Here is a 72,089-nt window from a genome sequence, read left to right on the forward strand (position 1 = left end):
CTGTTTTTATGCGTTGTGGTTAGCAACAACGACGGTAACAGCATCGCGTGTCCGCTTGTTTATGTTCCACATAAACCTTTCACAATAAAGCTCAAGATCCTGTTGAGACTTTTCAAACTAAACTAAATCACGTGAAAGAGCAGATTATTTACGGATGAGAAGTAAAAAAGAGCCGCCAGGTGTTAAAAAATAAACCTTAGACTCAAACGTTAGAACAGGCTTTTCCCCGCAGCACGCTGTGTAATAAATACTCACAAAGAAAACGGCGGCCGTTACAACTTATGTCTAAAAATGTATAGTTTCATGCATCGGTTAAAACACTCGACTCCAGGTACACGACGCCCAGCTGGAAACACTTCCCGCAAGACGAGCTGCCCGAGAGTCACATAATTTACAGAAAATGTTACATTTTGTTGATTTATATCGTTATCGGGACGATATAATTCTTATATCGGGATATGAGATTTTGGTCATATCGCACAGCCCTATTAAAAACACATTTGAGCCGAGGGTTCATGATGATTTTGGTTGCTGGGCTTGATCTAGAGCCAGGTGCCGTTTTTCCATTTGCCATTCCATCCATCTATCGATGTCTGCTTATCCAACTCAGGCCTGAGGTGTGTTGCAGTTGCCAGGCTATCGCATTCACACTCACATTCACAGCTAGGGCCAATTTAAAATCACCAATTAACCTAACCCCACTAACTGTGTGTCTTTGGACTGTGGGAGGGAGCCGGAGTACCTGAAGTGAACCCACGCAGTCCCGGGGAGAACGTGCAAACTCCACAAACCCAGAACCTTCTTGCTGTGAGGCAACAATGCTAAACATCCCCCCACTGTGTTCCAGTTAAAAACTGTTCACGTCTCAGTGGCTGTTTCCCTTTGCTGACCAGAAGTGGGGCTGACAATTGAGTTTACATGACCAGGAGTTGTCACAGTTATTTGAGATCAATTTAGAGAAATACGAATTCCTTGCCTATTTCAATGTATGATTATTGATTATTATCACATTTTCAGTATTCCATATCTTCTGCACAGCCTTTCCATTGCTCTTGTGTGACCACTGAGCCACAGTGTCAGATTTTTATTTATTTTATTTAAAAGGAAAACAATTACATGTTGTGACTATGAGTTTAGAAACCAGGATGTAATCCAAGTAGACAGTTTATGAGCTAGAAAACAAAGAAAAGGCCAAAAGCCTGCTGTCTTTAATGATCTGATAAGAGATAAAGATGTGTGACACTGACAGTCAGTCTAACAGATGATCCAGCTGTGCAGCATGGCATAATTAGCTGAAATGTCTTCAGACTGCAGCTGTGGAAGCAAGATTTGGATTTTGCACCTCTGTCCTCACACCAGGAGGAAGTAAGAAAGGAGAAAGGGATGCAAGTGAAGGGAGTGAGAAACCATGAAAGTGTCATGAAAAACACACAACTAGACTTCAGTCAAAGTGCTGTTTAATGACTATGCTGGTTTTGCATCCCAACTAAATGTTGTCATGAGCTTTTAGTTTCTTCTTTATATTTGTCTACAGTTGTCACCTTTCAGCTGAATGATTAGTGTGAATTCAGATTCCACTGTGTATCTTTTTTTTTAATATTTCTTGTTGTGACATTAACTTTTACACATTAAACATTATAATCGATTTTCTTACTGTCATCTGTTTAACCCTGGAGAACCCATGGGGTCAAATTTGACCCCATGGGTTCTCCAGGGTTAATGTGCATCTGCTTTCTCTCATCTATTTCTGTTTGATCTGCTCTCCTCTCTCTCCAGACTCTGTCAGGCTGATGAATGGGACCAGTCTGTGTTCAGGGAGGCTGGAGGTGAAGTCTGACCAGTCTGAACTGAGCTGGTCCTCAGTGTGTGAAGCTGACTTTGACCTGCAGGATGCAGAGGTGGTTTGTAGGGAGCTTGGCTGTGGGTCTCCTTCAGCCCTACAGGGGGGGCTCTATGGCGAAGAGGAAAATCCAGTGTGGAGCAAAGAGTTCCAGTGTGGAGGCCATGAGTCTGCTCTCCTGGAGTGTAGGAGCTCAGACTCAACCAGAGGCAGCTGCTCACCTTGCAAAGCTGTTGGACTCACCTGCTCAGGTAGAGGAGGAGCTGCAGATTTGGTTTCAACTTATTTTATTGATTCACCAGTGACTTTCTGCTTTGTGTTCAGATTCTGTCTGGATGGAAGGGGGAATCAGTGGCTTTTGATGAGCAATAGTTCATCCCTACAAAACCCTTAAAAGTTTAATCTCTAGCTGACAGGTGATGGAATTATGGTGGGAGATTTTCTTGCCCAATTCTTTTAAGATCTTATCAAAAAGACAGATGAGCTGAGGGTTGAATCCGGTTTGATGTGGAGCAAGATGTCTTCCATTTTATTTTAAAGGAATAATTTAAAAAGCTGTTCACGTTTCAGTGGATGTTTCCCTTTGTGGACTAGGAGCAGGACTGACCACTGAGTTTACAGGACCCAAGAATTGTGACAGACACTGGAGATTTTTTTTTATTAATTTATCAAGAAATGAGAATTTCTTGCCCATTTTCAATGCATGATTATAGGAATTCATCAAAATGTTGGGCAAAACTTGTGTTTTGTTAATATTTAAAGTTGTCATTGACAGTGCGTGTCTGCTTTTCCTCCTCTCTCCTTTTGTTTTGCTTCATCTTCTCATTTCTCTCCAGACTCTGTCAGGCTGATGAATGGTACCAGTCTGTGTTCAGGGAGACTGGAGGTGAAGTCTGACCAGTCTAACCCAAGCTGGTCCTCAGTGTGTGAAGCTGACTTTGACCTGCAGGATGCAGAGGTGGTCTGTAGGGAGCTTGGCTGTGGGTCTCCTTCAGCCCTACAGGGGGGGCTCTATGGAGAAGTGGAGGCTCCATTGTGGAGCAAAGAGTTCCAGTGTGGAGGCCATGAGTCTGCTCTCCTGGACTGTAGAAGGTCAGGCTCAGCTAGAAGCAGCTGCTCACCTGGCAAAGCTGTTGGACTCACCTGCTCAGGTAGAGGAGCTGCAGCATTAATGTAGTTCAAACTCACTTTACTGATTTATTGATCACTCTCTGTTTCTGTTCAGAGCCTGTCAGGATGGTGGGAGGAGCCAGTCGCTGTGCAGGTAAAGTGCAGCTGAGACGTGAAGACCTCAGACTTTCTGCACTGTTTTGTCTACCTCAGATGAGGCGTATAAAGAAATGAAGGCTTACAAATTTAAATTTTACTATGTTATTTTTTACAAGCTGAGTATGTCAGCCCAATTCTCTGAAGTAAAAGCTGGAAATTTAATTACATGTAAAAACAATATATTTACCTAAAACATGAAGGCTTTAGCTTTATTCTAAATACAAAGTAATGAGTCTGTTTTGAAAATGCAAGAAGCAGAAAGTACAGAGATTTGTTTAACCCTGGAGAACCCATGGGGTCAGATCCGACCCCATTGGTTTTCTAGGGAAACCATGGGGTCAAATTTCACCCCATGGTTTCTCCAGGGTTAAAATGTAGGGAGTATAAGGAAAAAGTAATACTCAAAGTATAGATGCCTGAAAATTCTTAAGTATACTACTTAAGTAAAGTAACAAAGCATTTGTACTTTGTTACTTACGACCTCTGGTGGATATGTAGAGGTCATTCAGACTATTGCACAGGAATAATTCATATTCAGTGCATGACCGCTTAAAGATTATTGTGGGAACTGAGCAGCCTGTTGGCATAAAAAGCAGGCGCTCCTGTACCTTATAGGCTGGTGGCCATGATATAAGTGGGCACATTATGTTCCAGCAGTCTTTGCTAAGATGCAAATTCATAGTTATATTTTCACTTTCATAATGCATCATGTCTCCCGTTAATGTGGCCAAACAACAAACCTTGATTAATCTATCCAGAGGAGGTTTCTCCCCTTGCTGCTCTTTGACTGAATGAAAAATGACAAACTGTAGTTGGGCTGTGATGTTCAGTATTCAATGAAATTGGTAAAATTTTAGATATAAACATGGGTGTGAATCAATCAACTCTGTGTTGAAGTGATTGTCGGACTGCTGATGACTGTGAATGTGTCTGATCAGATGAAACAGCTCTTAGCGTCAGAGTGGTCGTCCTGCCGCTGATTCTGCTGTTGGAGAATATCGTCCTGTATTTCTACTGGAAGGTACTGAACCCATCTTTGTGCTGAGAATGAACGCTTTATTGGGCTGAAAAGACAAGTGACGCAGTCAGTCTGACACATGTGCTGTTATGTCTCTCCAGGCCCGCAGGGGGCATATGCTGAGGAGACAGGAGACCAGTGGGCTGATTGACTCTAACCTCGGTGTTTGTGCATCTCCAGAAGGTCAAAATGAGACCTCTACATCAGCGTGATTTCATTTTCCCCCTCAAAAACCTGCTGTATACAGTCAGACCCATGCAGCGCTACCGTGAGACATAAACTGCACATAAAATGATGGGTGTATATAAAGTCTGAAGGTTTTGTAAACACGCCAGAATAATTAAATGCCAGAATGTTGTAGCAATTTCATGGTTAAAGCTTTACAAGGTCAAGATGCTAACCCAGCTTCGGCAGTGTTTCTCCAGTTGTGCCCAATATCATCAGTAAGGAATTCATTTTTGACCAAAAAAAAAAAAAAAAAAAAAAAAAAACCACCAATCTTTTTCTGTGCATTCGTTTTAATTTTACCAACTGGAGTGTTTTTCCTTTTTAAGAAGTTTGCATTTTTAATATGTACACACACAATTACACAGAAAATGTTAGCAAAATCCCAAAGTAGAAACTTTTGTTTCTTATTTCATAACAATTGTTTTGTGATAATCAGTTTTACTTTTATGGTATATTGTAACATTCATTAGGAGTGCATATTAATATTTTTCTATATTAAAAATTTGAGCTTGAAATATTATGATAGAGATATTATGGTAAAGTTCATCTGTGAAGAACACAGGTCGCCATGGACAAAGTTGCTAATCAGGGTGTTCTCTGACAAATGCCAAACATGCTGCTACGTGTTGGGCTGTAAGCATAACCCCCACCTATGGACGTAGGGCCCTCATGGAGTCTGTTTCTGACTGTTTGAGCAGACACATGCACATTTGTGGCCTGCTGGAGGTCATTTTGCAGGGCTCTGGCAGTACTCCTCCTTGCACAAAGGCGGAGGCAGCGGTCCTACTGCTCGGTTGTTGCCCTCCTACAGCCTCCTCCACACCTCCTGATGCACTGGCCTGTTTCCTGGTAGCGCCTCCATGCTCTGGACACTACGCTGACAGACACCGCAAACCTTTTGAACCACACCCCAGATTGATGTGCCATCCTGGATGAGCTGTACTACCTGAGCCACTTGTGTGGGTTGTAGACTCCATCTCATGCTACCACTAGAGTGAAATCACTGCCAGCATTCAAAAGTGACCAAAACATCAGCCAGAAAGCAAAGGTACTGAGAAGTGGTCTGTGGTCACCACCTGCAGAACCACTCCTTTACTGGGGATTGGCCATCATTTACACCTGTTGTCTGTTCCATTTGCAGAACATGTGAAATTGATTGCGAGTGTTGTTTCTCAAGCGCACACACACACACACACACACACACACACACACACACACACACACACACACGTTTTCTACCACTACAGGTGATAAAGTAAAGGCTGCCATCTCTGGCCTGCCAAAGTGACAGAAGCTGGACCCACACCAGTATGCTTTTACTCAGGTCTTCTTAACAATGTTGGAGTGGGTAAGTGGGGAGAGAAAAAAACAAACAAAAAGGGAAATCAGCCTGTGAAAGGAGCAAAATGAACTTTTATTTTCAGATGGAGCCAATCTGTAAAACACTTTACATGACAGTCATTTAAAAGTCATTGAAATGACTTAAGTTTAAGAGATCGTTCAGCTTTTTAGAAACTCCTGAATCTACAAACTCAAACATATTACCAACTGTGACACTGACCAAGTCTCAACTCACAAATAACTCCAAAAGATTCTCCTGAGCGCCTGTTTTACGTTTCCATAAAGACAAAGATGCAAATCAATGTTACAACTGCACAAAACAAAAGACTTTCCCAAGGACACAGGTAACTCCTACTGAAGAAGGCACAAACTGTTCTTGATGCTCGTTCGTGTCCCGTCAGCTTCCAAATGAGGAGGAAAGAAATGTTTTTGTTTTTTTTTAAATTGTTATTTTTATTAATGTTGCTGCTTGTTGGCGGCAATATTAAAACAGCAACAAGCAGCCAAGTTGTGGCGAAAGCTTGAAATGGTTATGAAAACTTCTATGATTAAAAACTGGCTCAGCCATGGAACGTTCCGATAAATCCTTCGTTTCTGGAAGTGAAATGTCTAAAATTTTCCTCTCACCTTTACAGACGCCTACATCTCAGTTTGCATGAACAACAATGTTTGACAGTCTGCTGTATGATTTTTTTTTTTTTTTTTTTTTTTTATTAAACTCTTAAGAGTCAGTGAAAAATCGAGTCTCCAGACACCAAAACCACTTTACCATAAAGTAAATGTCTATGCCCACAATCACAGCAGCTCTAATCTGACAGCTCGATTTCATCCTCTCTAAGCCTGAAACAGTCAAATTAGCAGCTGCATTAATAAATTCAGAAACACTGGAAAAAATTCCAAAGGCTACCTGTTAGTTTGTCTAGATTTGTGGTTTTTCACTGTTAAAGTGGTTAATTTGTGGCTTTGCCATTTTAATGAATAAACTATCAGGAAAGATGATACAGTTCTGCCGACTTAACAAAAACTACTTTTTAGAGGAGACACGTGGTTAAAGTCAGATTATTTAGGAAATGTTGCTCACAAAAAGGCAGTTTGTACATTCATGATTCTCTTCTAGAGAAGTAGACCAGCTCTGTGCACTCATGTTTAAACACTGATGATCAGGGAGTTTCTTTCGTGAAAGTATCAATAAATGTCATCAAAATATGCATAAGATTTGTTCCACAAACTCAAAGGAACTGCCAACCTTGGTACAACAAGCTGACAGAAACCTGCTCCTCTATCTTAAAGGCTGAAGAGTGCATTCTCCACCCGCCGCACCCACCTGTTGTTTAAAGTTTTGGGCAGCTAATCAGAAGATACGTAGAGCTAAAGGAGTGAAGCAGCCAATTTCAGAAAGAATTAACTGAGAGCAGGTGCCAAGCTCCCTGTATGGGTACATTATTTTAAGTTCACTCATGCAAAGCTACTCTGTCTGAAGAAAATAAATAAAATAAAAAATAATCAGCAGAAACAATCGCCTTTCAAAAGAGACAAATTCACTGAAGTTTATTTTCAAATGGGATTTGTTACCTGTAAGAAAACTTCAGAGCGCGTTAATGACAGATCTGACATTAATGGGTAACACGGCAGTTTGAAACAGACGGGAGGAATCCTTTAACAGACGCACTGTAAAGCTGTCCTGGAGCCCAAATGTGGAGTGGTTTTGAAGGAGTGCAATAAATATTTTCAACCAGAATCCAGGCTAGGTTTCACTTGCTTCCTCCTTGAAAACTACTTCAACTTCACTAAAATTCCTTCAATGGCAAAAAGCAATTAAACAAATGTTTTTCCTGCATATGTGGACCAAATCCCCCCCAACCACACAAAACTCAAAAATACTCAAGAGTGCAAAAAACTCAGTGAATACACCTCCATGAAATGAAACAGGAAGAAGCCCTTCTTGTCCACAGACAACACCAGTAGATGATATAACGGAAAGATTGAGATCATCATTGCACCTCAGTGGATTAGAGTCCGTGGGGGACAGTGTCTCTCTTTCGGTTCCCAAACCACGAGTCCCAGGTCAGCTGGGTCTGCAAGGTGCAGCCTCCGGCCTTGAGGTCGCACGAGTACCCGGCAGGACAGCAGTGCTTCGAGTCAAAGCAGCAGACGGCCTGAGAACAGACAGACATTAGAGAGTGTTCAGCACTGAATCAATCAGCAAGGCTCAAACTTCTTTTACTCTAAACAAACATACGAGCTGAATGAATTCAGCAACAATAATAGTAGATTATCAAAGACGAGTAGTAGCACAGCAATATATAGTATACCTGCTAAGTTTTAACATAAATATTCCAAAATCGAGCCTAGAACAAGGACCATCCAAAGTCACTGCTGGAAGAATGACTTCAAATGTAAATGAGTGGGAGGGACTGACAGGTGAACGTACCCTGGGGGAGGGGCAGCAGCTCCACTCCGTGGCGGAGATCTTACAGCAGGTGTCTCGTTTGGAGCAGCGAAACTCGCCCCTGCCGTCGCACGCCACATCCTCCTCGTCCTCTGCCTCCTTCACAGACTGTAGCACTTTGATCTGAGGGATGGTGCTGAGGTGGTGGTAGTGTTGTTTCTTCTCGCATGTTCCTGTCTGCATGTTGCAGGTGTAGCCCTGAGGGCAGCAGTGCTCGTGGTCAGTGCAGCAAACAGCCTGAGCAGAGACCACGATGCCGGATATTAACACGTTACAGCGACGAGTGAAGCATTTCAGTGATTCCTATTAAGCTTTTCCTTATATACTATTGAACACTCCAAAAATATGGTCTAAATTGTAATTTTATTTCCTACTGTAAGCACCAAATTTGTTTAAACAGAAAAGAAAGTAGATTCTAAATCACTTTTGAAACTGCTGTCTGATTCATTTTAGTCTGTTGTGAAACCAAATGATATTCTACATCAGCAAGACACTGCAGAAATGTCACAGATCAGTTTGTGATCTTATCAAATGAGCACCTATGTGGAAAAACTCGAGGATTTAATGACAGTCTCAACATCACTGATGCACAAACCTTGACCAGTGGGCAGCAGCCCCACTCTCCGGTCTTCAGCTTACAGCAGGTCGTCCCTGAAGCGCAGCTGCTCTTGTTGTCACATTTAACGTCGATCACGGCGCCCGGCTCCGTTACAGCGCTCACTTTGGCGAACCACGGTATAACATGGGAACCTCTGGAACAGGAGAAGTGGTGGGGCTCACAGGTGTGTCCGCTGGGGCAGCAGTGGTTTCCATCTTTGCAGCAGACAGCCTGACGGGCAAAACGAGTAACTGACACTCTCCTATTTAAAAATAATTAATAATTTTAAAAAAAAAAAAAAAAAAAAAAAGGGGGGGTGGGTGGTTAAACTCACGTTCGGCAGAGGGCAGCAGCCCCATTTGTGTTTCTTTTCCATGAAGCAGCAGGTCGTGTCTCTGGGACAGCTGGTCTGGGCGTCACACATGTTCTGAGTTGGACTGGAAACAGTCTGGCTGAGCGCCTCCTGCAGGGCTGGGATCTTCTGCAGCCAGGCCACACTGAGGCCACCGGGTTTATCACAGGTGCCCTCTGCCACATTGCACTTGTAGCCTTTGGGGCAGCAGTGCTCATGATCGTTGCAGCACACAGCCTGGAACAAAACAGAGTGAAATCCTTCAAAACATCATAGGCTGCTCTTCTGTTGATGAAACAGCTGAAAAGTTAGCCTCATTTTATTTGACACCATATGATCCACCTCTAGTCAGCTTCAAACCACCAACCAATTGTCTACTATTAAGAGTTCTGTTGTTAAACCACTGGTTCCAGGTGTAAATCTCAGTGTTTTCTGTTATATCTTCCCAAAAGAGAAGGAGTATTTTGGATGATTTAACACATCTATAGATTTAAATTCAGACTTTTGAATTTCGATCATTTTGTCTTTGCCTCTGAAAAATCCACTCAGGTATACTAGCCGTCTCAAAGTAGAAGTGCAGAAAATCTCTACAGTCACATGAGGGAGAACAGGGTTGGAGAGCATAGGTTGACCAAAATTACTGAAACCGTGTGCAATGAAGTCACTGAAACAGCCATTTTGAGGACGGGCCCAGGCCTGATCACTCAGTCAGCTGCCATGTGACTGAAACAGCAATAAGATCAAGTTAGTCTGATACCGGTCTGGGACTGAATGGGGGTCATGTAGACAACTACACTCAGTTTAAAAAAAAAAAAAAAAAAAAAAAAAAAACCAAAAACAAAAAACAAAGTTGCTGCAGGATGGAAACTTAACGTTACAATGTAGCGCTTGGCAACATTCCATTTTTATGGATTAACAACAATACAACTGGCTGTTAACCAGTTAAGTTGATTCCTGTGAAGAAACAAAGATGAGATGTTGTCAGCCTTCAATTGAGACCACTTGCCTATCGGAAGGTCAGCCCATGTAGTCAGCTTATGACCGGGTTGTCGTCCAAAGGTTGAGCATTTTTCAGGCTGGTCAACACATCTAATTGCCAACAGTTACAGACCAAATAAAAATTCAATACATACTCAATTGAAATTTCCCTGAATTACAAGCAGGCTGCTGTCCCGTTCCATTTTGTGTTTAAACTCGTGTGAATGAGACTACTGAAATGCACTCAGAGCCACAGCTGACTTCTTATTTTCCATCCTCAGACTTGGGTTTGATTGACATTTTCTAACCATCACACGTCTTAAGCTGGACTGTAATCACTGTTCACATTGGATCTAGGATTACCTGGGGACCTCTAATGAATTTAATTCAGGATTAGGAGGGGCGTGTAAGTGTCTAAATCACATAAGGTCCCCTGGTACTACTAATCCTGTGCAAATAGGGCTTAAACAGATGTGTGTGAACTTTCAAGACCTGGAAGCTGGAATCTACAAGCCCATTTCCTGAAATACTGGTCAAATCATCATCTACTACTATAGTAAACAAATAACCACCCAGAAGTAGGTCATGACCTAAAGATGAGCCACTTATGCACCATGAAAGCATTCCTGGGAATCACACAGGAATTAGGAGATGATGCCAGACAAAAAAGAAATACAAATTACAAAGGCTCGGTGGTTAATGTTAACCAAATCATTACAATTTCTGTTGTGTTTGAATGTGCTCAGGATAAAAATAAAGTATCAGTAAGAAAAATGAGAACTGGATGTCAGAAATAACCACAGCTGACACCAAGAACAAACAAACAAACCCTTGGCTATTTGCACATCAAAACACACGAGTTAAATCTGGCCAGCACATTTGATCAGGAGGCAGAAAGGAGATGTTGACCTGAGGTAAAGGGCAGCAGGCCCACTGTCCGGAGTTCATTTTACAGCAGGTGGAGCCCCACGGACATCTGGTCTTCTCATCGCATTTCTCATCCTCCACCTCCAAGGTCAGAGCTGCTACCTTTGTCAGCCAGGAGACGGGCAGAGAGAAGCCCAAAGGGTCATCGCAAGTTTCAGCTGCCAGGTTGCAGACTTTGCCGTGAGGGCAGCAATGGATGTGATCGTCACAGCAAACAGCCTGCCGGGCACACACACAATACAGACCAGAGGAGTGTTACACCGAACTACTAGAAAGCCATTAAGCTCATTCCTTTTTTAAAAAACCCAAACTACAAATTTAAACTCTTAAGATCATAAATCTCCTGTGTGAGCGTCCTGGGCAGCATTAATTTAGCACGTCTTTCCAAAGGCGGTGATCGGTACCCGCTCTCTCATCGAGTCTGCTTGTTTAAACACCCACTAATTTGCTCTTTGTGAGTCTTTATTGAAATAAATTGGCATCATGTTTGTTTATGAATTAGCGCATTGTTACTAGCTCACCCGCTGACCTGCGCCACTGTTCGCCCACTCACGTCAGCATGAGTTTGCCCTCCTCAGAAAAATCTGGCTCAGTTCTCTCTTGATGGTTTGAGCCTGATGTACTTGTGGTTACAGGATTTTCATGAGCTCAGCATTTTGAATACTAGATTCAAATACTAGCCCCGGATTACCTGAAGCAGCGGACAGCAGGCCCAACTGCCACTCGCGGTCTTGCAGCAGGTGGATTTCCCAGGACATGTCGTTGACTTGTCGCACCTGTTGTTACTGTCTTCCAGTAAAGGAAATACCGGCATGTGTCCAAGCATGGGAGTCACGGCGTTACCTGTGGAGTCGTCGCACGTGGAGCTTTTCAGGTTACAAACGGTGCCGTGGGGGCAGCAGTGCAGGTGGTCCTCACAGCACACAGCCTGCAGGGATGAGGAACAACCCAGACTTAGAGTCTGCAAATGAACTACTACATTACCTAAAGGACAGTCCGTTAATAAGCTCTACTCATGTTTATTAGTGGACAACAACTCACTCACATGAGTTACAGAGTCCCTGTCGGAAAGGAGAACAGGTCATTAAAGGAAAAGTGTACCTGTGGTAACGGACAGCAGGCCCAGTCTCCTTTTAGTGTTTTACAGCAGGTGCTTCTGTCAGCACAGGCCACAGACTCGTTGCAGGGGATGGAATGGACTGAAAGGTCTGCAGAACAATAACAATCACCACCACAGAAGCTAACATTTTTAGATTCCTGTAACACTGCTCGACTCAATGAAACGTTTTGAGGGAAAAATAAAACCCACAATGCAGCACAACCAGATATACATTTCACACATTCTTCTTCCTCCTTGTCAAATTTTGGCACAAAGAAACCCAATCACTGACAAGATGAAAACAGATGGAGAAAAGCTTCTTCCCACTCCACTCAAAATGTTAAAGTTGATGAATTTCAGTCAAAAACAGATTAAGGCAACATTACATAAGATATTAATAAAACAGTTTGTATTAAAACATGTTTTTCTCTGAAACACATTAAATATTTACAGTTTGATTACAGAAGATGTGATGATTGCCATCTCACTCACCTTTTCTCTGGACTTTAAGGAGCTCGGTTGCAGCTTCTGCCAGTGTCATGGTGGGGTTTCTCTGGGTAGACACACAGGTCCTGTGGTACAGGTCGCACTCTGAGCCTGCAGGGCAGCAGTGGATGCGATCTGAACAACAGATGGCCTGAAAGAAGTAGTAAATCTTTGCAATCAATGATTGTGTGAAAGTGAGAACTCAACCTCATCAAATACTGCATTTCCTCCCCCGAACTGCTCTCTTGGGCCTTTACTGCAACTACCTTCATTTATGGGTCTTTGTGCTTTCAGTAACTGAAAAGCTATTGAGCAGAGCTCAGGTGAAGGACTTGTACACTGAAGAATAGCCCTGCCTTGATTTCGCAGTGTTTTTTGGCTAATTATCCATTCATTTTGAAGCACTGTGCAGCTTATTCTGGTTTTTCAGTCTAATGATTACTTCATTCATTGCAACGTTGTAGCATTTCTTTCAACCTCGTATTGAGAGTTTCAGAGGAAAACTACCAAAAGGAAGTCTTAACACTTGGAATCAACTCTCCATAAGTATTTCAAATTCATAAATGAAAGGAAATTCCAACAGAGACTCATTACATTCGAGCAAAAGCAGCCTTCATTTTGTTAAACATGCCACTTATTTGATATCTAAAAAGACTAAACACCTGATAAAATATTAAAAAGCTTCACAATGACCTTTAGATAGTAAGAGTCGGTCTCTCTGCAACTTTCTGTTCATCTAAGCTGACCCCATCGCTCGGTGACTTCATACTACTTACACTGGGCATCGGGCAGCAGCCGTAGGTGTCGTTGATCATCTTGCAGCATGTGGTGTGATCAGGACAAAATGACTTCTTGTCTGGACAACTGACTGAGGTGATGACAGAAGTGACATGCGATCCATCAATAAAAATCCTATTCAATGTTTGTTTTTTAATAAAGATAAGACTTACTGTCATTGGCTACAGCAGGGATCTTCTTCATCAGGGGTATGACGGTCTCGCCACGCCTACACTGTGAATGCTTCAGGTCACACTCCATGTTGGCAGGGCAACAGTGAAGGTGATCCTCACAGCATGTGGCCTGCATGAAATTCAAACACAGGATGTTTTAGCCTCATTAGGAACCCTTGCGTCAATGTTTTTCCTCCAATCAGTACAGTAAGAATCAAACAGCTTTAATTCAGCGACAAAAATATGAAAAACGCTGGAAACTGTTGGAAGACTTGACTTCAAATCACTTGTACTACATCTATAGCATTTATATGTACCTTTGGGTATGGGCAGCAGCCGTACTCTCCGTTGGGTAGCAGACAGCATGTGAAAGCGTTTGGGCAGCTGAGTTTCCCATCAGGGCACGATATTGAACTGCCAATAGAAGCTACAAAAGTAGTAAGACCTAAAAAGAAACAGTCTTCTGTTAACACTACAGTATCATCTGCATATAAATTTAGAAACGTAAGTGAATACATGATCATCACATTTCACTGTTTATTTATATGAGGTAATCCCCACCTGGGTTATTTCCTCTCCTTCTAGCAGGTAGTTTCACCAGCAGGGGGAAAGACTCCAGAGAAGCAGAGACGCACCGCAAGTGAGCGATATCACACTTTGTTGCCTCAGGGCAGCAGTGGCGCCTATCGTCACAACACACCGCCTGCAGAGAGAAGATCATGGGATCGTGAAGCACACCAGCACTATAGATATACAACTGGGACATGAAAAACGAACAATTGATGCACGTGAGACATTTAAAGTCAGTATACAGAGTAGTTTGAATAAAACAGGCAGATGTGCCTTTCTATTAAAGCAAATGAGCACTGATTGCTGAATGTGCAGCCAACAAACACCATCTGATTCCAAGGAAATGCTGCAGCTTCAATGAGTTTTAAATACTGAAGAAATTCAAAGTGTTTCATTTGAAGCAAATAAATGTCTTAAAATGGTCATTTCACTCTGAACACAGACATTTTTAAATGTTTTTCCACCAGGAGTATACAGAGATTATAAGACTTCTATTCACACAATATTAGCCATTATCAGAATATGAAAAAGCTGAAATGTATAAAGTTCTCATTATTGGTGTGTCTAAATCAGCACGCTGACATTTTGAACACTTACTTTACATACTGACATCTATATAGTTTTAGCTGCTTTCAGGACCGATCAAGCTCTCCCCTCTTTGCCTTTACTGGCAGCTGCAGCTTCAGAGTGCTGAAATCAGCAGCTATAAGTGATTCAGCAAAAGGTCAGACTCACTAATTTTGACTTCAGAAAATGTGGAGTCTGTGGCAGAAGTGCAGTGTCATTCTGTGTTGCCAGCCAATTTGTTCATGAAGCAACTTCAGAACCACACAACCACCCCTCAATGAGTGTTGAGGCAACATGATTGAAGACATTGGCAAATATACGCAACACAAACAACCACAGTAGACCACAAGTCTAATGACACCTTTTTTTCTTCTTTTTTTTTTTTAATAAAATGAATGATCACCGCTAAGAATTTAAAACAGAGTCATCACTAAATGAAATGTCAGGAATTTGTGGTAGTAGAAGGGTTGCCTATAAACTTAAAGATTCTTAAAGATGTTGCATTTTCTAAGCCTGTGCATCCTTTACATCATCTATAAACATGGTCTGAAACCATTTGAATGTGTGTGTGAAACTTGAGGCAAACTGAAGTGCGTATTAAACATACAGTGTTGGTGAAGAAATACATCACATTTCATTTTAAACAGCTACAAACCTACATAGGCAGCGTGTCAAGAACTCATGCAAGCAACAGCTGATCATTTTTTGGTGTGAGAAACCTGGGGCTTGTGTGGAGTCAGTGATTTTAGGCAAAGAGATGGTCTTTGTGCTTATGTGTGTCACCTTGGCTAAGGGGCAGCAGCCCCAGGAGCTGTCAGGAAGCTGGCAGCAAGTCGTGCCATCCGGACACTCAGACACCTGGTCCGGACAAACGACTGCCTTCACCGTCTCCTCGAGCTGAAGCAATCACACATCACAGCCAACGCATACAAATGCAAGGACGCCACATGGTCAAACAAAAGGTTTAAAAACACTCAAATATGAACAGTTCAAGTAATCAATTAAAACACAAATCACTTCAGCCACAGCGTAATATACATATATAAAATATTGTTTTTCCTTGCAAGACAAGAGAACAACTGCTGGAGAGATCAAGTCCGTGGAAACATCTTGGCCCTGCACCAAGAGAGATCAGGTAGCCTGTGTGGGGGAGGTCGAAGCATCTCTGCTTGTAGTGCCATCGTGAAACCAACACCATCGGGCCTCTCAATACTCTGCACGTTTCAAAAACATTCCCCGCACCTCTTCAAACACCTTATTTACCCATGAGTGTTATTCTTTTACGTCATTTGTTTTTGGGGTGGGAGAAACGTACAAAGCAGATAAGACAATTCCATTATTTTGACAAATAACACCAATTGAGCCAACGTATCCAGGAGGACATACAAATAACAAAACTGAGCTTGGTTCACTGGGGATTCCTTTAAGATAATCTTCCAACGGTTGCTGGTGGGTAATCAACATTAAGATGTCTAAAGACAGAAGCTAAGCTTTGCCCCACCCCCTTCACCTGAGGTTGGGTCGGGAGTCGTGTCATCCACGGCAGGGAAACTGTTTTATTGACGCATTTCTCATGGACCAGATCACACAGCGTGCCCTCGTAACAGCAGTGGAGGTGGTCTGAACAGCACTCTGCCTACAGAGGGATTCAAACAGAGTGTAAGAGAAACAGGTTCACTGAGAGGAAACCTTTTAAAAATTAAAATCAATTTTAAGTGACAGCAAACTGAAATTTTATTTTACAATACTATTTTTTTCCCAGCAGAACATAAATACTGAGTTTTATTAGTTTATAGTACAAAATATCCTGCAACTCTTTTACAAAAGTCATATAACATATACTGTCAATAATATGCATAATGTTCAAGGTCATTCTATGAAACTGTATGTTGACTGTTTTGTTCTATTAAACTTTCTAATACTATATTTTTAAAAGAACTCCCCTTCAGCGTGTGAGCAATATGAACAAGTTCTCAAAATTAAAACAGCGTCAGAAGGAAGACGCCCCTGCACAGAGGGGAATAAATAAAACCCCGTGTCATCCTCGATCAGTACAATGCACACTCAGTTCTCAGTGAGAGCTCTTTATGGCTGAGAAACAGCCCGAGTTTGAGCGCTCGCATTATTCACAGCTAGCTTCTTAAAAATAAATAAATAAATAAATAAATATTGTACTCTACAGCCTGCAGCATGTGAGCTGCAGGTTTCCAGTTTTACTCATTTACTGTGGCAGGACAAGCCAGAGTGGTGTATGTGGGTAAAACTGGAGCCCCTGCAGTGTGCGAGCTGTTGAATTTTTTTTTTGGGTTTTTTTTTTTTGGGGGGGGGGGGGTCATTCATCAATGGGCCAGAATTGAAATTAAAAGTGATTATTTATTCTGCAAATAGACTTTTTCCCCAAACATTATTTTGATCTAGTCCCTCACAGCTTTGCTCCCTGAAAGCAAACCAGCAAGTGAAATTGATAGCAGAAGTGAGGAGAACACAATGGAACTTCTCAGACAATCACAATACAACAATAAACACACATTTGTTAGTTCAAGTAGTCATGGTGGAATGTAAGTCAACCCAAGCAGCTGGCCGTTTGTGCAATAACCACAACAGTTGCACAAGGTTGATTTCCATGTGACCCCGCCTACTGCGACAGTAAAGGCCCTGTAATGACTGTTTTAAATGGATAAAAATACTCTTTTCCGCATTAAGTAGTCTTCATAGTCATGAGAAAGCTAATTTTCACAGGACCCTCTGCTGTCATGTGAAAAACCAAGTACAAGCCGTGACTCAGCAGATCGCTACAGGCAACAACTTGAAGTAATTCTTTTCTACATGACCATAAGGCTTGGACTCTGCAGTGGAGGAATTCTTCCCACTCTTTGCAGTGTTGCTACTGATCCTTGAGGCATGTAGCATTAATTTGTGCACAGCTCTCTGAAGGTCCTGACTATATTTCTGTTGGGTTGAGGTCTGCAGTTTGACCTACCACTGCAATTACTTCAGTCTTTTCTTTTTTCACCATTCTGTTGTAGATTTGCCGCTGTGCTGGTGCATGATCCAGTTTGGACCACGCTTTGACCATTTGACTCTAGAGTACGACGCTGTGGCTGTGAAACAAACCCTCAGCTCTCCACCACTGTGCTGACATTTGGAATGACGTTTTAAGATCCGAGTTGATAAAGCATGTACTTGGGGCTGGAACACGTGACCCTGAACCCTCCCTTATTTATGCTGCAACAGGCCTAGGCTGCTGGGCACGTCCCATGATTGTTGATGATGTTATTAATAATCTCGGGCTTTCTTCCACAGAGCATCTTTTGTCACGTCTTCCTCCTCTTACACCCGACCGGTCGTGGCAGATTGCTGCCCCTCCCTGAGCCTGATTCCAGGAGTTTCTTTCCTGTTCAAAGGGAGTTTTTTTTTTCTTTCCCACTGTTGCCAAGTGCTTGTTCATCAGGGTCATTCAATTTTGGGGGTTTCTTTGAGTCATTGTAGGGTCTTTGTCATATAATATAAAGTGCATTGAGGTGCTGTTGTCATTTGGACAGATTACGTCAAACTTTATTTATACAGTGCCAAACAAACATAGTTCTGCAACTCTTGTGGAATATTCACATGTAACTCTGCAAACCTAAGCTGTGCTGCCATGACAAGGCACTTTTTCCTGACACTTGTAAATAAGTCATACCTGTTTTTTTTTTGTTTTTTTTGTTTAGTTCATCTTTTTTTCTGTAAATTGTGCGTCACGAACTTTAACACGCTGAGGCATGCAGAGTGAGATGCAGATCTTGTTTTTTGAGTTTAAGCATTGGACAGTCTGGTCTCACGGTAAATTTGCTGGGACCTGAACTCCTGGGAAGACTGGCAACTGTATCCAATGTTTTCACTTAAGTAGAATGACAGACTTCAGACTGACTGGAAATGGCTTTCTAACCCTCCCTTAGATTGATGGGCAGCAACAACTGCTCCTCTGAGATCATTACTGGCATCTTCCCTCTTCAGCACTGTGTTAAACACACAAATGCTTTAGACTAGCAAACTCTTATACGGGTGGCTCACACTCACTGATCATCAATGAATCAAGTGCATTTGGTTAGCAGTACCTGGCTGCTACCCTCGTCTTAATTCTTATAGAAGCATGATAGTGTACTTGATTAACATCCAGGTCAGACAGACACAACAGTGACGGGTAACTCACACGTGGTAGCGGGCAGCATCCGTATCCCCCCTCAGTATTCTTGCAGCAGGTGTTTTTGTTCTGACATGTGTGTCCATTGGGACAGACCAGCGCCGAGCTCAGACCCAGCAGGGCCAAACACAAGAACCCCATCTGCAGAGTCTGAACACAGGGAACAGAGGACAGGGCTGTGAGCGATTAATGCAAAACCTTATGGGGATTTCTGGGTTTTATTCTGGCTGTGAGTGAGGAGGAGGGAAACAAAGACAAGTATGTTTAGCAGCTGCAAAAGAATTTCAACTGAAACTGGATTTCGCCACTAAACAAACCCAGATCCTTCTGAGATTGACGTTCCCTTCATATCATAACCACTTTATGTCCGAAAGAGCAGCACTATAAATGGCAAGTCACGAGTTCAAGATTCAATTATTGGCTTTTGCAAAAACTCAGACTGAAAGCGGCTCATGTCTATTATTTTTAGTTGGCCGCTAGCATCATTAACGGCCTTTTAACTCAAGCAGAAAGAACAGAATAACAGACTTAACCGACTACTGAATATGTAATGAAAAATGATTTAGTGCCAATTTAAGACTGATTTTCCTCTGGACTGTTGTGATACAGCAGTATAACAACAGACTAAAGCACAGGTTAAGAGGAAATCACGAGAAAACACAACTGAAACACAAAACACTCTGAAATGGCTCTTAAAAGTCTGGATGCTTCTGACAAAGTGGCAATTCTGGGCTGAAACCACAAATATTTCCTCATTAAGTATAATTTAATAACAGTATGCACTGCGTGATTGGTAGACGGCAAGCAGTAGCATCTGTGGCAGGGATTTCAAACTCAGGGCAGACAGTTGCAGTTTATGGAGATGCTTAAATTTTAATACAAGTGAAAAGTTTGCCTCACACAGTCTCTTCGAATGCAATTTTGTTAACAAGAAGCCTTCAAGTAGTCCAAACATAAACTTAAACTTTTATAAAAGCTTATAGTCTTATAGATGTAAAATGAGGAGTTCTAATTACAGTTCAATTCAAACCTGACAGCTCCTGGCAGTCTGAGACATTTCATAAAATATGGAGCTCAATTTAAAAGAAAAATATTGACTTGTTAGTACGTGGAAGAATAAAAACTTCTTAAGAGTTGGAAGATGACAGCTCGCGCCTGAAACTGCCCGAATATGAAAATGAAGCTTGCTTTTACAGCTCTGTCACTTGAGACCAAGTTCCAACAAATACATTTTGCTGTAGTTAAGGACTTCTCATCTTTTGCAGATTCTGTACCGAGAATGAAAAAGGGATGTTCAAACTGAACACATGCAACACGTTTAAAATAGCGTTATGCGTCTGCTCAGAATGTCAATTTTCAGTTTCATATTTTTGTACTAGGTTAGCGTTGGGGTGTTTTTTTGCACTTCTCACTCTTTGGAAAGCATCCATATCTATTACTGATGGCATTCAGCTCCACTGCCATGAGCACAGGCGAATGAAACCTTTCAAATTTTATACACCTCAATACCCATTTAGCTTCATGAGCTAATTATTTAATCTTATTTTAAGATTTTACATTATTGCATTTCACAGGTTTCTATTTATTCGTTTCCTTCTCTTATCTGTAACCCAAGTAAAACATCTGGTTTGTAATAGAGACATGTTCAATTTCAAAGAACCTATAGTCCCAGTACTCTTATGTAGCTACTAGTACTGCAAAAAAGGGGCGCAAGAATTAAAATGCAATGTTTCAAAAAGCACAAAACACACAAACTGTTTCTGCGCAGTTTGTCTCTCAGCCCGATCTCCAATTAGAGAGACTGTCCAACAATAAAATATTAATGTGCAATACTCTCAGAGATGAGAAGATGTAGAGGAAAAAAAAAATAGCAAACATGAGGGGAAGATGAAAGATTAGGGACTGCTCAGGATGCTGACATTTGATAAATTTCCTTCCTTATGTAAATTACTGTCATGTACAGATCCACTGTCTTAATCAGACAGCAGATCTATAAGTAATCTGCTGCTGAAATTATCTGATTAGTTCATAAGATCTTTCAGCTCTGGACTGATGCGCTGTTCATGGCATTTAGTTCAAGAGTAGAAATCATTAAAGTAAATTCAAACAGGTAATCCACTTTAGTTTCACCTGCCAGATTCTAACTTTTACCACATTGTCACACTGGCTACAAACTAGAAAGGAGTCATGATGGCTCAATCTTAAAATTTCTACCCAGTTTTTTTTAGGTTTAGAAAAACTGTCCCAGGTAATTTTGAGAGTAGTGACCCAAAGTGTTTGTGCAGGTCAATCCTGTCACCTGAGCAGACAGTGAAACCTCAGGTATTGCTCCAGCCCAGCATGATGTCAGTCACCTGAGGCAAGGTGTGAAAGGACAGCATTCCCTCTCGAGTAGTTGTTCTGAAACTGAAGAAGCCTCTTGGATGACAAGTAAAATATCTTCAAAACCTTATGAAGTCCAGCTGCCTTATATTCCAGATCTAAAGACTACCATGACCCAGATAACTGCGAACCTACACAGACATACTTAAGAAGTAGCACACGATGCCAAAGTGCAACGCCACGACACCCATTTAAATCTAACGTGGGAGGGCAATATTAACTAAAAGACAAACAGATCTGGTACATAGCAAATGAAAATAGATAAGAAAAGGCTGCACCAACAGGGCAATACTGGAAGGTCTAGTGTCTTTGTAAACACACGTTAAGCTCACATTCCAAAAAAAGATAAACATTACTGTCATCGACTTTAAAAGAACAACTGCAACAATTCATAACGTGAAAGATTGTTAAACTTCACCTGTGCAGCCATATGTCAATATATGGTAAAGCTCGGGGATGGGGTTTAGTCGCTCTCCGCCCACTTTTTATTTATTTATTTTTTTAAATATACAAACTAAACCTTTACAAATCCAATACTTAAGCAATATATACGAAATAAAACATTTACCATGATTAGCAGGAATCCCGAGAGCAGGTAGAAAGAGTTTAATCGTTATCAGCACAGGGCACTTTTCTGCATACTCCTGAAAAACAACAGTACACTGTCAGTCGATGTCATGCTTTTAGGAAATACTGCATTATATTACGGGGGGGGGGGGGGGAAGGAGTGACAACGTTTAAGAAAAATAACCTGCAACTTATAAAAAAATACCAGATGAAAGGAGCGAGCTATCTAACGCTAGCTTTTAGAATAAAAATACAAGTTAGCGTAGCACGCTATGCAGCTAAAAACAAAGCTAGCTGGTTTAAATGAAGTTAAGCGGATGTTCTCTCTCTTTTTTTTTTTTTTAAATCCGCGTACGAAACGGAAATCATCCTCTTACCTCGTCTGAAGAGTCACATACATGTACTGCTTGATGTAGCGTCTGCAACACCCAGAACGCACAAAGCAAACAGTCTCTGATAATACTTATATCACATGACACCTGACACGTGACTCTACAGGCTAGCGTCTTAAAGGGCCAGTACACTGCAGCGTTCCGGGGTTAGGAAAATAAAACAACAACACAACAAAATAAAATATAATAAAAATAAAATATTAAATTAACTTTTTATTCATTGCATTATTTGAATTTACAAAAACTTACGACACTGGCACAAATGTGGTAAGAATTCAAACATCAAACTATTGAAAGCATGTTTTCTGTAAGAGAAGGACGTTATAACTTAAAGCCTCAAACCTTGATTCGCATACTACTAGAAATGGTTTTCGTGTTTGTGTGTGTGGAGAAAAACTATGGCAAAATTTGCTTAAAACATATGGTCATTATTAGGTATAATAATAAGATAATGATGGTTGAATTTCAAAGAATATCTCTGTTTATTTAGTTTTTATATTCGTTTTCTACTCAGATTTTGCAGTCAACATTCCAAAATTGGAGGTATTTGCCTTTGATTGATTGATTGATTGATTGATACTTTATTCATCCCGAGGGAAATTGGGTTAAGGCTGCCAGCCGTGCCAGCGCCGTCTTACCCTTCCGACCATACATACATTACACAAACATCACATGGGGAAGACAGGTCAGAGGGGTATAACATGGAAAAGCACAACATAAGGAAAGATAAGGAGAAAAAAATAACTCCCCCCAGACTGAGCTCCAACAGGGAGATCAGTTTGAGAACAGAAAAAAAGGAAAATAAAATCGTGCGCAAATAAAATTGTGGAATTATAAAAACTATATATGAACATTTTTTGTATTTCAAACAGTGCATAAATTATGTGCAATTACAAATATGTATGTTGTTGTTCCTGAAGTTTCTATCAACAAGGAAGCTGAAACAATACTTCAGGATTTATGAAGAAGGGGTGGGATTAATTATATGTGCATACTTCCCACTCCTAGATGATTAGAATATTTAAAAGATTATTGTTGTGTATTTTGCTGTTTTGTTTTTTTTATCAAAGTGAATTAATTGATTTTATTTTGTTTATTTGAAAACACTTAGTTTTCTAAATATTTGATACTTCAGGTTTACTTTATTCTTGTATCTTCTTGTCAGGTTTTTTTTTTTTTTGCCTGCTTCCTGATTTAGTTTGGCAGTGAGTTGTGTTTTGTATTTAGATTTACTTTAATTGTATCTTTGATCTTGATTAATTTCAGCTGTTTCTCTTCCTCCAGCTGTTTCCTCTTCCCTTGATTGCCCTCAGTATCCTTTGGTAGAACATCTATTTGCCATCTCTGTTTGTTCTGCTACATTGACTTTTCCAACAGCTTGAGTTTGCTATTTTTCTTCATGGACTTTTGACCTAATTAGAGGCTAGTTTTGATGTGGTTTTCAAAATAAAATCCCAAACACAGACAGACCGTGGGAACAAATTTATTTCTATTTTGTCTCATGTACAGAAAGTTGAATCAATTTACAGTTTACAAACAACTGACCAGGTGAATGAAGCCGATGATTTACTGCACAGGATGAAGGCCTACAGCTCAGTCCTCTTGATGCTCTTAAGTACTATCAAAAACATCCAGCACGGTAGGTTGCCAGATTTGAAGTTTCCTCTCAGGGATTCGGTGTCAAATCATTCACCAAATCTGAGAAAACACTTCATTAGCAAAACATAAACGAGCAAGAAAAGCCACGATTGCACAACTCAATACTTTCCATATCTGGTTCAAAAAAATACACTTACAGCAGTGGACGCAACATTTTAGCAGGATTCGATTCATGGTTGTGCTATTCTTCAGACTTTGAGTTACATCACATTTTCAGCTTGTTCCGTAGGCTACTGACACAGGCTTATGAACAGCAAGCGAATGGTACAAAGGACCAACATGTCAGCATGACTTTTATACAGCCGTTTTCCCTTCATAAGCAACCCATTACTCTGCAAAAACCACCAACAAAACAGCCGCCAGCCTCTCTGAGTTCACAGTTGTTGAATAGGCAGTGGTGATGCTAGTAACAGCAGGAGCGTGTTGGTCAGTATGTTATCGTTGTAAACATTTACGACCGGAAGTGAATTTCGTTAGAACTGGATTAAGGGAAAAGTCAGTGTATCTTCATGAAGTTCATTTGGCAACACAGTCCAAAGCATCATTTTGTGCCAAACATCCTTGTTATCAATAATAATAGTTAAAAAAAAATCATTAAAAACACCCTATTCTACATTTAACATGCACATTGTATACACATAAAATCTCGAATAGATCATACCATTTACAGGTTCAGTGAAAAAAGAGGATAGATACAAGAAATTAAGATATCCAAGGACGGAATAGCCGCAAGAAAAGTTGTCTGTTTTGGCAGGCATGCTCCCCAGAGTGACGCGTGTTGCTGTTGTTGTTACCGCAATGCAGTGTGCTTATCAGTGCCTGCCGATCTCGACAGTGAGTTTAGGTGACCGCTGACTGCATTTTAAAAAGGGACCGGCATGCCTATCACTCGATCCTATGTGAAAGAAGGCACTTACAGGAGAGAAGTGGTTCAGGCTCTGTCTACAGGCAACCCCCGCTGATCTCAGTAGGATATTTCAGAAGTAGTAAGTCTTCAAGTAAAAGCGGTTTCGAACTACGCTTGTTTCTTGGCGTTTAGGGGTTGTCTAGCAGGAACTTGTAGGGGAGGGCTTTTGGTGCCTTCTGTTTATTTCATACATTCATATGCATGCAACCTTTCTATACCAAATGGTCTTTCAAATATCTGGGCATGTATTTACACAAGATAAATGGGTCATTCCATATAAAATCAGCCAAATCTGAAAAAAAAAAAAAAAAAAAATTCCCACCTGACCCCCTCAGAAGCTTCCACAGCTTCCCCCCCTCAAATTTAATGAGGCCATGCAAATTTTTACCTTCATTCTATAAGTACTGTCCAAGTTAAAGGCCCTCAAAGTACACAGGGTTTTACTTGAGTTTTTAACATCATAAATGTTAGAAACTGTGACCAAATCAATGCTACACCATCTCCAAGTGTCACAATCTAAAAGCCATAATGTTGCTTTTGATGAACACAGATTTTACATAAACAACTCTAATATTTCACCAGAGAAAACTCAAAAAATGTGCATTTTGAGTAAACTTTCAAGGATCATATCACCCAGTGGGTGGGATAGTAAGCTATAGCATATGAAAGGTTCCCGTTTTGATCTATATCTTTATATCAGGCTCATCTTCCAACTGTGATTCCTACACAGTGATCTTTCAACACACCTGAATGTAGCGCACAGTTGTGGAATCAAGAACTGACATTGGTGCTCACATACTGTGTTTAATCATTTGGATAAATCACATTTATCCAACAATTTTAGGTTCTAAAGAAGTTTTTCAAAATCCTTGAGGGTCTCCAGATTTTCTTTGGCCATTACGTTTTGTTCAGCACAAGTGTTCTCATATGTTGACTTATACTCAGAGCATCCACTCGTCCTGAGACCCTTTGGGTTGTGACAGAGTGGGTGTGAAATTGAAGTTTTTAACAGAGCTTTAATGTGAATTAAAAAGAGCTGAATTTTAAACCACTCCTAGGTATTTTGAGGGCTTATAACTGTGAAAATATCCACAGTATTAAGGTGAAACCTTACATTTCTTTATTACAGATGCTAAAGTTGTATAAAAAATCTGCTGATTCAAACAGGGTCAGGTGGGAGGCACTGATTGATTTTTACTGGAATGACCCAAATGCAACAAAGTCTCTGCTGGCCAAAACTCTCACCAAGAGAAGAAAGGCAGAAATGCGTACTTTTGGCAAAATTGTACAGTAGATCACTGTGATATTACAGAGAAGATGGAGATGATGCTGAACAGGTCAAATCATTACTATTTGAGTAAGTAATTACAACACATGAACACAGTACAGGAGGAAGAGGAAATCAAGAACATCCCTGAAGGAGCAAAATGCAAGTTGCACGTTGGACTTTATAATATTTCTGTAATCTGTTCACAAGGGCTCAAGGACAAACTTTCACAACTTCTTCAGACAGGGAAGCTGTTTCGGAGTAGAGAAGAAAAAAGAAGCTCACATCTTCTACCATCATTGTGAGCATTTGGGTAGAATTAGTCCAGGGAAAAAAAACCTAATTTGCCAAAAATTCCCATCAGTCCCATAAAAAATGCCATCCACTTCCAAATACTCTGTAAGTATCAATCAATAAGTTATCAAATTATTAGCAAGTGCTCTATTCTTATATTTTGCTCTATAAAATGGCTATTTCCACAGTCAGTATGTGCAATGGCTCAGACCATGGTTCAGTGACAGGTGATAGGAGACGGGGTTCACAATAAACTGGACAGATTTCAATCTACAACTCAGTGGAAACCAGAGGGATTAACTGACAGTGAGGCTACGAGAGTAACTGGCAACAACAAAGGTCAAACAACAACCTGGATATGGATTGGTGAAGCAGTGGCTGTGCTTATTGTGACCTCCCTCTCGGTGATGTGAAAGACTCCCCTTTCACAAGGCTGTTATAGTTCCAGTGTTCATTCAAAAAGCTCACTTCCTGGGGTGGAAGACCATCAGAGGCCTGTCTTCGATCTTCTGCCAGGGGCTCTTCTTGTTCTCATCTTTGTCTTCGGAATCATCCTCTGGACTGGTCATGGAGTCGCGGCGGTTCTCGCTGTTGCTGCTGCGGCTGCTGTTCACGCGACTGCGTCCTCTTCTAGGGATGGTGGATCCTCGGGAGGACGGGCCTTCGTCCAGAAGAGGGGTTAGGGAGTTCTCCTCGGGAGAGACGGGACGTCCCTCACTGCTGCTGGGCTCGCTGTGGTCAGGGTAGGCCAGCTTGGAGTAACTCTTCCCGCCGCTGCTGCTAACACCGTGGCCCTTCCGTCCTCCCGTTCCCCAGCGCTCATCTTTTCCCTTTCTATTTCCAGCTGATTTTCGCTCTTGGGCCTCCAGAGGCGGTTCCAGGTTGACATCCCGCGGAGTGCTGCTGGAGCCACCTCCGAATCCACCACCGCCACTGAGGTCATTCCCAACATCTATGTAGGAGTGGCGCACGTGAGCGTTAGCTCGACCATCAAGAGAGATGAACCACGCCCTCGGGTGTTGTTTAACTCCAAGTTCCAGGAGCTTCTTCTCTGTCAGAGCTTGCAGTTCCCCGTTCATTTGAGCCATGGTGGAATCGTTGAATAGCACTGGGATGGTCACAGGTCCCCCGGACGAGTCAGATGCCCAGCTCGGTTCCTCAGAGTCGTCACCTTGAGATCCTCCTTGCTGTTGCTGCTGCTGGCCTTGTTTCTGGGAGTGGTGGTGATGGTGCTGCTGGCCTCCTCCCATCTGTGTGCCGTCTTTGTCTTGATCCTTCTGGTCCTTGCCATCTTTGCCAGAAAACTCAGATGGCAGGCGCATGTAGTGGGCGGGGATAACCAGGGTTGGCACCATGCTGCGGTACATGTTCTCCTTCATCTGGTCAATGGAGCTGCAAAAGATGATCTGACCTGGTTGGGTGTTGAGGGAAGTAGGTCGGGCAAGGCTGTCTGCTGCTGCTGCGGAATAATCCGGAGGCTTGTCGGACTGGCTTGGGACGTAGCCTTGGAAGCGAGGTGGGGACGGGGGATCGGAGGAGTATCCTCGATTGTCGTTGGCGTTGTGGTGTCTGTGATAGTCGGACTCCTTGTTGTCTTTGGGGCTGTAGTTCCGGTTGTAGTCGTCATGCAGCAAAGGGCTGTCCAAGTTGTTGGTCTCTGTGGCACGTGTAACCTTCATGGGGAAGCTTTCACCCCGTTGGGAACCTGACGCATTTTTACCCTTTGCGTGTCGCAGCATGTGGGCTGGAACATGCTTAGTTAAATCCTCCCTTGAACTCTGGTAGTCTCGCGATGGCGACAAGTCAGATTTGTCATTGGAGGGGCCTGACTCGACATGGCCTCCACAGATCAGATTTAGCCGTGACGTGGATGTGCCCTGGTCTCTCTTAGCGCCGTTTAGATTGGACGTGTGAGGTTTGCCTTGCTGTCGACGTGGTTTCAGACACTTCCGTCTGAAAGATAAACAAAAACTGAAAGTCAGAAGGAAGCAAAACAGCTCCAAAAAAGGGGGAGGGATTTCAAAAACTGTCTAATGAAGCAGGAACTTAACCCCATAAAGCCAGTTTTTAAGACCTTTATCATAGACAAGATCAGTACATCACTGGAAAAACAGGTGCACTATCTGACGCATGTTTTTTGCCCTCTGGTGGATTATATGTGTACTGCAGTACTCAATAGCTCCCTTAATTTGTTAAAGTTCCATTTCAAATAAAGTATGAATGCTTATTGTACACAAGAAACTTTTAATTGATTAATTTTTCATATGTTATTTTATAGTAAAAAAAAGGAAACATGTCTACTAGAGTATCTTTGCATAATTCACTGCTCAAAATAAGCTTTCTTCTGACCTTAATTAAGCCCACATTTAAAACAAGCTGTTTTAGATGTGTAGAACAAGCCCGTCCTCTGTTAAGCTATTTTCCTTATAATTGGTCGCCCCTCATAAACAGCAGGTGGGTGTGGTCCTAATTTATTGATATATAGATTTCTTCTCTACTAATATCATACAGAGCGAAGAGTAGAAAAAATAGGCTTTGCAGGACTAAAATAAACCCACGTTTTGCTACAAATAGAAACCTAAAAGTGAGACCTGGACCTATGCTCCCCACACCTGCAGTAGTAGAGCAGCACACAGAGCAGGATGAGCACCAGCAGGGCCAGCGATCCCAGGATGGAGAGCAGGAAAAGAGTGTGGTAGGTGGTGATATCCCTCAAGCCTGGATGAGACAAACCTAAACCTGCAAGACATCATTGCAAAAGTTAACTCAGATTCATTCATAGCATGTCAGCTCCCTATTATACTGCCCAAACAACTGCTAGTTTGTCTGTAAAGTGAGTGAGGAGGAAAGAATTTGATTTACATTGATCATGAAATAGTCAGGAACTTGGTTCAGCTGATAATAGCTACACGACGCCACCCATTGGTTTTGCTGTCACCATCTTGGTGTCTGTTTCAGCCAGAGGAGTCACCCCCTGGTGGCCATTAAAAATGGACGCAAGTTTAAGGAAGCTATCATTTTTCATACGATCAATGCTTCAAACTCAAGGCTATTTAACCTTGTCCTACAAAATCACCTTGTTTATTGATTTATTACTGAGTTCCTCAGGGACGATAAAGTGAATCTTATAGTAAAGGCTTCTCCAGCTTCTTGTTATCTGTGTTTCCACAGCAGTATAAAGGCACATGAAGAGTCACCAGTTAACATTTTACCAATAACAGCCATTTCATTTTCAATACCTGAAGACGTCGGAAAGGCAGCCAACCAGTATCCCATCTGAGGAACCACGACGTTCCAGACAAACTGCGTCCCGTCCTTTTTGATGTAGCCCGTCCCGTTCCGAACCCACAGCCCTGGAGGAAAGAAAATGATCAGCAGCCTCTAAGCACAGTCATACATACATAGTTTACATTAATAAAAGACTATTTGTAAGTTTTAGCACACAGCTTACCCGTCTTTGGCTGATACAGCCAAGCGGGCACACTCGTGGCCATCCTGTTTCGGGTGTCTGATGGCAGCGGCACAGAGATGTGGATCGGATCTGAAACGCGGATCACGCTGCCATCTTTATCAAAAAGTTGAATGCTGACCACTGCCAGCGCCGTCAAGTCCATCCACCCAGTTTCTGCACCTGTATTGGTGGTAAGGCACAAATACAAACAGCTAAAAATGAACAGAATAATAACCCTGATCTTCATTTTGCTACCAGACAAGTTGGAACCATCAAATTTTTGGTATACAAGTGTCTATAAATAACAATAAATTAGCAAAGCAGCAGCAATTTATTTACAGCAAGCTTATAGTCAGATCTGAGAGAACTATTTCTAAAGCACACTAAAATATCCATGCAAACTGCAGTATTAAGATTTTATTGGAAAGACCTAGAAATGAAACCTCCTCAGATGATCCAGAAAGGCACAGAAACTTTGACCACACTGTAACATCAGTTTGACAGACTGACACTGACCTGAGCTGTTGGTTTCTTGGCCCAGCAGGAAGGGGAATCCCCCGATTTCATACTGGCTCCTGGCTGTGGTCAGCACAGCAGTGAGTGCTGTGTAGTTGGAGCTGGACGGCAGCTGAATGGACTTCCTCTGGAGCTGCACCAGCGGCTGGTTACGAGCCCCTGAAAAAGAAACAATCCCCCTCCTCACAGTCTGTCACGCATACAACCACCGTGTTTGTTTCTAAAGCTCAAAAAGGTGTAACGATATATGTTTGAGTGCATTACAGCTGTACGGAGGCGGCTGCGACTGAGCTATATTTGTAATAATAACACACAGCTCTTCTAGGCTTAAGGTTGTGGAGAGGGGTGTGAATCCTTAATTATGGCTTATCTGTTTGTTTGTTTATCTCATTATTAGCAGGATTATGGAGGATTTGCCACAAAATTTCTTGTACGGTGGAGACTGCTACAACTCAGAAGTGGTTCATTTTTGGAGTGGATCCAACTCTGGATCCGGTAACTGTTTAACCATAGACAAGAAAAACTGGTTACATGTTCACAAATATGCATTACTTCGCACTGAAGTAAGTAAAATTAGGAAAAAGAAAACAAACCTGATCAAAATACCTGTTGGGATCCAGGGATTTCATTTATACAGGGTGTGGAGGGAATACACTACAGTCTCAGAGTTCTGCTGTTGTGTAACGGCTCAGTCACAGCAGGGTAAAAACAGGAACCACTGAACTGTTTCATACTCAGTAATTGATCACAATAGTTGTGGTGACCAAATGTTCACCCAGAAGTTTAATGTGCACCGCCCTCAACTTCTGAATGTCCACTCTTGATTACAATGCACTTGCACAGGTCACCTGGTGGGAGGCAACCTTTCTCCAGACTCAGAATGACTACATTTACTCTTATCTCAAAGGTTTGCAGATATTTGCTGTGTAATTTATAAACAAACAGTTCGCCAAACATTGCAATCTATCTGAGTCGGCCTGCGCTAATGAGTGCAATTCATCTGTGAGTAATAGAGGACTGAACTCATCTGGTTGCCAGTTGATTGTATTCTGGTTATATTCCTACACAGGTGAGGGGTCAGAGGTGTCGTGTGTGGATGCGAGGAAGAGATGACCGAAACGCAGGACTTATTGATTAGTGAAGGATTACCACGGTGTTTATTATGGGCTGGATGAACAGAACATGAACAAATATTGACTGACTAAACTGAAAACACACACAGGAACAGCAGTGACAACATCAATGACAAGACAATGAACTGATGAAACTGAGGGACTTAAATACACAGGCTAAATGATGAGCGATTAGGGGCAGGTGAGTAAACAGCTGGACTTAATCTGACTAATGATAAATGGGAAGATAACTAGAACATAATGCACACAGACTAGGGCTAACACAATGAAACAGGAAGTGGAACATACGGAAGATAAACAGTGAATATGAACTGAAAATACCGGGTCAACGACCCAGGAAACCTGATATGAGGCTGTCGAGCACCATTGTAATTGTGCAGTTAAATTGCCTCTGAAGCAACTGCATCGCTGTCTGTGGATTAATTTCTACATTTCTGTTTCAGATCTACGAGTTTCAGGCTGAACTCTGAACATAAGCCAGTTAGTGTGAACTTCTGTGCAACAGATTTGCTATTTTCTGCATTTTGTTGCAGTTAATCACCAAAATGTCACAAACAGATTGCATGTAATTAGCAACTTGCCTCCTTTCAAATGCAAATTGATATCAGGCTGTCTCTTCTTATTGAATTTTATTGCTAATTTGACACACCAAAATTGCTTTCAAGACAGCAACTGATTGGAAGTGGGTGCAGACCCAATTCAAAACAACCATTTAAAAGGCAACGAGATTGCGAGATTGTGATGATTTGCAATAATTTTGGTATTGAACCTCCGTTTCAATAAAAAAATAAAAAATAAAAACTCAAATGGCCAAACTGAACAATCCAAATCACCGCAACAGAACTATCGTTTTCTAATGAGTCTATATTATATTAAATATGTTCTGCATGAGGCTGTTTCTACCTGGAGACCCAGAGAGCACCTGCAGGACGTCATCGTACAGAATAAGAGTTCCCGGCCTCTGAACGAGCAGGTACAGGCTGACTGCTGCATACACTACAAGAAGAAGAAAATGAAATCAGCAGATTTCACAGGTGCAGGAACACTGCTGAGACAGAGTTTGTTTTAAGACTCAAAATAATAAAAATAACCATCATCCAGGCAAAAGCAGCTCCATAACCTCAAGGCTAAAGGAAAAAAAAAAAAGGATTCTGTGGGTGAATTACACATGATGCAGTTTTTAAATCCAGTCTCCTCGTCCTCATCGACAGGCCCGACTGAGATTTGAAAACTCCAGCAACAAAACAAAAAAGAAATTTTTTTATTCCCACAACAAGAGATCCTGTGATCCTGTTCTAAAAAAACCTCAGCTGTGGCACTACCAGGCTTTATGCAACAGAAATGCTGCTTCCATTTTAATCACAGCAGTATCGAAGCCAAGCGCACCCTTTGGAGTAATCTTAAAATGGATGAGGTAGGTCAACAGGTAAAAAATACTTTAAACTTCCATCTGTCAACTCCTTCTACAGCTTCCACACAGGTTTTATTATCTGCTGGATGTATATAGAAACATAGCATCTAATGTTTCTATACCCGACATTTTAAAGGCTCAACTTGCCAAGTAGAGAAAAAAGCAAACAAGTCATAAAATGCGCTGGACTTACGCGGGATGCGGCTGGAGTGCCAGGGCACAGAGTTGGTGACGTAGTCTTGTTTGGAGGCTGTAATAATGACCCATGTTCCCGCACGGTACAGGAAGTTGACTCTCACCACGCCATCCTTGCCAGCACGGCTGGACGCCAACAGGGTCTGGTTACCGTGTACTTCCACCTGAGCGTCTGCCAACGGGGACAGGTCGCTGTTGTCGAACACCTGGACTCTTATTTGCACCTCTGCAAGGAGAAAAAGAGGGAGAGGTCCAGTAATTAGCCAGTAGCTAACTGATGAGTGTTTTGAACAAACAAGGCTAATATTTTGTCAATTATTGAACAGAATAAAAGACATTTCTTCTATAACATTTCTGTCATATTAAAAGCGAAGCTTTCTGATTCAGAAGTCTTGTGTAGTCTCATTAAACTGCAGTTTTTAAGATCTAATTACATTTGAGTATGGCTCAATTTATCTAGTCACCCTCAGCTGTCCTACAAAGACGGCATAATTATGCAGCAGCGTTACAATGTCATTCAAAATGACCTACACGGAGCGAAGGCCGCATAATTACCATGAAACACAGCATACGCCCCAACAGGTGAAATAAAAACATTAAATACACTTTGTATTTTATTTACTATAATAATTAGAATTGCCTGAGGAGATAATCAGGCTTTAGGTTTAATGACATTAACAGAGATGGTTTTGTATTAAAAGTTTTCTGAAAAGTTATGTTTAAAAATGGTAATGTTAAATTTCCTCAGTTAATTACTTACAGTAATTAATGTAATTAATGATTTTTTGTTATAAGTGTTCAGAAAGTTTATGTTTGAATATGCAAATATATTCCTATTAAGTAAGTATTAAATTACATACGTACAAGTGACAAAATTGGGTTAAATAACATTTTAACTTCATTTTTCCAAAAAAGAAAGATAATAGAAGCAAAATGGCCCAATATTTAAATACTGATCAGTGCATTAAACATATGTTTTTGTTTATAGTTAGCAAACAGCACCGTTAAATCATCTAACAGTTCATATCGGCACATAGATATTCAGGATGTTTAGGTGACAATAATATTTTTTGTGCTGATGAAAAAAAGTCATGGTGATTCTCAGTAATAACTTACTTTCATGTATAAAAAAGGTAGTTTCATTTTTTTTAAACAATGAAATCTCTTTTGCATGACTCTATTAGACTAAATTCAGGGTGCTTTATGTTCTGAAGTATGTTATAAAATAACACAGCAAAATCCGCAATGATGAGCAAGTGCTTTGGCGACAGTGGGAAGGAAAAACTCCCCTCTAACAGGAAGAAAACTCTGGCATAGCCATTAAGGGAAGGAAAGTTATCTGCCACGACTGGCTCGGGGGTGAGTGGAGGAGGACAGGACAAAGAACCGCTGTGGAAGAAAGCCAGAGATAAATAATAAGTAATATTTAAAAGCAGAGTGGTGTATAAACACATAGTGAGTGGAACAAAAATCTAAATAATCTTATTTATCCTTTACTAGGCCTTTTAGCTCCTCCCACTTCTGATTGGTTGACCCTTGTAAACTGAAGGTTTGAACATCAGGTGGGTGGGGCTTCTGTGCCTGAGATGACCAGCTTAAAGGTATCTCCTCTTACTGACATCACACAGATCCAAGCTGAAGGTTTAGGTCAGTCTGCAGCGTGATCTATTGTGCATCCACCGTAGTAACAATATATCTACATGACAGAAAATTAGGAAAAGCATAATAGGTCTCCTTTAAGGGCATCAGCGACTATAACATAACCAGGAGGTGTAACTTATGTTGACCCCACAGCATGTATATTATGAGTCAACAGATGTGACTGAAGAATGCATTCAGAGTTTTAAATGTATTGACCGGTGAGCTGTGTGCGCTGTCAGCGCTGCTGCTGCAGACTAATCACTTCCAGCAGGGGATGATTGTTGTTGTTACTTTGATGATGATGTTTGCAGTCATCACAGCCACACCCGTCATAAATCCGTTGCGTGGCTATTTCCGCCCCTCATCCCCTCATCACTCTTTTCAGCCCGGGAACATTTTCTCATCTCGTCTCTTGGACGACGTAGATGTGGGTCATGCTGGGGATGTTCCCATGGATACAAGCTGACACTCCAAAAAGCTGGCTTGTTGTGTTTCAGTCCCTGAAGGACTGCGAGCTAAAACCGCGCAGGCCTCCAGCGACAAACCCCTCGATGCACAACTCTTCCAGAGACAGCAGCTAATGGCTGCATCCAGATAATAAGCAGTATGTTTGTGTGTGGGTGTTTGTGTGTCCATATCCACTGTGCATGCATAAATGCTGCCATCCATTAACATAAATTGTCCAATAAAGGCTCCTTTGTGTATGTGTGTAGAGAGGATTTCCTCAATCTGGGCTCCTCACTTGAAGGCTTGAAGCAGCTCCATTGACACAAACACTGAGAGTCACAGTGCCACAGTGAGACACAGTGGGAATTTTTCCCTCCCTCAGTGTCCTTCAGAAGTGATTCAGTGGATGCATCTCAAAACACAACTTAAATTCACCGAATGGTTGCAAAAATCGAAGGCAGGAAGCCTCTTATTTCTTGTACAGTTTGTGCTTTTCTTTTAATATAATCGCCATAAACTCTTCTTTAGTGACTGAAATGTCAAAGTGGCATTGTTTTTGAACCCATTATATGTTTTACAGGAAGATTATTTAAAGGCTCTGATTGTGTTTATCATACCTGCGCTGTTTCTGTTATCTCTGACTTTATGTTTTAAAGTCATATGCAAAAAGGAGTAAACCTGACTCAATATGGATGCAAAGAAAAATCTGCAGATGGATTACGCTTTGGTGTAAGCTTGTTTTGATTTAATCTATTTCCTTCCAAAACAAGCAACATCTCCACCAACCCAGATAGCAAACAATGTATGGTCTGTGTTTCACATCTGGAGTTTACTTATTAGTAATGTTTGGCCTCGACTAACTCGGGCTTTGTCAATTAAATGACCAACTGTTAGAAAAGAGTGAAATGTTCCCAGAAATTCAGTGTAACATCATAAAAAGGACACGAGTTAGCCAATATTTGGTCTTACTGGGTAAAAAAATGATTTAAAAAATGTGTTTTTTTTTTAACTAACACATGTTTGGACTTGCTTTCAGCCACATGTGCAGTTTTCTCATGGGCCACATTTGTCTTCGACCAACAATGTTGGCTCAGGGTGAATCTGGCTGCTCCAACTCGGTCACAGGACCACAGTGCAAGGGCCTGATCTCAGGTGTGTCGTGACAGTAGCTGACCCAAAGAACACCTGCCAGGGCTGTAACTGAGCAGTAAGTACATAAAGCGGCACAACTTAGGCCCGAATGTGTCAGCAATCTGACATTTCTAAATACAGGAATAGATTTGTAGCATTGTGCAAATGCTTGCAGGTCAGGAGAACTGCTGAGCTGTTCCCGAAACAAGCCTGACGCATCAATTAAATGACAATTTCCTCCCTCCAGGCAAAGGTGCAAAATCTATGTTAAAAAGTTAGAGTCTAACAGACAAAACATTTCTTAAAGGAGAGGTGGAAGCAGCATTCAGAACCTTTTTCTAAAAGTAAAAGTGACAATATGAAAACTAAAGTGAAGAATTATCAATAAAAATCCCCTTTTCACTGCACATAATAAAAGATACAGGACCACTAAAGAACATTTTAGGAACGGTTTCGCAATCTTCTGTAGTTCCAGTTTATTATTAGCTTGCTTTTGATACGTGACTCTACAAATAAGGACGATGATTAAAAAGAAGAACATTTCCTTCTACAGTGTGGAGCAGTAAACGAAGAAGGTCATACCAGGAAAGCACTGCAAGTGCAAGTAACTCAAATACTGTATACTCAGTTACATTCCTCCACTCTCTGTGCCTGTGACCATTCATGCATGTCAAAAATAGCTTCAGGCATGCATAATGCAATGTAATTACATAATGTCCTTAAACATGCACCACAATAATATAAACACGGAGTATTTTAAGGCCTCTGCTGAAGCATTATTTAACGGAACAATAGCGGGGTTTTTTCTCATGCAGGGAAATTGATTTTGGAGTGAAGAAATCTAAAATGTTGGCTCAGGGACTGACACATTTCCAAGACCGCAGGCCCTCCTGCTCTCACTGTTACTAACTGTGCAAAGCAACAATGACACACATGAAGGCCCGGCTTAGTTGGGCCTGACACTGCACAGGAACAACAGACTCAGGCCTGCACTCACATCTGAATCTCTCACATCTGCACAGCACGGGAGCATAACCAGCTCACGGCCACCAGCGTGGCCTCTCTGTCAAAGCAACTCGCAGATATTAAAGAATCTATACCGCCAAAAGACGACGCTATCCCGGGGCAAGCACGGCAAAAAGCCTCGCCTGTAATTATCCGTAAATATCTTTCAGGTTGCCATAAAATCAGGGCGCATCGCTGCACAGATCGACTGATTGTCGACAAAAGCCGTAAAAATGCAACCACTCCCATCTCCTCATTGTGCCGCATCCCCCGTATGGCGAGCTTACCCAGTGCTCCCTGATCTGGAAGAGATTTGGCCAGCGCCTCCCAGACCGCGCACACCGACACGAAGAGGAGCAAACGGGAGATGCAGTTGGCTGGCATCCTTGCAGCTACATCTCTAGTCCCAGACCGGCGGCCGTGTGTCCATATTTCTGATTTCCCCCCCCTTCAGACGTCTTTGAATGGAGCCGAGATGCTGCCGACTGTGTGGGCTTCGCCTTGTTTTTATTGTCTGAGGAGGAGCGCAGGAAAGAGAGCTACGTTTCCCTCTGCTGATCTCCAGTGGAACAGCGACCCATCTGCACTACTCTGATACCAATCTGGACCCTTCATGGACCTTTAATCGGGAGGTCAAAGTCCCTGCTCGGAATGTGATTATTAATTATTGGATTATTAATCTCAGTTTTTCAGCTTTTTTTTTTAAATCAATGCGTGGAGCAGAGGGCATCTTTAAAAGCCTGTATTAGGATAAACCTCAATAACAGACCGGTAATTACTTCAACCAAAATAATAATCTAGTTCATCAGCAATAAACAAGGACAGATATAACAGCAGGATAATGCAATGTTGTTTCTGATGGCATCCGTCATAATAGTTGCTGACCTTTTGCTAACCATGTATTTTAGAGGAGGCCAAAACTATGGAAGCCCGTTTCGGCCGCTAAAAAAAATCCATAACTCGAAATTTTGAGTTATTTTCTCGAAATTGTGAGTTATTTTCTCGAAATTTCGACTTATTACCTCAAAATTTTGACTTATTACCTCAAAAGTTTGAGAAAAGTAACTCGAAATTTCGAGTTAGCGCAGCCAATCAGTAATCTATGTGAATTATGTAATTTCCTTGTTACCCGGAAGTTGAAGCCCCCAGGTACAAATGCTACAGCTAAGCTACCGGTATTACATCCAGTCATGGATGCACAGATTGCTGAGTATTTTCAGTGTGGCTTCAAAAATGATGAAATCCTTGTGTTATTAGCGGAATCACATGGCGTTACTATCAGCAAACGTACTCGCGAAAGCGCCAATTTGTTGCGATACAGTTTGGAGTGCGCGTTACTCTGCGCCATATGCTTCTGGGTAACAAGAAAGTGACCTTATTCACGTAGATTACTGATTGGCAGAGCTAACTCGTATGTTTCTCCAAATTTCAAGTTCCGTTTCTCCAAATTTTGAGTTAAGAAGTCGAAATTTCAAGAAAATAACTTGAAATTTTGAGTTATGGATACTTGTTTTGTTTTTTTTGTTTTTTTTTTGTGGCGGAAACGGGCTTCCATACAAAACTGACTGATAGCTGGAGTTTAATGATACAAAACCATCAAATATTCCCACCTAAAAAGATGCTAAATGTTTTGTAGTTTCTTACTTATTTTCATGATAAAAAGAATCTAAACTGTTACTGGACGTCCCAGCAAATTCATCCCAACGTCAGACTGCAATGCTCCAAAAAACTACAGGCCTCAAAATGTTTGTTCATGACAGTATAATTAGAAGAAAACCGAACAAGTGTGGTTTATTTGGAAGGTTTGCAGAGAGAAAGCTGTTCTCTGTGAAAAGAACAATGCAGAATAGCTTCGATCTGTATCTGGACAAACCGCAACACTTCTGGAACAATGTCCTTTGGACAGATGAGACCAAAATGGCGATGTTTGTCAATGATCAACCATGTCTGGAGAAAACCAAACACAGCACATCAGCACAAACACCCCATACTGACTGTCAGCACAGGCACGGAGGGCTGATGAGTTGGGCTTGTTCTGCAGCCACAGGACTGGGTGTCTTCCAGACATTGAGTCGATCGTGAACTCCTCTGTATACCAAAGTATTCAAACGAGACTGCAGCTGTCTGAGAGCTAAAGCTCTTCAAACCTCAATGAACTGAAACAAAACAAAAGCCTTTCAGTCACAGCTCATCCAAGTGTCCATCGACCTAGGTGATCGACGATGAATCAGGACATACAGGAAACTATTACTTTAAGTTATTTCTGTTAAAGTTAGTTTTGAAAGTATTCAACCACAGGCTGTGGACAGGTATAAAAACTTCACTAAATTATTTATCAGTCACCTTAAAATATTTTTGGTACGTTATCTTTAACTTTCCCACCTTTTTTATCTTATCTTACATGACTATATATGCCTGACTGACTGAGCCTGATTGATATACAATAATATAACTTTTTTTTTATCCCTTTGAAACTTTTTCTGTGACCCCAGTTCTTGAAATTGGACTTCTTCTTTTTAAAATCTAGCTTTATTCATTTTGGTCCCCACTCATTTGCAAGGAAGAAGTCACCTTCAGGTCCAATAATTAGCCCTAACGAGTCAGTGTGTGAATTCGGGTGTTTTAGTGGTTAAATCTTTTTCAAATGTTAACTTTGAGAGGCTTCAGTGTTTCTCTTAATTTGTGCATTTACAGTAAATATCAAAGGAAATTTGAAACTTTTCACTTAAACTCTGGGTTACACCGATATCCAGCCAGCTAGAAAAGCCTTTAACAAGAACAATGTAATGCAAAACTGAATGTAGGAAGGTAACACTTTCTAGTTTCTGAAAGTATGCTTGTTTAGCATCCAGCTAAAACAAAAGTCAACTCTAGATGGGGCGCTGAGCTGGAGCAGGGGTGTCAAACATAAGGCCTGGGGGCCAGAATTGGCGCGCCAATCTGGTCCAGATTTGGAGGAGCCATGCTGACAGATTTCTTTCATGTCCCGCAGCAGCATTTCTTCATCATGTAGAAAAAATGTGACATACTGCTGAAATTAAATTTCCTTTTCTCATGTTAAGACATTTGGAGGATTTAATGTGAAAATATACGATATGATGTGATATCAGTGTGAGCTGTATGTGGCTCTTGTTGTAAAGTCAAAAGGAATAGCTATAAACACAAGGGATGCTCGGACATCTGAATACAAGAATAACAAAAACCTCCAGTAGCTGGGGAGGGTGACTGGCTGGAAACAGGTGTTGAGGACAACACAGGTGAAACTAATCAAAGGGGGGAAAACGATCACAAAAGAAGGAAAACCAACCAAGATCAGTCAGAGACGTTATAAGAGAGAGACGCAGTGCTTAAAGAGTCCTGAACTGAAATCAGTAACAGAAAAGATGGCAGCAGAAACAGAATTTAGGAGGAAAAAAGTGTTTTTGATGCAAAGTTTTTAAACTTTTTCACTGTTTTGTTACTTGTGATTCTATGCATGCACCTTTTATATCTTGTTGATCATTTATAATATGCTAAATCTAAATAATGCTTCAAAAATAAATAAATGTGGTGACTTTTAACGACTTCTGGTTTTGCTATGTCTGCTATTCTGATGAGGAGCTCGGTAAATCTAACTATAAATCTATCTGTCTTTGGTTTCTTTGAGCAGAAAAGTTAAAGCACAGTGATTTTTCTCTCTCGCTCTGTTATTCACATTAGGGCAGAAATTCACAGACGGGCTTAGTGCTGGACTCTGTTCAGATCTTCCCTTCGATCCAGGTTTCTTTCTGTCTACTTTCATCACTCACCAACGGCAGCTAGCTGTCATATTTATCATCTTTATTATTTAATTAAAAATTCTTTGGCTTAAGGATTTTTTTCCCCAGGCAATGTACAGAGGTGTTTTCAGATTTATTGTTATTAAAAAAAAGTGATACATTTGGCACAGTGGTATTTCATTTTCATTACAGAAATCAAATCTCCTGTCTGTTGGGCTGTAATGGCTTTTCACATCTGCTTAGAGGATTTTATTGATGTATGAAATCAGGTGAAAATTTAGAAAATGTTTGGCTGAGCTCAAATATGAAGGAACAGGACAAAACAAACCTATGATATTTTAACGCTCTGCTATGGAGTTCAGTGTAGTCCTGGTTGTAATCACTGTGTGACCGGGTTTGCATGGATTCATGCTTGTCTTTAAGTTGAAAGCAAATTTAAAAAGAGGTTTACTTCAAACACAGAAACGTGGCTCACGTTTAAGACGAGCAGCAGGTGGCAGAGGTGAGAGAAAATGATGCCATTAGATTAAAAGATCTTGTGGAGGACAGTGGGATTTTTCAAAGCATCATCTCTGAAAGTGTCTCCACCTGAGACAGACATGTCTGACTGCACAAGCGTCAAGCTTAGGCGCTTTCTTTTTTGCAAAGCTAAGATAGTTGAGTTGGATGCAAATGAGATGCTGCACATTTTTATGTGCGTGGATGAGGCAGGATTTGACTTGAATAAAGTAAACAGGCCTGAGTGGATGTGCCAGACCATCACAATGTGTGTTGCTAATGCTCAGCATGGGGTAATTCACCATGCTGCATCCTTGGGAGCTGCTCCACAGACTGGCTTCTTCAGCTGTTGTACATGGCCTCTCCAGTGCCCTCATTCCCCCAAATGAGAGGCTGACTGTGAAAGCCAATATGCCACCCAATGTGGAAATTTGTAGGTTTTCACCACTCGAGCCATGTGAGGGAATGGATTGAAAGCCACCAACAGATAATAATGAAGTTCCTGCCACTGCAGTCACTTCAACTCCCAAGGAATTCTTCTCTGTTTCGAGGTGGAAGGTGTATGATTGAGAAATTCATATTCAGATGTTCTGACTGTGAGGACATCACGCCACCGACTTGTTGAGGCTCAGGAAGTATATAAAAGACATTCCCCTCTGTGTTTCAAGGGAAGTCATTGGATGTAATATACGAACAGCGATGTGGTGTGACACAGATGACAGACAGGATGTTCCTGTAATATTTCATTTTTTTTACTTTTATGGTAATTTTACATTTATGTTTGTATATATACATGTGTGTTGACTTTACTGTACTTTACTGCTCCTGCTGCTGGGTTCTATGTTGGATCATTTTTTTCTTTGTTTTCTAAGACATATAGTTTCACGTGTCATTTTGCGTTTCTCAATTTCACTTTAGTTAGAGGAGTTCAGACATTCAAGAGGGGCTCAGAGCCAGCTGAGGTGGTTCAGGCACTTTATACGGACACCATCTGGGTGACGTGTCCTACTGGGATAGACCAAGGACACACTGAAGAGATTAGATCTCCTGGCTGACCTGAGAACACCTCATGTTCCCCAAGATAAGGTGGAGGATGTGGTTGGGAAGAGGGAGGTCTGGGCTTCTCTGTTTAGGATGCTATCCGCACAACCCGGCCTCGGAGAAGCAGAAGAAAATGGATCAAATGAATGGATCTGCAATATTTGTATGAAGTTTGAAATAAATCCTTAAAGTTTCATTTTTGTGTTAACACTTTAACACTTGTTACTCTACATTAGGCCTGTACTTTTTTGCAGTACTCTCTTCAAAGAGTACAGTAAGGTTTGGGAAGAAATATCAAAACATTTGGGATCTTAACACAGAGGTGAGAAGTTTTTATTCATTGGCCAACATCATGGTCTGTAAGATTTATTTTAAATGTTCTTCTGGTTTAGCTCTTAGTTTGGGATTTTCTGTCGCAATTCCTTGAATCTAGTTTCTGATAACTTTTAGCTGTTTTTAACTGTCATATTTCTGTTGTTATGTGTCTCTAGTGTCTTTGTTAGATTTAACTTCTGTCTCATCTTTGTTCACCTGCCTCTCATTACCCTGCTGTGTCCACTTCTCATAATTACCCTCCTGTACAAAATGTTTTCTTCAGTCTTTGTTTCAGCATGCTGTTAATCTCCCTGATGTGTTTCTGGTTGTGTACACCTGTGCACATCTTTGGATTTTGACACTTTATGTATATTAGTTCTGGATTTCTTGTACACGTGCCAGAATAAACAGCTCACCTTCGTTTGGATTTGGGTCCTAATTCCACAGTCGCTAAGTGATGGACTTTGAGTGGTTTGACATATGAGAAAGGTTCGGATTGCTTCAGTGTCTTTTGCACAGATTATTATGAGAAATGGAAAACTGCATTAAAAGTGGTGAGAATGAACTTTCTGGTATGAGAATTGCTTCAAAAACTATAAAACCCAGTATAAGTTTTTCTAAGTCTGTATAAATCCATCTACTCATGACATTTTACTTCAAGGTAATGTAATTAGGAAGGGGAAGTAGTTTATTTTTACTGTTTGACTGCAGGCCTTATCTTGGCTTAACATCCACCAGAACTCTCTGAGACCCGTTCTATAAGTAGGATCTGAAATCATACAAAGCAGGATTTCATCTTAAACTTTGGGGTTAACCCGTTTTTGATACATCACTATGGTAACTTGTTCTCACCGAAGTGCATTCCTATGGTAAATCATGCTGTCAACATTATCTGCTCTGGAGGAGGTCATGTGCCAGATTGGAGCTCACAGCTTTAAATCGCCTACTGACCAATCAAGTCTCTGGAAAATAGCATCACTGTTCCTGAAAGATCTCTTGAATCTGAAGTAGGAGTGTCTGAAGTTTAATAGTGTCTGAACTTTGTGTTTCCCAGATGAGCATCAGGCTGAATACAGAGTCTTACATACATACAGCCTATTCCTTGATTATGGAACAATACTCTGTGTGTGTTGAACCTGTGCAGGGTTTAGGTTATGATTATGTTCATGTCCACTGCTTTAGATGGAATTTCGTATTTGGAACACCCAAGTGAAAATCTTGTAATTGGAAAGGCATGCCAGATTTGATATGACAGATAACATCTTTTAGGCTTATTTAGTGTGCGACTGAAATACTGCCTAAACCTCTGTGGTTCTCTGGTGAATGTTATGTGATTAATGAAGACATCTTAGCAATTAAAAGAACCTATGTAATTATGTTTTACACAGAAAAAGTTTTTTTTAAATGTCTCTGTGTTTATCATACTTGTACTGTTTCCTTTGTTTGTGGAAAATGTTCTTAAATAATTCAATCTAAATAATTATGTTTTTTGATCACTTTTATACGAAGAAAAATTAGCAAATGAAATTTATTTAGGTAAACCTTATGTTTGTTTGGATCATGCCACAATCTTCCCAGGAGTGAGCATCCCACTAAGTTCACCCCAATGTCAGAATGTGCAATGCTCATCTGAGACTCTACAGGCCTCAGTTAGCATGTTAAATATAGTCCATGGCGGTACAGGAAAAAAGAGTGAAGAGGTTTGTTAGGAAGGGTTTCAAGGAGTAAGCGTCTTATCTCTAAAAAAAAACAAAACGTGGAAGCACAGCTTTTTTTTTTTGAAAAGTTGCATCTGAACAAACCATGAGACTCCTGGAGCAATGACCTGTGGACACATGAGAGCAAAGTGGAGATCTCTGACCATGATCCACCACGCTGGGGAAAACCAAACGCAGCATATCAGTGCTGGGGGGCTGATAATAGAGTCAAATGTGAGCCATCTGTCCAAGTACTAAAGCTTGGACCAAACTGAGTCATGCAACAGGACAATGATCCCAAGCAGAGCAGCAAATCTACAACAGAATGACTAAAAATGAACAGAAAAGTGTCCTGCAATGACCCAGTCATAATGCAGAAGTCAGCCTGATTGAAATGCTGTGGTGAGACATTCACAGAGCTGTGCATGAATAAATGCCTGCAAACCTCAATGATCTGATGTATTGTTGTAAAGCTGAGTGGGCCAGAATGTCCCCACAATGTGAGAGACTGAAGGTCATACAGAAAGTAACTTCAGTAGTTCCAGTTATTGCTGCTAACGGTGGCTCTACAATACTGACTCATGGCTTGTACTTAGTTTTTCATATGACAGCAGTCCTGTGAAAACTTTACAATTTACAATGAAGTCACAACAGTCGGGCTATTTTTCATCCTTTGTTACATCCATGGTTCTGTTTCAAACTAAATACAAACATCTGGTTTGCTGCTGTGTATGATTCAAAGTGCTTTGTGCAAAGATACTCCACATTAACGGCTCTGCGGCATTAAATCTTGCTACTCTAGCTCCCTTAGGCATTGTTCACTCAAAAACATCACGATGTAGTGATTAGACAATTAGATGTATGCACATAACCTTCAATTATCCTCGCCACAATATTGGGCCAATTCATGTAAACAACTCTGAAGAGTTGTAGGAGCATACTGACAAATTCATTCAAATATACAGCTGGGATCATAAATGTTATTTGAAGATGTGACAGTGCTGAGGATAAATTTCACAACACCAAAGAAAAAGATTGAATTTGTGCGGTTTATCAGCAAATATTCTGGCCACTTTCTCATGTTTGGGAATTAAGATCAAATTTAAATTAAGATCAAAGTTAAAGTTGGATCAGGCACAACTGCTGGTTATAGCTTTTTAAGTGTAGGACTAATTTGTTCTATAGTAGGTTGTTATTCACTTAGACAAATGTCTTTTTAATGGCTTCATAAAGAAAATGAGTTTTGAAACTTAGCCAGCGTCTACTGCTGCTCGGAACATAATAAAACAGATTAAAGCTGCTGCTGACACTTTTGAATGGACAAAGGGATTTTTAATTAAGCTCATGAGTGAAGTGATGACTCTGCATGACATTCTTCAGCTCTCAGATCAGGAAGCATCCTTGAGTCAACAGGGGAGGGGGATGTTTGGGCAGACACAATCAGCCATTGTTCTCCTGGAGGCCTCTTCATCACATGTTTGGTATTGCTTCATTTTGTTTCTTTGAAAACAGTCAAGTGATATTCCAGAAAGCTGTTGAGCAACAAACAGCAGCAACATGGCATGCATGAAGGAATCAAAGGACTGTAAATGTGGAAACTGTCAGCACACATTTAAGTCTTTCTGCTGCTTTCATCTAGTGAGCATATATTTCATCAAAGGCAGATGGTCGCCTGTTCAATGTCTCCTTAGGAAATGAACGATAAAGTGACAGAGGCTGGTTTATATGTGAAAGTGAGAAAGTGCCATTAAATGCTCACTAAACATCCCAATCTAGCTTTACAGAGGCAGTTTAAATTTGCTGTGCTACATTCAATAAACAACTTTTGTTCTATTGTATTTTGTATTTTGATCTGAAAAGTTTTATACTGTGATATGTATACTAGGAGACTGTAATACGTGTGTACAGTGTGTTACTATACATGACAAAGGATTTAATTTTTTTACAAAATGTTTTAGAAAAACTGACCAATAAGATTCTTTTCAAAATTCTTTCTACCTTATCTGATGGAAGGTAAGACAATGACAACTGAAAAAAACCCTGCAAAAAATGCATTTTATATTCATTTGTGCATAGCTGATATGATTTGGATATTAAAGTTGGATTTTTGGAGTTTTAACTCAAGTTTATACAACAGATCAGACAAAAAAACAAAAAAACAAAAAATGTTTACATAATATTCAATCCAAGGATTCAGTTCAAAGTTACTTTGGATACAGTTTAACTAGCTTTGCACAGATAAGCTCTTTCAGATTACACATCAGGAAGGAATCCCACTGATCTGGTGCTGAAAGGGGAGCTGTGGTTAAATACTGCAGGTCAGTATTGATTAGAAACAGGTGTGCCAGCAGCAACCTTGGGTAGCTATGCTCACTTCCTGGCAGAGATAAGTACAGTTAACTACATACACATGCAGATACGATAGAAAGGTTGTTGGTCTCAACCTGAGAGGACAAGGGGAACATGACCTACTCACATGTATTAAACTATTTCCTGTCTTTGGACATTCATTTTCCTACAGATGCTTCGTGCAAAATTGCATAAATATTTTTTGGGTATTTCACAGAGGACTCATTCTTTGCTGCACCAGTAACTGGGTTCAGTGCAAAGGACAGAGCAAAAAAAGAAAATTGAAATTTTGCAGAGTAATGTCAGGATGTTTTTTCTTTAAAGCTTTAATGCACTTGTTAAATGAATGAACTTACTGCAGTTTTTTTGTCTTTGTCTTTTGTTGCACTGTATTTAGCTTTTGACTTCATTTCACCTTTGTTTTGTCATTTTGTCTATAAGATGGATTGATGAATATTTAGTCAACATCTATTCCACTTTATAAAGCCAGTACTTTGGCCACACTGTGCATTCTGCTAGATTTGGGGTCACTGAGGTTTAGATTTCTCCTGCGGTTGAGTGGCCTTTTTGACTTCTTCCCACACTCCAAACACATGCATGGGTTAGGTTAATCACCCATAGGTGTGAGAGTGAATAGCTGTCTCTCAGTGTTACCCCTGTGATAGACTAGAGACCTGTCCAGGGTGCACCTACATTTCACCCCATGACAGCTTGGATAAAATGAACAGAGGATGAGGAGACATGTTGGACATTAAAATCTGGACATAGACAGCACCTGTGAGTCAGGTACACCTTACTGTACTTCTGCAGAAGACTGTATGAGAAGTACTACACCTGTCAATCATCTATCATCACTGTCAAGTGGATTGTGTATCAAGTGTCCAGTGCTGTAAAGCGAGGCAATCTCTTGTGTGAAAAAAACACCCAGATGAACGGACTGTGATGCCCTAATGCACCACTAACTGCTGCGTAACAGAGACACGCCAGCAGCTTTGACAAAACAGCATTAATTGACGCCCTGGGAATAAGAAAGAGAGCGGGTAGTTTGGCAGGCTGGGTGAAGGGGGGCTGTTGTTTTGTAGCAAAGAAGCTGAGGGAATGTACCAACAGGAGTGGAAAGCAGGGGCCAGAGATACAGGTCTGAGCAGGTCTGGAGGGTGGGTGGACGGCAAAATGAGTTTAATAAAGAAAATGCAGAATAGTAAACACAAGTCTTGCTTAAAGCGTGGAGACACTGACAGATCTGGCATGTGCTTGAAAAGGCTTCATGTTTGATGAAGTGGTAACTATCAGGCCCTGCTCCACTCGATATACTGCAAACCCTAAGGGAGAGAGAGAGTTTTTTCAGGGACTCTCTCTCTCAGTCGGTCTGACCAAGATGCCAACAGGGAGTCAGAGGGCTTATGGAGGAACTTATACCAGGAGATTGTGCAAACAAGCTGGATTTTCCGCTACAGGTGAACAAATAGTCACAAACCGGGCCACATGGCCTTTAAAAAAGGGAGATTTACACAAATGCCAATAAAGACTATTTTAAATTAACCAAATAAACAAGGAAAGAACTCAAGCTAACTATGGTGGCTGTAGTCAGTAGAATTAGTCGTATAAATGAGTGTGTTGTAACAAAAAAATGGTGTATGCAAAAGTCAAATCAAAGAGCAACCAAAATCAAAAACGGTATCTCAGGGAGGACAGGCTCTGAGGGCTTTTGGCACATCAGTGTCACTGATGTGAAAACGAGCTGCACCAGCCCTCCAGTGCCTGCAGATTAGACCTGCCACATAAAAAGGCTGAAAGGAAGAGGGGGTGGAGTGGATCATCATATGAAGCATCAGAGATGGGTTATCTGTTAAAGTGAGACACTGAGCATGAGTTATATGCAGTTAGGATACACCATCATAAAATCTAACTTGCAGCATAAACCAGCATGAGTATAATCTCTCACCTGGACACTATAGATGAGTACCATGACTTCCTCATGGAGAGTGCACAAGAAGTCTGAAACACTCACCCTCTGATCTCTAACCCTTCATTTAACCTACTGAGATGTGCAGCTGTGGAGCCAGGTGCTAAATCCGTAGCACCTGGAGGTTCTTACATTATGATTATAAAATGATATAATTTACGTTTTTCTGGGCTTGAACCTTTGAGTTAAAATCCACAGAGAGATGACCAGCTGAATTCTCCAGCTTGTCTGATACATCCTCCCAATCTGCATGTAAATCTCAAGTTTCTTCATTTATTAACTTCGTGTATTATGGTTACTATGGTGTATTATGGGTTTCTGTTTAGTTTTTTTTAATTATTATTTTAATTCTTTTGGGTTTTTTTTTTTGTTTGTTTGTTCTAATTGCCAATTAGGCCTAAAGTAGAAAAGCCTCTAAACTCCATAAATATTAGAGCCCTTGGTCTTTATTTAGTCCTAGATTATATTCTGAGTTGGTTATTTCTTATGTATTTTGTTCATTCCATATTTCTGTTCTTTCTTTCTTTTTCTGTGTTCATGCCATCAGCATCCAGTGTACTTTTAAGATTATGTTTCAGGGGTTTTGTGTGTTCAGTTTTACTTCCCACCTAATCCTTTGTGGGGAAGGGCAAGGCAGTTTCTCTGTGATTATTTCACCTGCTTATAATTGCTTTCTCTTGTTTTCTGACCTCACCTGTGCCCTTAATTACACTGTATCTATGCATGTGTGTGTGTGTGTGTGTGTGTGTGTGTGTAGGCAGGCTTGCCCCATGGAATGTAAAAAGCAGACATTAATTAAGACCAAAGTTGAAGCAATCTCTCGCCTTACATGCAAGGACTGCACTGTCATAAAGCTTCTAGCTTGTTTGCACAATTGTTTAAATTACTGGCCACAGCTAGCTATTGTCTCTGGAAGCTGGATTAACTCCGCTCGCTTCTGATTCCATTTATATCCGTAGAACCTTAACTGAGAGCAGCATGCCGGATAAACTGTCCCAGGCTTTGCCTTTACTGCTCTGAGATCAGAAACGATCTGTGTCTTGTGTGGAATAGTGCTAGCATTAGCAAAGAAACAATCACTCTGATTTGTTTTGACAGATGTGTTTTCTCTTGCAAGCCACCTCAGGCAACGTGTGATGTAGAGGAGTTGGAGTGCAGTGTAAAGAAGTTTTTAGTGATGGAGAGGGGAACTCCTGCCATATATGGTTTAATAAAATGTGCAATATGAACAGATATCGGTTAGTATCTGAGAATTCACTTGGGTGTACCTGTGTTTACCTGTGTTTTCTTGCTACTTTTACTAAAGGAAAGGTTCTAAACAATTTCTCCAGCTCTTATGATGACCAAAGAATAGTAATATATGTATGTATATATATATATATATATATATATATATATATATATATATATATATATGTATATGAAAGACAGCAGAACATCACAGATGTTTTTTAATCTGGTCCAGTTTGTCTCGTTAAACAGTGGAACAATGTGGACCGTTGTCCTTGCTTCCCTTCCCTGTAAAAGTTACAGCAGTTGGGTGCAGTATGACTGTGTTTCTGTTATGTTCTCCTCTCATTCAGCACACTTTGCTCTTGGGTGTTTCATTCATTTATTACCTGTCTTTCATGCTTTTGCATTCCTTTTTACTGTTATGGACTTTATTGTTTTGGGGCTTTGTATCAGCCACAGTAAAGGATCACTTCAATTTCGTACTTGTTTCCTGTCTTCACCTCTAAGCTGGACTCATTCATTGTGCTCTTCTAAACTAAAAATATACATGATCTATGAAAAAATAAAAAGGACGAAAACTATTGCTGATGTGCCCTCGGTGGGCTCTGTGACCGTAACAAGCATAAAGACTTATTAAAGCTTGACCCAGACTTGAACCCTGAGCCTCTGCATGAAAAGCCACAGAGGTGACCAGCTGAGCCGTCCAGCAGCTCTGACATTTGAGCCTGATATTTCTGTACTAGATGATATTTGGCTTCATCAGCTCTCACAAAGAAGATGGTCAAGAGGTCAATCTGAAACTTTTCAAAATTTTGCCTGTGATGAAGTCAGAGCAACGGAGATGGACACAGACAGACAACTGGATAACATGGATTCAAATCTGCACTCCTTTAGCACAAAGCAAAAGTGCTAAAGGAGTGCATAAAAGAAAATTGAATTCTGAGTAAAACATCATTTTAGACATAAATGAACCTATACTGGTAATAAATATGGACAGCAGTTTGAAATTGTTAGGGTACCTGGATCGTTGACCCAGTGTTCTCAGTTTTGTACCTTTATGTATTCGCATTTTGGTTTATTACTGTGAAGGTTTTGGTTTCTGTTTTGCATTTCTCTTTTCCCCAGTTCTTCTTGGTGTGTGGTTTTGTAGTTCTTAAGTTTGGTTCCATACTCCCTCTGTTCTGTGTCCAGTCAGTGTCTGTGTCTGCCCTGGTCCCACGTCTCTGTTCCCTCTGTTGAAGTGTCTGCTTGTGAGTCTGTCTGTAAGTTCAGTCTGTGTTTCCTGTTTTACTTTGAAGGTCCATGCCTTATGTTAATGTGTCTGGTTTCACTTCCTTTGTCTCGTTAGCCCTGATTTGTCCCAGCTGTGTTTCCCTCCTGTTTCCCATTCCATGATTGCTCCCTCTGTGTATTTAAGCCCTGTGTTTTCCTTTGTCTGTGTCATGATCTGCTATCATATATCTTGTGTGCAGCCCGCCCACCCGCCCTTTTTGTGTCAAAATGATTTTCATATGCTCAGTTGTTTAGACCTGAGTTACAACAGACAGCCTGTCAAAGCATCAAGCATAACAAATAGTTTTATTTGGTATTAAATCACATTTCAGCAAGTTCAGGATTAATTGCCTGACTCGTACTGCAAAAACTCGTATCTCAGCCTCTGTTGAATCAGTTATTATGGATATTTTCTAAATCTGTTTCTACTGAGTAAAAGCGTGTTACCAAATCTTTTTAATAGCCACAGTCTTGCTCATACTTGCGATATAGTATCCGAAAGCCTGGTTTATGTTCTAAATCATAGATTTATTTCATAGTGTTATCTTTTAATGTTCTTCTATTCCTCCAGTCAAGACTCCATACAAAGTCTTGATTATTCAAGACTTTGTATGGAAGGATAGTTCTTAAATTCTGGGGTTTACAGGAGGCCATTGAAGAGAATCGAACATGGGAGCAACATCATCAGTCTTTGCCAGGACTCTCCGTAGTATTTTGGATCAACTGAAGGCTTTCCAAAGAGCTTTTAAAACTTGATAATGAGAAATTATAGTAGTTGTAGCCTAGAAGCAACAAATGCACTGTAAACTGGTACTGGTACATTTGTCAGGGTCCTCCAGTCCTTATCACAGTTAGCGTAGCCCCAACTCTCTTCGTGATTCCCATTTCCGTCATCGTGCTATCTTGGTTTTTCTAATGTGTGTTTCCTGTCCTTGTGCAGAACCTCCTGGAAACCTTCCTGTTTTCCTCGGATCTTGTCGAGAGAGCGTGAGTGTACATCTGCGTGGAGTGAGATTTCGGATGTGTGAGTCACAGGTTGTGTGAAGAGGAGCTTGGATGTGTGTTCCCTTTCCCGGATTCACTGGATTCCCTGGAGCCCTCTTCCCCCCCATCACTGTATATAAATATCACTTGGTGTCTAGCTGTAAATAAACTCCGTTTATTGAATCATTCAGAGTCCTGCGTTTGAGTCCTGCCTGTTTGATCGTGACAGCATTAAACTCCGTTTCTGCTGGTCTTTGGTGTGTACTTATACTGCGTTATCTATATAAACAAGCTACAAACACTCCTGAACTGAGCAGCACAGATTCACAGGCCTGCTTTACTTTAAATCCTTCTCTTAGCAGAGTTGTGATCATTATTTTACTGATGTCATGTTTGGATTTAGATACTTGTAGATGTGACCGGCTGAGGCTCCTGCTGTGTTTTAATGACTCCCGGTCAGTGATCATGTGCAGAGTATTATTGTAGCTGTACAGAAATGCAACATAGCCTCAGATCTATCGTTACTAAATCTTACTTAAACAAAAACAAAGCTCTAAAAGAAACTCCAGACCACTCACAGGGACATTTTCTCAGCTTATTTTAAATAAAGAGATTGTATGAAGTGTTTCTAACTTAAAGTTAATTTGACTTGTCCCCCTGTAGTACTGTACCCCTGATGCTGACACTTGGCAGTATTTGTGAGGTAGTGAAGCCTACTTTGCCAAATTACAGAAGTAAATAAAATTCTTAGACTGTTCAGATGTGGGTCTGTGTATTCGGAGCTGTTTAGCCATTAGTGTCCTTTGCTCTGCATGGCTTTCACACAGTGAGCTGGCTGTCTCAGAGTAGTGCCATCTTGACTCAGATGAGCACAGCTTTTGAAAGGTTGGCATTCATGCACCCTCAGCTTGGGCGGTATTGCACAAGGTTTTCCAGGAAGTGGTCTCTTTTTCAGACATTGGGATGAGTTGGAAAACACATGACAAGTCCAACTCCCTCAGACTAAAGTCTGCTGCCTTACCTGACTCCTTTCTCTGCAACAGCAGAGGCTAAAGAAGCCAGATTCTTCTAAATTGGATAATTTACTGGCTTGGATGTAAATAAATTGAAAAGTTATGGTTCGAATTTTTAATGCTTGTATGAAATGGAAAAGCACATCCAGTGGCTGTGGAAACAAACTTAGCAGGTAAATCTTCTTACGAGAATCAATACTTAAAGCCATTTTAATGGGCTAGAAATATGACTGTGCCTCAAGTTTCCAGCAGAACTTTGCTGGAAATTTAGCAACACGAAGGTGGAAAAACATCAAAAATAAATGACAGTGTCAGATTCTAATCAGCAATAGTTCCATAAAAATAAGCCAGTCTCATAGTGGTCTCAGACAGGGGTGGAGCTAAGCGGTGGTTATAGCCAGTGCAGAGAAGGTGTGGCCACAGAAACTCAACGTGAAGCCTGTTACGGAGCTCCAAAAAACCTCATAGAACTGGAGTTACATCCAGTAACTACTGTTTTCCTAGCAAAAGCATTTTGCTGTGGAAACATTTCCACATGGAAACATTTTAACATCAAAACCACTAAAATTGTAATTATCATTTGAACTTTACCATCACTTTTACATCTTTTACAATTAAGGGCTTCGTAAAATCCTTATTAGTCTTCATGATGTACAAGGCAGTCATGCCTTTATAATTAAGCGTTTGATTAACTATCATAGGAACTACAGCACTATTTGCTATATTAATGCAGGGCATCAGTTTCCGTTTCACCCCAAATGTGAGTAATCGTCTCAGCCTGGCAAGTCATATAAAAATTGTCTGTCTCCTCCATTGGTCTCTGAGGATGAGTGGAGGATGTAAATCACTTTGAAGGATGGCAAATAAGGCTAAACCCTTGGAGCAGAGTAAGACAGACATACCAGGATTTCACAGTGTACGATGGAGAAAAAAAAAGTCCTCTTTCCTTATGAATCCCAGTTAGAAGTTAGTGGGAGTAACAGCAGGGGGAAGGCAAGGAGGCAAACAGGAAACAGAAGGATGCCACTGTGTCTGAGATGCTTAGCTACTCTAGAGTTGGACTAAATCGACTCCACACTGACTGAGAAGAAACAGCACTCTGTTCTTCAGAAACCTGCTCCACCCTGAGCTCTGCATCCACAGTGCAGCAGGATAATAAGTCCAAACATATCTCAGAGCTTTGAAGAACTACTGGGAGACCAAAGAAGGCTTACTGTTACGCAGATCCCTTCACTGTGACCTGACCTAAATCCATGTGAACGTTTAGAAGAACTTCTTTGAGACATCTTCAGATAATTCTGTGACAATACGACTTATAGTTTGAGCAGACTCGATGAGTCCGCGCAGCTCAGGAGCTCCATGTTAAGCAAAGTTAAGCTAAGATATTCTAAAATGTCATTAAACCTGTAAAAGTTTATCAATCAAAGCTTCTAAAACACAACAGCATAACAAATGTGGGAAATTATTTGTTTTCTCTGGTATGAATGAAAACCTCTGTCTCATCTCCAGCTGGTTCAAAGTGACCCTCCTTGGTTTCTTACTAGTTCTCACTGATGGCATCACATCCCATCATGAACTCTTCTGAGTTCCTGGATCATTTAGAACCAACTTTTATTTATCTCTTTTAACCCTCTGATATCCAAGTCATCAGAAGTGCTAACCTTATATTTTGGAGAAAGGTAAAACAGACTGCTGCTTGTTAAGACTTGGGAGAACAATTTAGTAGCCATTAAAAGAATATCAAGTAGGCTTATTCTGACGGGTTAGGGTTAGGTTTACACCTCAGTAGGTCAAAGCTCATCTTGATTCGTCCCTAAGCTCCATATTAGCCAGCTCACAATTCCTCACATACTGCCCTCCTTGGTGGTTGCAAAGTCAAGCTCCATAGGAGCCATCAGGATCTCATGGTTTTGGAACAACCTGCCTGAGGAGATCAGCCTCACAGAAGCAGTGACATACTTTAAAATAACATCTTAAAACCTTTGGCATTAAACGTGGTGTCTTTCAGTGTCTGATTCCACCTTTGTTTGTCCTCTTCACTGTTTCATTTTTGTTTTCCATTGATTTTTTTTTTTAAATCCCAATTTTTTATGGCTTTTGTGTAACTTCAACATTTGTCTCGCTGTTTAAAATCTTGTCTTTGACTATTAGATTTGCTAAATCTAATCTAATTTGCTAAAGCTAAAATATATTTTATTATTACATACATGAGTGTTTATGGAATAATGCAGTCTCTTACATCCTCACTGACACCTTATATATGAGCATAGGCACTGTCACCTGCATGTTCTTACTGGATTCTGGCACATGCATGGAGTGCAGTGCACCAGCAGGGGGCAGAGGAGAGCTTGAGAAGTGGTTTCCAGCTGTCAGTGACCTGTGTCACCGTGCTCTTGCTGAATTCGGGTCACCCGCGAATGAACAGTGGGATTTATATAATGCATGATTATTTGAAATGAAGCACACCACTTCACCATCAGCACTTCTGATCTTCATGCGAGCCGTGGGATCACAGCACCCCTTCAGGGCTTGATGAAAGCGATGCAGAGACGTGATCAACACTAGGCTTTAAATGATCAGATCCCCCTTGTGTGCTGACATACAGATGCTGAAATCCACCTGCTGTTACCCGAGGGTGTGTCTGCTGCATGCTAATTGTAGTTCTGTTAGCCTGTATGAGAGTCACATCAGATTAAAGCAGGTCACCATGTGACTCCTGTGCAGGAGCGAGGAAAAGGAATTGCCAATCAAATCTTATCTCCTGTAATTTTATGTATCTAAGTTTATCAATGCCTTTCATCAGTGCTTTTATTTTTTCTGACAGCTGCACATTGTAAAACTCACACGGAGCTTCTCTTAGCTCAGAGATAGAGAATAATGCTGAAAACCTGTGAATTTTCCAACAGAGAAAATCTAAGCGCTATAAATAGTGCTGAGATTTTGAATTAAAATCATGCATTACTTGAATTTTTATTCACATCACACTACTTGTTATGTTATTTTTGCAATACCCCATCACCTGGGTGATATCCCTTGAGTATTTCACATCTCAACATTTCTACTTAAATACTATTTTTAATAAGGAGATCTTTCCTTGAGTAGCCTGCTTTACTGTGACCACAAAGCTGACAGCAGAGTAAGTGGAAACAGCCCATAGAGCAGATAAAAGTACATCAGAGGAACAGCTCAAAGTTTGAGATGGTTTGGACATGTGCAGAGGTGCAATAGTGAAAATACTGGACAAAGGATGTTGAAGATGAAGCTGCCAGGCAGGAGGGAAAGAGGAAGAAAGAGGAAGAGGAGGTTTGTGGATGTCATGAAGGAGGACATGCAAAGGTGATATGGAGGCAGATGATCTGCTGTGGTGATTCCTAAAGGGAGGAGCTGAAATAAAAATAAATAGAATTGCACTTCAGATAAAACTGTTGTGGTGACACTGCTTCTATTACAGGAACAGGTATAAGTAGAAATGTAGAGACCTAAGTTTAATCTCGCCACAGGGCACATGCTTTAAAGACAACATGCAAGCATACATAATGTAGAAATGTACTACACTGTTACCATAATCTGAATCTCATGGTGTCAATCAAACCTTCACCATGACGACAGCATCTGGAATTCAACATGTAGAGAATGTTGTCTGAAATGATGGTTTGTGCGCATGAAAACACCCTGACGTCAAATAGATGAAGCTTGTAAAGCACGGCTCAGGTAATCTTTCAGCTATCTCTGACAATCTTCTCCATTTGCTCCTCTTTTTAGGATTAATCATAGAAAAGAGAAGTACTAACTCAACAAATGATTGTAAATTATATTTACATGAAAACATTGCAAGTTCCTTGAAACAAAAAAAAAAAAACTAGCACTGAAAATTTTAACTTTAATCAGCAGTGGTTCAGAGATGAGGGGAAGGGGCCCAATCCAAAAATAAATCATCATTTCTTTAGGTTTTAGCTGCATTTTCATGATGATATCTCCATTTATACCAGTTAAATTAATCAAGGATTGTGATTGTGATTATGCTCCACTCCCTGCAGAAGATAATTACAGAGTCGTTGACACACCTAGCAATAATTCTTGATCTGACTGCTCTGATGTTAATTAGCAAATAAAACAAATAAAAGTGGTGAAAGCACACAACCCTGAAGGGATCCAGTGGATGATGAGCACCTACCAGGCACATTAACCCAAACTCTGTGGGATCTGGTTGTTAAAAAGTAAGTGAGCCGACTCACTGCGACATTGAAATCAGATAAAAGCAAGAAAATATGGCTGAATGAAATTAAAAGCAGATGAAGAGTTAATAAAAAGCAAACATGCATGTATCTGATTTCTTTCCCGGCCACTTAGTGCAGTGTTTTAACAGAGTGGCCCGTTTCCCAATGTGCCCTAAAGGCAAACTGTGTGGACTTCAGCATGTCACACACTGCATATAAAACTTCAGATTTAACAATGTGATCAAATGTTTTCATAATAACGGATGTGAGGGCCACAGAACTATGATAATTGAGTGCAGTAAGAGACTTACCCTTTGTCGCTGTCATCACAGCAGATTCTTTCCATATGCTGGGAACTTTCTGTCATTCCAAAGAGGATGGTAAATGCATGCAATACTTCAGTATTTTCCCTCCAAGACCATGAGGACCAGGGGCCTCTTCTCTCTGTGATAAATCTGAAGGATCAGTGTCTCATCAATTTTGATTTTAGAATCAGCTACATGTTTTCGAGAAAGCTCTTCATTAAAATGAGATATATCAAGCCTACATAAAACTTGTTTATTCTTTTAGGCTTGCTCTGCATCAAACTATGGTGTTTATTCCTCTGCAGGCCAGCTTCAAGGGTCCCTTCTTTAGCTTTACCCTCCTTTTGTGAGTTTACTGCCCCCTCATAATGAGAAGATGTTTACATGACTTACTTTCCACATGTGAGCAGAATCTGCTGACACTCTCCTTGCACCTGACTTTTAGTTTTATGTCATTGTTTATATAATGATTTGAGAGTGATTTGATAGTCAAGTGTGCATCATGATCCAAATGCCGCGGGTGCCTAAAAGCTTCAGCTTTCAGCTTTGACCGCCTGAGTGGGATCGATATACGCACTGCTTTGACATTACCGAGGCATAGCTGCAAACAGTTTGGGTTAGAAATCTGGAAGTGCTTCCAATTGATTGGAAGGAGATGTTGTTTGTATTTACATGATGTTGAACTCTTGAGCTGTTAAAATAAAAGTCTGCGCCTCTCTGTCACACGCATACATCCATTAAGTCATGCATGCAGCTCAGCTTCAGATTACTCATTGGTGGGATTATTCCAAAAGAAACAATCCTGTTATATGTTTGTTGTGCAGAAAACCCCCAACTCAACCCCAATTGGTTGATATGATTTAACTCAAGGGAGAATTCTCATGAGGCCTCATATGCACATCACTCATGACTTGTCCATCTTACTGGTTGTCAGATAATCACTGGTTCCTAAGGAAAACCATGTATTACCCAGCTGGCTGGTGGTAGTTCCAGAAGCCTGCTTGCTCTCGCTGGATGAAATTGATTGCAAAGAAGGTGCTGCATTAAAATTCTTCTAGTGACTCCCAGACACCACAGTGATGCATTGCCAATGTATATCAGCAGTGTGGGTAATGGTAAGTGTTATGTAGCGGAGACTTGAGTTTGTTCAGTGGAAAGAGATTGCCTCTCTGTCACTTAGCGCTACTTTGCCTATGTTCAACCTCTCTCTGCTTGACTCCCACAAAGAGGGATTCGGTACCGTTAGCGTTCCAGGTTTAGCCTGGGGACACTTACTAGATTGGGATTTTAACCTTAGTCTATTGTAGATTTATCGCTAGACTTGTGGTAAAACGTAGTCAAAACGAAGCAATAAAGAAACAATCTGTACCCAGTGAGCAAACGCAAGCCTCCACTACGTAGAGGACTGACTGACTGTTTCTCTTTATTACCTCACTCAGGGGTCACTGACCAGTCTGTAGCATGACTAGGACACCAGGAAACACTCACATCTGATGGAAGAATAGTTATTTTTTGTGAGGGAAAGCGTGGTTGCCAGATCACCAGCGGATAGGTCTCCAGGCTTGTTTGATTGGGGCGTTATTCACTTGATCGTACATTGTCACCACGACTGTCACACATCCAAAACGGGGAACAAGTTGACGTCACATGTCTGAAAAACCTCAATAAAGTCCCAGCTAAAATGAACCTGCACGCTTATTTAGCCTATTTAAACCCATCTGTGCAAATGGACTTGTACTTAAATAGCACGTCTAGTCTATTTGAACTTTTCTTAGTGCAAGTATTACTCGCACGTATTCACACAATTACTTTTTTCTTGGCTAGGCACTTTTAAACCTGGGATTAAACCACCAACCTTCTGATTACTAGATTATTCACTCTATCTCCTAAATCACATTTTTTCATTTTTTCTGATAATAGCTTAAACTGTTATCTCCCTCTAGCTTTTTAGCCAACATTTCCACTTTAAACTATTTAACAGCAAGCCAAAGACCAAGTCCACAGTTTTTCCAGAAATTGCATCATCTAGTTTTGGTCTCTCTTTTGTTGTATCGTCACAATGAGCAGAGCTTAAGTGATGAAACAACAGCTAAGAGAGTGAGATTCTTTATTCACCATGTAAGTGTTCTGGCTGTGCAGAGATTATACAAGATTAACATGAGCCCAAGTGCAGACAAAAGACGACGGCCTGGTAAGGAGGTAAATGAAACTTTAATTGCTTGTAAAAAAAAGAAAAGAAAAAAAAAAGCGCTGCTCGATGAGTCGGGAGAGTCCAGAACACTGTCAAAAATAAATTCAACAGGAGAAAACAGCTGCTAAACACGAGGCAGTGGAGCCTAGCAGAGAGGTAAACAACAACAACAACAAAGATTACAAAAGCAGCTGATGAAGTCCAAAATCATGTCAAAATTCAAAAGAAATGAAAGCCAGTAAACAGGCAGCCAACAAGAGATGATTTAGGAACATGAGGAAGAGACACTCTTAACAAAGACTGCAGGGAGTAGATGGACTCCCTGCAGTCACTGTGGGAGGGATAATAAGGCACAGGTGAGCTCAATTAGGACAATAACAATGATATGAAAAAAGGAGCGGAGGAGGGAAGTGGAGAAAAAACACAGACCCTTAACGTAAAGCAAAAACGAAATCTGAATAAAGGACAAAGAAGAAAGTGATATAACCAGGCACAGCTGCAGCCACCTCACGCCCATTCAAAACAATAAGTGTAATCCCACTCAGTGCAACACAGTTCATTTCAGAGATGTCTCAGAAGTGACTCTCTGCTCCCTACAACTCAAAATACACAGGCTGCACGGACAAGATAACGAGGCCAGGAAGTTTGATTCAGGAGCTGCAGAGATTTCCAAAGTGTGGGTGATTGGTACATGAAAAAAATCTAATTAAACATTTATTATTAAAAAAAAAAGCAGCAAATTTTAAATATAAGTCACTCTTAATTTATCTGAGCAGTTCTTGACTCCGAACTATTTTAATGTCTCTTAATTATTTGGGTTTTCTTTTAATTAGCGAACCTGATCTGTGGTACAAAACTGACACTGTTTACTGTTTCTGCACCACAAAAATGGGTTTTAGTCTCTCGTGGTAATTACAGATGATCTTCAGATTCCAAAGTGCCATAGAGACAATTATATAAAAGACCCTGTGCGGACTAAATGAAAGACTCCTAATGAGATCTGAAAACAACCTCTTCAGAAAGGTGAAGATGCACTGACATGGAGCACGTATATTCCCGGGATTAGATGCAGACAGGAGGAATATGCAAGGAACCAATGTTCAAAAACATGATTGAGATGTAAAGTAATCCTTGTTCTTCTCTGTAGCCTCGCTGAGTTCCACACAGCTGAAAATGCTCAGAAGAAAATCTTCTGTCAGAGGAGATGTAGTGAGATGCCCACCTCCACAACACCTACCCGACAATGGGAAAATGAGACAGGGCTAGCTTGTTAGCGGTTACCGAACTTTAAATCACTAAAAACAATTTACAATTAAAATCACAAAACATCCTCAGAAAGTAATATATCTGTGAATCAAGTGCAAGATAAAAGTAGAACAAGGAAGCTTATAGACCAAAATAAAAGGGTTTTAGTAATTTGCATGTTTCTATCCAGTCTTTCTCTCCATTCTGGCTCTGTTACAGAAAATGCTGGCTACACCTTTTCTACAGTTCATACTTCATAATAATAAGTAGGTAACAAAAGTGTCAGCTAGCACTTTAGATCAGTAGCACCAAAGACAAAAGTCTACCTTCAGGGTGAAAAAGTTATTTTCATGAAAACTCAAGAATAGGACACATTCATCAAGCGGTCCTACTTCCAGTGAAGTGCAGTGACCTTAAAGAGCAGCTCTCAAGTCATTATAAGGGGACAATGTTGATTTTTAAAAAGAAATTCTCATATTTAGTGAGGCATGTTATTTTCTAAAAGCTGTTATTACTCAGTAAAACCCTGATTTTCTTGTATCATTTTGTTAACTTAAAACAAGCTGCAGTAAATAAGGATGAGGCAGCAGAAAGACTGCAAAACACGTTCTGTAAGCAAAGTTTGTTCTGAGATAACACAGCAGCTGAAGAGTTGTGAAATTATAGCCTATTTGAATTATATATTTGCTTCAGGAAAAAAAGTTATATTGCAATGTGAGGTGTCACCTCTGTAAACCTGGAGGAATTAATGGGTCCACTTCAGCAGAGAACAGAAAATTGATGCATGGGCTCCATATAATCAAGAGTGTGTTTAAGTTAAAAGTGTTAATTAAATCAGTCTTGAAAGAAAAGCCTTGATTGTAGCCACTGACAAATGAAAGTGAGTCATGAACAAAGGGCACATGAATACACATAATTATCCAAAGTATAACACATCTCTGTTGTTTCAGTGTAATTAGTCCTGTGGGAGCTCGTAGAGATCGTTCACCTATAAGTTGGCATACTTATATCGGGGCGATCGTGGCTCAAGAGTTGGGAGTTTGCCTTGTAATCGGAAGTTTGCCGGTTCGAGCCCCGACTTGGACAGTCTCGGTCGTTGTGTCCTTGGGCAAGACACTTCACCCGTTGCCTACGGGTGGCGCCAGGGCCCGGTGGCGCCAGTGTCCGGCGGCCTCGCCTCTGTCAGTGCGCCCCAGGGTGGCTGTGGCTACAATGTAGCTTGCCATCACCAGTGTGTGAATGGGTGGATGACTGGGTGTGTAAAGCGCTTTGGGTCCTTAGGGACTAGTAAAGCGCTATACAAATACAGGCCATTTATAAGTTTTGAAAATTGAAACGACTACTTCAAAAAAAAAAAAAAAGGTTCATGGTCAGAGATGAACTGTTAATATTTAAAAACCATAGCTAACAAATCTAACGTTAGCTAACATTCTTACATTCTTGGGTGCTTCATGATTTCTTTGCTCTTAGCTTTGTTTATTGTGTAACCTTCATTAGTTATTGCGCTTATATTTGTTTGTTTACTGACAACTCAGGCTTCTTGAAGGACATTCAAGGCCTTTCTTTGGGTTTTCACCGCCTTTTGTTCTGTTCTCTGTCAAGATGATCCCACACTGCTTCAATAGTGTTGGTGTCCCGGCTCTGTCTCAGTGCATTGTGTGCTTTTTTCAATTCAGGTGTGCTTTTACTGTATTGTATATCAGACACTTACTTATACAGTGCCAAATCACAACAACGGTCACCTCAAGGCACTTTATATTATAAGGTAGACCCTGAAATAATACGTCCAGAGAAAAACCCAACAATCATATGACACCCTATGACAGGGATGGGGAACTCGAGGCCTCAAGGGCCGGTGTCCTGCAGGATTTGGATCTCACCCTGGGTCAACACACCTGAATCAAATGATTAGTTCACTGCCAGGCCTCTGGAGAGCTTCAAGACTTGTTGAGGAGGTAGTTTAGCCATTAAAATCAGCTGTGTTGGATCAAGGACACATCTAAAACCTGCAGGACACCGGCCCTCCCTTTTAACAGGAAGAAACCTCCAGGAGAACCAGGTCCAGGGAGGGGCAGCCATCTGCTGCAGGTGAGTTAATAATCCAACAAGATCTTAAAACACTGACTGAAAGGCTGCTTCAAACTGTGACAGAGCCTCAACTGTGTTCAGCATTTTCTCCCTGTTTCCCTTCCTAAAGAATGTAGAGTTACCGGAAAGTGTTGATTTTGTTGACTGATACTTTTCTTAGTTTTTTTTTAGACTGGTCAGTTTTTTTTTTCCTGACAAAAACGAGACGATAAATAAAAACGAATGCACAATGACAAAAACTACGATGAAATGTGTTGACACTTTCATCGATGAATACAAACAGGATGAAAATATTCAAGACTATCCAATCAGAATTAAAGGCAGCAAGAGTTTAGAAGTGATCCAATTAGAAGTAACCACCTTACGCGGCTGCCCCTCTGTTGGTCTTCCTTGGTCTCTTGTGTTCTGGGGGCCTCTGGATGTCTGGAGTTTTGATCTCCTCCATACCTGCTTCATGCCCTGGAGGATGGGACTGTGGCCCCCCACACCCTCTAGCAGATCATTACATTAAGGAACCTTTTAAATACAAGCGCGCTCATGCTCACAGGTGTACACACAGGTGATCACACACACAAACTACACCCTTTTTGGCTCCTACCTCAAAGCACACTGTGCGCTGTCGATCTTACGTGCTGCACAATAATGTTTAATATTAAGTATTTAGTGTTATATTCCCATATATCATTGTGATGTTGTTTATTCTATTACTCTCGTTTTCTTCTGCTTGTTTTCTTTTTTCTTTCTCAACAGGTGATCCAGGTGATCGATATATGTATTTTTTGTCTGCTTATTTTGTTGGTTTTTGTTTTTTGCCCTTTATCCCCGTCCCTCTTCTCCGCTGTTTTTTTTGTTTTGTTTTGTTTTGTTTTTTTCCCCCCTCTTTCTTTCTCCCTTTTCTTTTCCCCTGTCCCGTATCTAGCAAGTAAATAAAATAAAATAAAATAAAATAAACAATAAAAGGTAAATCAAATGGACCATTACGGCAAGGCTGGGATGGTCCATTTGGTAAAGTAAATCCGTTGGGCATCTTTCTTCGCCTTTAGACAATAATTCTGATGGCAAAAGAACCAAACGGGACAGGTTTAAAAAAAAAAAAAAAAAAAAAAAAAAAAGAAGTAACCACCTTATGCAGTAAAGTTAGACACAAACAATTTGATCTGCCCCGACTAAACAGGGAAGGAGAGGGCACTCGGGTAACTCACATGCTCCCTGTTTGTCAGGAAAATGTGACAAAATGTCACTGCTTTGGAGGAAGAGAAGGGTAGATTATTTCTGCAACAGCCAGCTGGTTCAAATGGAGCAAGTAAGTGTCTGACTGTACTTTAGACTCCTTACAGACACACAGGAGGGGACTCTGAAGGACATGCAACAAACTTCTGGTAGGTAACTGCGAAGCAAGCGAGCACAGAGGATTGTACACTGTGCAAACACTAGACCTGTGAGCCAGTTTATTACCATAGCAGACAAGACAATCAGGCAGAGAATGGCAGCCACAGTCGTTAAGTACACAGTCTTAATGAGAGTATGCACTGCAGGTGCACAGCTGCCAGTCTGGGAAACAGTAGGCCCACCTCTCCACCTCCACTTGTCCAGTTTCCTCAGATTTTTAAGATCACACTGCACACTGTGCTCAGATAAGTCACACTTCCAACTAACAGCTTGGGAATCAACTTGTTGGTGCAAAAAATAAAAATAGAAATTTCATGCCTTTTAAACACTTTTCACTGATTCAACTTAAGAAATGGGGGGAAAAACCCAAACGTATACATGGTTTTGCGACAGGCTGCTAATATGTGTATTAAAATTGGTTCTCTGTTATGTGCAGACGTGTATGTGTGGGCACCACACTGGTTCATCTCTTGAATTAGGTGCCTTTTTATGCTTGAATGATTCATAGGTCAGTGCTCAACAAAACGCAGACAAATTCATTTTTTTTGTGGTTCAACAAAAAAAAAAGAACTTAAGAACTGACTACTTTAAAAAATGAGTCTATGTTGCACATTAGGTTGTGCAATATTATTTTACAGCTTTGCCAAACTGAGTTTATTACATAAGTAATTCCATTATTCGTCATAGCACATAGTGGGACTGCTAACAGTGTAACATGCTGCGAGTGCACACTGCTCTGCTGTCTTACTGTTTGTCTTTACTGGTTTAAAGATAAACAGTAAGTGTAATTACATTTAGTTTCCTGATAATTTCATTTTTGACTGTATTTTAGTTACTAGTTGTAGTTACAGATTTGGCTTCTGTTTCCTGATTTTAGTCATTGTTATTCTTTTCCTGCTTTACTTTGGTAATTATATTTCTGTGGTGTCTATTTGTCCCAACTGTTTCCACTTCACCTGCTTTATTTCTGTGTGTATAAATACTCCCATCTCTCATTAGCCTTTGTCTTTGTGTCTATTGTGCTCCCCTGTGGTAGTGCCTGTGTTTACACCATTGATAGTTTTCCTGAATTTTCATGGTGAAAATGTTAATACAAAATGCAAACATATTTGCTACAGTTGTAATGATAAGTTCACATATATGAATAGTGATGGTAATTTTGAGTATTTAATTATTTCTTTGATCTGTTCTTTTTCCAGGGTTAAATGATGATACAGCATACATCTTTCATGCCTTTAAAAAGCAAGAACTGGCTGCACGACTTTGTAATTGTTTTGGATTTTGTCTAATCCACACAGGGTCAAAGCTTTGGAACGCCAGTCCAGAAGCTTAATGTTAGTCTGCTTCTAACTGTTGATTTGAGGTGAAGTCAAAGAAGAGGCAGCTCTTCTTCTTCATTATTCCATCTAATTTGTGAAATGCATCAGTACCACTGACAGTAAAAGCAGCTCCAGAGCACGATGGTACCACCACCATGTAGTTCTCCTTCTTAGAGCTTCACTGAGTTCCTTGGACTTTCCCATTGTTCAGTCCGATGAGTGAGGGGGGGAAAAAAAAAAAAAAGTTCAAAATCGGGCACCCAGTTCATGTTTAAGTCCTTAAAGATGTACCCATCCGGCCACCTGTGCCTCAATTTTATTCTGCAACCTAGACATCCACGTTACTCACACTCTTACATAACACATACATATAGGGCCTTGGGGGTGGGCACGTTTTACAGCATCCAGAGGATGGTCGGTGTATTCCAACCCACCTCTGGCGCTGGTGCCCTACCCTCAATTTTAATGCATATAGACACTGAGGGTTTTCGAGAGGAGCCGTGCTGCTCTCTGGCAGGATGCACCATGCCCTCCTGTGTTTTAAATGCACTTTAGAACAGCACACAGCAACACTACATATGAGCGGGCAGAGGGAGGTTTGGGGTCTTCACTCACCCCGGTTCTGTTAGCCGTCAGGGCTGGGGGGCTGGGAGGAGGTGCTGGCCGTCAGATTGGGGTCTGGGATGCGGGGCCTCCCTGCTACTGCAGATAAGGAGGCGGTCCGCTTGCCTCCACCCCAGAGAGAAGGGTTACACCTCCTGGGTCTAGGTGCGGCTTGCCCCTCTGGGGGCGGGGGTACCTGGACCTGGGATATAGAGTATGTTTGGGGAGTGTGATTGTCTGTGCAGTGTCTATTTGTGTCTGTCTACACGTTGGGTAAGTGCCGAGTATTTGGTTGTGTATATGGGGGTGGGGATGCACGTTTGAGTCTGCGTGCGCCTGTTCGTCTGTGTCTATATGTCAGGTTGGGTCTTAGACTCCACCTCTCTGGGAACATCTCAGGCCCTCCAAAGTACGGAGGCCTATCTCCCCTCACCACACTCCCTGCCGGTGGCTGATGCCCTCAGACGTTGGTGTGCTGGTGGTTCTTGTCGACTGGGGCTGGGCACTCATGTATGTACCGGCTCACTCCTGGTGGCCAATTGGCGGGGCCTGGCGCCTGTGGCCCGGCTGGGCCCCTTCCGGGGGGTGGGGTGTCCTCAGGCCTCTGGCCTCTGGGCCTGAAGCTCTGTCCTCTCTGGCGCAGCTGGCTGCCGGCAGAGCCCGCGGGCACGCCACTGCAACCCCCTCTGGCCTCTGCTCTGTGGCTACTGGGTGACCTCTCGTTTGGGGCTCTACTCAGCTCTTCCCAGGAGGGTGGCACGGTGTTATCTACTGCTAGCTAGTTTATTGTGATGGTGCTGTATTTATTATGTTGCTGTTTTTTGTTTGTTTGTTTTCTCTTCTGTTTTTTTTTTTCTCCATACAGGTGATCCAGGTGTTTTGTTTGTTTTCTCTTTCTTTCTTCTCCCCTTTCTCACCATCTCTTCTCCCCTCTATTTTTCTTTCTCCCTCTCTTTCTTTCATTCTTTCTCCCTGTCCTATCCCCCAGTCATGTCTGTCCCGACTGTAACAACCGAAAATAAAATAAATACATAATTATAATAAAGGTCAATCAAATGGACCAATATGGCAAGGCCATGATGATCCACTTGGTAAAGTAAATCCGCTTGGCATCTCTCTTGGCCTTAAGACAACAATTCTGATGGCTAAAGATCCAAACGGGACGGGGGGGGTGGGGAGAAAGAAAAAAAAAAAAAAAAGGATGTACCCATCCATCCTCTTTTGCTTTTCAGGGTCATGGGGGGCTGGAGCCTATCCCAGCTACCGTAGGGTAAGAGGCAGGGTACACCATAGACAGGTCGCCAGTCTGTCATAAGGCTAACACACAGAGACAGCCAACCATTGACAATTTAGAATTATCAGTTAACCTAACCTCACTAACTGCATGTCTTTGAAAGGCCCTGGCCTGGTGGTGGAATCAAACTCAGAACCTTCCTGCTGTGAGGCAACAGTGCTAGTAACTACGCCATGCGCTGCCCAAAGAAGAAAAAAGATTTCCCACATTATAAAAATAAATAAAGGATTGAATGTTTTAAAGGACAAGATGAGGGGAAAAAAAACATTTTGGATCTGAAAAAACCCCAAAACATGCTTCTCACTGAAGTATCACGAGTTTCTCTCAAGGGCCAAAGAATAACACCCTTTGATTTTTAAGACCTTTTCAAAGACACTGTGGTAACGCACTGCTGAAGAGTTACAGCTTTATTCAGCGGATGTACACAGAAAACACTTGAAACATTTGAATGTGAAACTGAGCGTATTAAGTCTATAAAATTAAGAAAACGATAGACTGGAATCATTTTAAAGGCTGCACAGGGTATTCAACCTAATTATATTTAAATTACTTCATAAACTGGCGTGCACGATTACAACCAGTGTTGTGCACTCAGAGAAATGCAGCCACAAAAACAGAAGGCGTCTTTGGTAGCTGCTCAGCAGATTAAACGGATCACCGTGGAGCAAGTTGGACTCTGTGACTGCGACAGTGAGTGAGAATCACCTCCACACTTTCCCATTTGTTTCCTAATGAGGTCTGTCCTCCTCAGTCATGTTGTCTACCTCTATTTAGCTATCATTAACCAAATCATTAGCTTGAACCTGGTTATAACTACAATGACTTCCTACCAAATATAGTTTGACTTAACTTGATTTGTAGTTTTAAAAGTATGTATGATTTCCGGTGAGGGAGCACAGGGACGTCTTGGATGGGCCTGGAAACCCACGGTCTGCCCATTATGCCAGCATTGTGTGTACTTGTGTGTGAAAGCTGCAGTTAGGTTCATACTGGGACACGGAAAAAAAGAAAATCAAGTTACAATTACATAATAAATTTGAGCTAAAAGTGCAGACTTACAGCTTTAACTGGAGGGGCTGAGTAAAATCACAGCACTGACCATTAAGAAATTACAGCCATTATTATACTCAGGTTGCTTTTGTTAGCCCTACTGTTATGCTGCTGGAGTCACAATGAAAGCCAGAAAAACAACATTCACACCATGATTTAGAGCTTGCATCTGGTCTGCAGCAAAGTCTCCATCAATTTTCTTTGCAATAATTTTCAGATAGACAGCAGATCTCACTTGTGTTGTCTGCAGCAGTTTTTTAAGTTGTGAAAGGTGGATTTAAGGCTTTATTGTCATTTAAGGCCTTATGTCTGCATGAGAGACATTTCAAAGATTTGTGAAAAACATTTAGCAGATTTATAAATACCCGACTTCACCAAAAGCACGGTTTCTTTGGAGTTTAGCTCGTATTTTCAGTAGTACATTTAGTTCCTGATAGTATTTGGAGCTACGAGACACAGAGCAACCCTCATAAGATGAAGCAATTTGGGCTCAAACATCAGCCGTGTTTTCTAATTTGAGGAAAGCCAACGAAGCCCAGCAAGTTAATGAACAAAAAGAAAATTCTGCTCTCTTGTGTGTTTGTCTTTTGTTTCTCTCTGCACCTTCTCAGTATTCATGTACCTGCGTGTGTTTATTTTTCCAGGGCGTTTAATTTTCAGCCTGCCTATAAATTCACACCTTGGCTTCCACTCGGTGTTGCACCAAAGTAATCAACACGCCCTGGCGATATACTGTGATGAGGCAATTATTTTGACCACAGTATCAACTCTGCATATAATATAAAAGCAGATGGAAACACATGCAGGCACACACATATCAGATGAGTTTCGAGCCTTGGCACACACGTCAGTAACTGCTGCCCGTGTCACTTTGTTGGTACCATCTGATTCCTGCTGTCAGTCTTGGCTCGAGTTCAGACTCCAGGAGCATTGCTATCGCTTCCTCGGTGCAGCCCTGTCTAGCAGACATTTATGCATAACAACAACCCCAGTGTGTATGCGTGATAATTAAAACGTGTGTGCTACAGAGCCTTTTCACATCTCCTTGAGTCTCACAGTGCAGTGCACGCTGGGGGAGTTTTATTTTTAGCTCCTTGGTCTTTGATTAAAATATGACTCTCCTGTTGACCTTCACACCTGCTGCAGCTCTGCCAGGGCCATGGGAACACAACCACTTGATAAATAAAAGCCTGACACCGGAACCGCTGACAAGACATAATCAATTCTCCACGAACTGTGCCTGGTCCCGCACGCTCTCTGTGACGCCTGTATTACATATCCTAATGCTGTGCGTGTGTGAAGCTCTTGCCCATTTTAAACCAGGCACAGCTCCGTGGATGGCAGCATCAGCATGAGTCAGATGACCACTTTACAGATGGAAATACTTCAACAAACGTCGGTTGGAAGGCTTTAAATTTTGCTCATGCTTCCCGGAGAATTCAGGCTACTTATTGTAGTGATCTGTCAGCTTTTCCCTCAGCACTATCATAGGGGTGACATTCCTGGCCGTTAGTGACATGCCTCCACAGCTTTTGGATGGCTTGCCATAAAATTCTGGACAATATATTCACAATGCCCAAAGGCTGGATTCGTCTGACTTTCGTGCAAGTTAAAGTCTTTGTTGGATTTTATACAAAAATACTGCAGCAAGAGGATGAATTCCTCTTTGGGGCCAAGCCCCTGAGTTTTCCTCTTCCACCACCAGGACACTGACATTTTGTGGTTTTGAGGGACTGTCTTTAATTTACCACCTATAGCAATGAGTCAGCCCAACTTTCCCTTAAGCAATAAATCACTGGGTCAAAATTAATGTTCTTATAATACACAAACAGTTTAGTGCTAATTAGGAAAGTTAACTCTAATAAACCTGACCATAAACTTGGTTAGTAATATGTATTCATGGACTTTGAAACTTTGAGTTAATCACACAGACAGATATCTGCTCATTAGTCCTAGGAGGCTAATAAAATATTATAATTTCACTTACCAAAATTGGAGATGAAGGTTGTTGGATGGCCTCACAGTAAACATGATTACTTGTTAGAACACGGCATTAAAATGCTACAAAAGGCACCAACAGCACATTTATATTTGTTGCATTTTTCAGCTCATACAAAGAAAATTTGTGCTGTTTTTATATTAAATCCGTTCATACTGCGAACATATGTTTACTGATTACAGAAGCTTTAACCACTTGCATAATCTAAAAACCTGGAAATGAAACAAATCTCTTCTTTGGGCTGAAGCACTTGTTTTTACTAGCATTGCTTCAAAAATGACTTATATTCTCGAATGATTCGAATGTCGGGTTCATTTTTAAATATTCTGCTCCACAATGGCTTCCATTAGTTTGGCGCTTGGTTAGTATTATGCCTCGAGGTTAAACTCAGATGACAAACTTTTCCACCAGGACCATCATAAGGTGCCAGGTGACAGCTATTCGTGGTGCCCAGAGGGTAAATCACGCCGGCTTTGGTGCTTTTCACATTTATTCTGCCACCAGCTGTTGACTTTTATGGTTTTCGGGGAGATGTCTCAGCAACTGTTTGATGGATTACTATTACATTTCTCTACACATTTTCACTATAAACAGGACTGTCAGTCCGCTGACTTATTATTGGCTCTCACATGACGAATTCAAATAATTCACTGATCTCCTCATACAGCAAGCTGACATTTGATTTTGAAGCTGACATTTGGTTTTGATGGAAGCAGCTTTTGTATTGACTGCAATGAAATTTTGTAAGATTAAATGCATTAATCCTCCAGCAACATCTCGGATCAAAATGAGCTTTTTCAGAATGCAAACAGAAAACTAAAAGAAATAATAATTCATGCTTAGCTGAGCTTTGTGTTCTATGCTAATTGTCAGGTGTTTGTTATCCTGTCAGGCTATACTCCAGCATGGGAGAATTTTACCTTCAGTGCTGTCAATCACACGGTTACAGCTGAAATTGTTTACCCCCAAAACTATCATCCTTACCTGAAGCACATAAACTTTATAACCTC

At 41.0% G+C, this 72,089-nt stretch overlaps 3 protein-coding genes across 4 annotated transcripts in view; 1 reads left to right on the forward strand and 2 right to left on the reverse strand.

The window, feature by feature from the left end:
- LOC134633443 (scavenger receptor cysteine-rich type 1 protein M160-like) overlaps window positions 1-4,339 on the forward strand; it is a 16,568-nt gene extending 12,229 nt beyond the window's left edge. The window contains 5 exon segments of the mRNA XM_063482286.1: window positions 1,777-2,091; window positions 2,677-2,991; window positions 3,066-3,104; window positions 4,048-4,130; window positions 4,229-4,339. Coding sequence (XP_063338356.1) covers window positions 1,777-2,091; window positions 2,677-2,991; window positions 3,066-3,104; window positions 4,048-4,130; window positions 4,229-4,339 — 863 coding nt within the window.
- Window positions 4,340-6,384: 2,045 nt separating this feature from the next.
- grnb (granulin b) lies at window positions 6,385-22,289 on the reverse strand. 2 transcript variants are annotated; one of them, XM_063482510.1, is made up of 17 exons: window positions 22,182-22,289; window positions 21,806-21,881; window positions 18,865-19,005; window positions 16,183-16,308; window positions 15,456-15,569; window positions 14,097-14,238; window positions 13,853-13,980; window positions 13,536-13,665; window positions 13,362-13,453; window positions 12,592-12,736; window positions 12,102-12,208; window positions 11,692-11,928; window positions 10,983-11,219; window positions 9,078-9,332; window positions 8,741-8,974; window positions 8,128-8,343; window positions 6,385-7,852 (listed from the first exon to the last, which is right to left on the reverse strand). In XM_063482510.1, exons 2-17 carry the CDS (start codon window positions 21,806-21,808, stop codon window positions 7,706-7,708), a joined length of 2,454 nt encoding a protein of 817 aa, XP_063338580.1. In that variant the 5' UTR covers window positions 21,809-21,881; window positions 22,182-22,289; the 3' UTR covers window positions 6,385-7,705. The 2 variants fall into 2 exon arrangements, with proteins under 2 accessions (XP_063338580.1, XP_063338579.1); XM_063482509.1 differs by having other exon boundaries at window positions 8,128-8,382.
- A 1,374-nt stretch (window positions 22,290-23,663) lies between these two features.
- On the reverse strand, window positions 23,664-37,803 carry LOC134633628 (protein FAM171A2). The gene is made up of 8 exons (XM_063482511.1): window positions 37,541-37,803; window positions 33,028-33,255; window positions 32,327-32,419; window positions 30,291-30,449; window positions 29,775-29,954; window positions 29,563-29,676; window positions 28,936-29,062; window positions 23,664-28,276 (listed from the first exon to the last, which is right to left on the reverse strand). Exons 1-8 carry the CDS (start codon window positions 37,635-37,637, stop codon window positions 26,788-26,790), a joined length of 2,487 nt encoding a protein of 828 aa, XP_063338581.1. The 5' UTR covers window positions 37,638-37,803; the 3' UTR covers window positions 23,664-26,787.
- Window positions 37,804-72,089: the final 34,286 nt, after the last annotated feature.

Source organism: Pelmatolapia mariae, linkage group LG8 (genome assembly GCF_036321145.2).
Source record: "Pelmatolapia mariae isolate MD_Pm_ZW linkage group LG8, Pm_UMD_F_2, whole genome shotgun sequence".
NCBI lineage: Eukaryota > Metazoa > Chordata > Actinopteri > Cichliformes > Cichlidae > Pelmatolapia > Pelmatolapia mariae.

What these genes read in the sequence shown, in the direction of transcription:
- grnb (XM_063482509.1), bottom strand. An exon ending in CCTGCTGCCCTTTACCTCAG is followed by an intron (nt 9,333 to 10,982) that starts GTCAACATCTCC and finishes GTTTTGTTCCAG; the next exon opens with GCTGTGTGCTGCAACGATCA. An exon ending in GCTGCTGCCCCTCCCCCAGG is followed by an intron (nt 7,853 to 8,127) that starts GTACGTTCACCT and finishes GTCTGTTCTCAG; the next exon opens with GCCGTCTGCTGCTTTGACTC.
- LOC134633628 (XM_063482511.1), bottom strand. Translation starts at nt 37,637, where the DNA reads ATGCCAGCCAACTGCATCTCCCGTTTGCTCCTCTTCGTGTCGGTGTGC. An exon ending in GCTGTATCAGCCAAAGACGG is followed by an intron (nt 29,677 to 29,774) that starts GTAAGCTGTGTG and finishes TCTTTCCTCCAG; the next exon opens with GGCTGTGGGTTCGGAACGGG. An exon ending in TGCCTTTCCGACGTCTTCAG is followed by an intron (nt 29,063 to 29,562) that starts GTATTGAAAATG and finishes GATGTCTTGCAG; the next exon opens with GTTTAGGTTTGTCTCATCCA.